This window comes from Leptodactylus fuscus, chromosome 10, assembly GCF_031893055.1.
Source record: "Leptodactylus fuscus isolate aLepFus1 chromosome 10, aLepFus1.hap2, whole genome shotgun sequence".
NCBI lineage: Eukaryota > Metazoa > Chordata > Amphibia > Anura > Leptodactylidae > Leptodactylus > Leptodactylus fuscus.
The window spans coordinates 87,864,256-87,929,645 of NC_134274.1; the positions used below are offsets into that span (position 1 = coordinate 87,864,256).

The 65,390-nt window shown below is 50.4% G+C and overlaps 2 protein-coding genes across 2 annotated transcripts; one reads left to right on the plus strand and one right to left on the minus strand.

The window, feature by feature from the left end:
- The first annotated feature begins 12,537 nt into the window (after positions 1-12,537).
- Positions 12,538-20,406, plus strand: LOC142219345 (uncharacterized). The gene is made up of 7 exons (XM_075288333.1): positions 12,538-12,606; positions 16,067-16,184; positions 16,285-16,476; positions 16,547-16,670; positions 16,762-16,841; positions 17,462-17,585; positions 18,455-20,406. The coding sequence occupies exons 1-7, from the start codon at positions 12,575-12,577 to the stop codon at positions 19,444-19,446; spliced, it is 1,662 nt and encodes a 553-aa protein (XP_075144434.1). The 5' UTR covers positions 12,538-12,574; the 3' UTR covers positions 19,447-20,406.
- A 2,030-nt stretch (positions 20,407-22,436) lies between these two features.
- LOC142219342 (uncharacterized) lies at positions 22,437-59,869 on the minus strand. The gene is made up of 7 exons (XM_075288325.1): positions 59,826-59,869; positions 30,739-30,889; positions 30,419-30,613; positions 30,203-30,326; positions 29,492-29,589; positions 25,913-26,036; positions 22,437-25,530 (listed from the first exon to the last, which is right to left on the minus strand). Exons 2-7 carry the CDS (start codon positions 30,847-30,849, stop codon positions 24,482-24,484), a joined length of 1,701 nt encoding a protein of 566 aa, XP_075144426.1. The 5' UTR covers positions 30,850-30,889; positions 59,826-59,869; the 3' UTR covers positions 22,437-24,481.
- Between the last annotated feature and the right edge of the window lie 5,521 nt (positions 59,870-65,390).

Here is a 65,390-nt window from a genome sequence, read left to right on the forward strand (position 1 = left end):
TGTAATGTCCATAAAACCTGTCAGTATGAGGCTGAGTAGTGTGTGTGGCCTCCACGGGCCTGTATGACCTCCCTACAACACCTGGACATGCTCCTGATGAGGCTGAGTAGTGTGTGTGACCTCCACGTGTCTGTATGACCTCCCTACAACACCTGGACATGCTCCTGATGAGGCTGAGTAGTGTGTGTGACCTCCACGGGCCTGTATGACCTCCCTACAACACCTGGACATGCTCCTGATGAGGCTGAGTAGTGTGTGTGACCTCCATGGGCCTGTATGACCTCCCTACAACACCTGGACATGCTCCTGATGAGGCTGAGTAGTGTGTGTGACCTCCACGTGTCTGTATGACCTCCCTACAACACCTGGACATGCTCCTGATGAGGCTGAGTAGTGTGTGTGACCTCCACGTGTCTGTATGACCTCCCTACAACACCTGGGCATGCTCCTGATGAGGCTGAGTAGTGTGTGTGACCTCCACGTGTCTGTATGACCTCCCTACAACACCTGGGCATGCTCCTGATGAGGCTGAGTAGTGTGTGTGACCTCCACGTGCCTGTATGACCTCCCTACAACACCTGGACATGCTCCTGATGAGGCTGAGTAATGTGTGTGACCTCCCCGGGCCTGTATGACCTCCCTACAACACCTGGACATGCTCCTGGTGAGGCTGAGTAGTGTGTGCGGCCTCCACGGGCCTGTATGACCTCCCTACAACACCTGGGCATGCTCCTGATGAGGCTGAGTAGTGTGTGTGACCTCCACGTGTCTGTATGACCTCCCTACAACACCTGGACATGCTCCTGGTGAGGCTGAGTAGTGTGTGCGGCCTCCCCAGGCCTGTATGACCTCCCTACAGCACCTGGGCATGCTCCTGATGAGGCTGAGTAGTGTGTGTGACGTCCACGTGCCTGTATGACCTCCCTACAACACCTGGACATGCTCCTGATGAGGCTGAGTAATGTGTGTGACCTCCACATGTCTGTATGACCTCCCTACAACACCTGGACACGCTCCTGATGAGGCTGAGTAGTGTGTGCAGCCTCCACGGGCCTGTATGACCTCCCTGCAACACCTGGACATGCTCCTGATGAGGCTGAGTAGTGTGTGTGACCTCCACGGGCCTGTATGACCTCCCTACAACACCTGGACATGCTCCTGATGAGGCTGAGTAATGTGTGTGACCTCCCCGGGCCTGTATGACCTCCCTACAACACCTGGACATGCTCCTGATGAGGCTGAGTAGTGTGTGTGACCTCCACGTGTCTGTATGACCTCCCTATAACACCTGGACATGCTCCTGATGAGGCTGAGTAGTGTCTGACCTCCACGTGTCTGTATGACCTCCCTACAACACCTGGACATGCTCCTGATGAGGCTGAGTAGCGTGTGTGACCTCCACGGGCCTGTATGACCTCCCTACAACACCTGGGCATGCTCCTGATGAGGCTGAGTAGTGTGTGTGACCTCCACGTGCCTGTATGACCTCGCTACAACACTTGGACATGCTCCTGATGAGGCTGAGTAGTGTGTGACCTCCACGTGTCTGTATGACCTCCCTACAACACCTGGACATGCTCCTGATGAGGCTGAGTAGTGTGTGTGACCTCCACGTGCCTGTATGACCTCCCTACAACACCTGGACATGCTCCTGATGAGGCTGAGTAGTGTGTGTGACCTCCACGTGCCTGTATGACCTCGCTACAACACCTGGACATGCTCCTGATGAGGCTGAGTAGTGTGTGTGACCTCCACGTGCCTGTATGACCTCCCTATAACACCTGGGCATGCTCCTGATGGGGCTGAGTAGTGTGTGTGACCTCCACGTGTCTGTATGACCTCCCTACAACACCTGGACATGCTCCTGATGAGGCTGAGTAGTATGTGTGACCTCCACGGGACTGTATGACCTCCCTACAACACCTGGACATGCTCCTGATGAGGCTGAGTAATGTGTGTGACCTCCCCGGGCCTGTATGACCTCCCTACAACACCTGGACATGCTCCTGATTAGGCTGAGTAATGTGTGTGACCTCCACGTGTCTGTATGACCTCCCTACAACACCTGGGCATGCTCCTGATGGGGCTGAGTAGTGTGTGTGACCTCCACGTGTCTGTATGACCTCCCTACAACACCTGGACATGTTCCTGATGAGGCTGAGTAGTGTGTGTGACCTCCACGTGCCTGTATGACCTCCCTACAACACCTGGACATGCTCCTGATGAGGCTGAGTAGTGTGTGCGGCCTCCCCAGGCCTGTATGACCTCCCTACAGCACCTGGGCATGCTCCTGATGAGGCTGAGTAGTGTGTGCGGCCTCCACGGGCCTGTATGACCTCCCTACAACACCTGGACATGCTCCTGATGAGGCTGAGTAGTGTGTGTGACCTCCACGTGCCTGTATGACCTCCCTACAACACCTGGACATGCTCCTGATGAGGCTGAGTAGTGTGTGCGGCCTCCCCAGGCCTGTATGACCTCCCTACAGCACCTGGGCATGCTCCTGATGAGGCTGAGTAGTGTGTGCGGCCTCCACGGGCCTGTATCACCTCGCTACAACACTTGGACATGCTCCTGATGAGGCTGAGTAGTGTGTGTGACCTCCACGTGTCTGTATGACCTCCCTACAGCACCTGGACATGCTCCTGATGAGGCTGAGTAGTGTGTGTGACCTCCACGTGTCTGTATGACCTCCCTACAACACCTGGACATGCTCCTGATGAGGCTGAGTAGTGTGTGCGGCCTCCACAGGCCTGTATGACCTCCCTACAACACCTGGACATGCTCCTGATGAGGCTGAGTAGTGTGTGTGACCTCCACGTGCCTGTATGACCTCGCTACAACACCTGGACATGCTCCTGATGAGGCTGAGTAGTGTGTGTGACCTCCACGTGCCTGTATGACCTCCCTATAACACCTGGGCATGCTCCTGATGGGGCTGAGTAGTGTGTGTGACCTCCACGTGTCTGTATGACCTCCCTACAACACCTGGACATGCTCCTGATGAGGCTGAGTAGTATGTGTGACCTCCACGGGACTGTATGACCTCCCTACAACACCTGGACATGCTCCTGATGAGGCTGAGTAATGTGTGTGACCTCCCCGGGCCTGTATGACCTCCCTACAACACCTGGACATGCTCCTGATTAGGCTGAGTAATGTGTGTGACCTCCACGTGTCTGTATGACCTCCCTACAACACCTGGGCATGCTCCTGATGGGGCTGAGTAGTGTGTGTGACCTCCACGTGTCTGTATGACCTCCCTACAACACCTGGACATGTTCCTGATGAGGCTGAGTAGTGTGTGTGACCTCCACGTGCCTGTATGACCTCCCTACAACACCTGGACATGCTCCTGATGAGGCTGAGTAGTGTGTGCGGCCTCCCCAGGCCTGTATGACCTCCCTACAGCACCTGGGCATGCTCCTGATGAGGCTGAGTAGTGTGTGCGGCCTCCACGGGCCTGTATGACCTCCCTACAACACCTGGACATGCTCCTGATGAGGCTGAGTAGTGTGTGTGACCTCCACGTGCCTGTATGACCTCCCTACAACACCTGGACATGCTCCTGATGAGGCTGAGTAGTGTGTGCGGCCTCCCCAGGCCTGTATGACCTCCCTACAGCACCTGGGCATGCTCCTGATGAGGCTGAGTAGTGTGTGCGGCCTCCACGGGCCTGTATCACCTCGCTACAACACTTGGACATGCTCCTGATGAGGCTGAGTAGTGTGTGTGACCTCCACGTGTCTGTATGACCTCCCTACAGCACCTGGACATGCTCCTGATGAGGCTGAGTAGTGTGTGTGACCTCCACGTGTCTGTATGACCTCCCTACAACACCTGGACATGCTCCTGATGAGGCTGAGTAGTGTGTGCGGCCTCCACAGGCCTGTATGACCTCCCTACAACACCTGGACACGCTCCTGATGAGGCTGAGTAGTGTGTGCGGCCTCCATGGGCCTGTATGACCTCCCTACAACACCTGGACATGCTCCTGATGAGGCTGAGTAGTGTGTGTGACCTCCACGGGCCTGTATGACCTCCCTACAACACCTGGACATGCTCCTGATGAGGCTGAGTAATGTGTGTGACCTCCCCGGGCCTGTATGACCTCCCTACAACACCTGGACATGCTCCTGATGAGGCTGAGTAGTGTGTGTGACCTCCACCTGTCTGTATGACCTCCCTATAACACCTGGACATGCTCCTGATGAGGCTGAGTAGTGTCTGACCTCCACGTGTCTGTATGACCTCCCTACAACACCTGCGCATGCTCCTGATGAGGCTGAGTAGTGTGTGCGGCCTCCACGGGCCTGTATGACCTCCCTATAACACCTGGACATGCTCCTGATGAGGCTGAGTAGTGTCTGACCTCCACGTGTCTGTATGACCTCCCTACAACACCTGCGCATGCTCCTGATGAGGCTGAGTAGTGTGTGCGGCCTCCACGGGCCTGTATGACCTCCCTACAACACCTGGACATGCTCCTGATGAGGCTGAGCAGTGTGTGTGACCTCCACGTGTCTGTATGACCTCCCTACAACACCTGGACATGCTCCTGATGAGGCTGAGTAGTGTGTGACCTCCACGTGTCTGTATGACCTCCCTACAACACCTGGACATGCTCCTGATGAGGCTGAGTAGTGTGTGTGACCTCCACGTGTCTGTATGACCTCCCTACAACACCTGGACATGCTCCTGATGAGGTTGTGGATGGTCTCCTGAGGGATCTCCTCCCAGACCTGGACTAAAGCATCTGCCAACTCCTGGACAGTCTGTGATGCAACATGACGGTGGATGGAGCGAGACATGATGTTGCAGATGTGCTCAATTGGATTCAGGTCTGGGGAACAGGCAGGCCATTCCATAGCTTCAATGCCTTCATCTTGTAGGACCTGCTGACACACTCTGGCCACATGAGGTCTGGCATTGTCCTGCATTAGGAGGAACCCAGGGCCAACCGCACCAGCATATGGTCTCACAAGAGGTCTGAGGATCTCATCTCGGTACCTAATGTTGTAATGTCCCGGTACTGCTTGTCCAATTCCCTTTAATAGTCCTTGCAGACCGAGATGGTATGGACATTTGCATATAAGGTAAAGAGTTTCCTCCCCCTTCATTCCTTCTATATATTTACCAGTGTTTCTATTTTACCCGAGCCAGCACCCAGGGGGGGTCTATTAATGCGCCATCTTGTGGATTTTTTTGTGAACTACACCTGCCTATACTTTGCCATTGTAATTTGAGTTGCCAGTGTGAAGGAGTGTCCATTATGATCAGGTGACCTTCAGGACCAATCAAGCTCCCTTGACTGGCTTGGAGGAGGAGGAGTTACAGCCCCCTCTAGGGAGGTTGGGGACCTTTTGTCTTGGTCCTTTGTGTGGAGCTAGCAGCACATGGAGAGCTGAAAATGGCAGCCAAGTCTCAGGGCACTCCAAGCAGAGATGTCTTTTCTTCTGTACTCAAGATCCTCCTCAAAGAGTGTTTCCCTCTGAAACTCCAAGCCTACAAGCACTAAAGTTGACGGACCTGGTTATCCATACATCTGGGACTTCTACACGTATCTCTCTATTCAAGTAAGTCCTTGGGACAAATCTATATTTAAGAAGCCCATAGCTAGTCTGGCAGAAATTGAGGGTGTCCCGCTGCTGGCACTTCTAGTTACTCCCCTACATACGTGTACCCAGTTTGTTGAGGACTAACCCCCTGGATACAGGCCATCTTTACAAGTATATACAAGTTTAACTACCCAAACAACTACTAATTAAACTATCCAAAGCATTCCGGCTCCAAGCTCTATCACCTGCTTAATTGGACACTACCTACAAAGATCGCTGTATTGTATGTGAAGAATTACTCTATATGTACATTTGTATTACTTTGTCCTGGTAGTAAAAGAGCAACGGCTACCCCCGAAACCTGGTTGTCTGTTGTCATTGTCAGATATCACGTGGGGATGGGTAGTCGGGGACATCAAAACGGAGATTTTGTGCACCCGTGATACCAGCCCTGGTCCTCCTGAGTGTTACAATGTCAGTCAGGCTACCTCTGGTGAGCACATGGAGGGCTGTGCGGCCCCACACCATTACTGAGCCACTGCCGATCATGCTGAAGGATGTTGCAGGCAGCAGATCTCTCTCCATGGCGTCTCCAGACTCTGTCACATGTGCTCAGTGTGAACCTGCTTTCATCTGTGAAGAGCTCAGGGCACCAGTGGCCAATCCTGATGTTCTGTGGCAAATACCAAGCGTCCTGCACGGTGTTGGGCTGTGAGCACAACCCCCATTTGTGGATGTCGGGCCCTCATACCATCCTCATGGAGTCGGTTTCTAGCCGTTTGTGCAGACACAGACACATTTGTGGCCTGCTCGGCTCTGGCAGTGCTCCTCCTGTTCCTCCTTGCACAAAGGCGGAGGTAGCGGTCCTGCTGCTGGGTTGTTGCCCTCCTACAGCCCCCTCCAAGTCTCCTGGTGTGCCATCCTGGATGAGCTGCACTACCGAAGCTTTCTTTTTTGCAGTTTTGATTTGTTAAGGGGGTAAAATGTAAAAAAAAAAACCATATCAGGCTCCACGTTGCGGACACACAGCTTTTTTTGTTGCGTTTTTTTTTTTTTGAGCCAAAGTCAAGAATGTCTACACAAGGAATAAGAAATGTAAGGGACGTTCTTTCACGTCTCCCTTTTGCTCAATTCACTCCTGGCTTTGGCTTATAAAGCTGCTTCTCCGCCTGACATTGTTGTCCCTGGAATTGTACCGACCATAGACGGGTCATTCTGGCTGCTACGGAAAGCCGTAAAGCCAAGTCCGTGAGTCAGTTTTACTTCACTTTCCCCCATTCTGGATTATCTCAAGCTTCCGAGGACATTGTACAGAATAATAAATGCCGCCATTACGGAGAACAATTAACCCTTCATATGGCTCTGAGAGTGGAAACATAAAAAGGTTCTGGAGATTGGAAGGCGAAAAGTCAAAAACAAAAAATGCCAAGTGGTAAAATTGTGCAGCCCTGAGGATGGCGCTCTGGTGTCCTCTGTCACCCCCGCTGTGTGCTGGGTCAGGGGGTTACAGTCACTGACAGTCCTGAGGATGGCGCTCTGGTGTCCTCTGTCACCTCCGCTGTGTGCTGGGTCAGGGGGTTACAGTCACTGACAGTCCTGAGGATGGCGCTCTGGTGTCCTCTGTCACCTCCGCTGTGTGCTGGGTCAGGGGGTTACAGTCACTGACAGTCCTGAGGATGGCGCTCTGGTGTCCTCTGTCACCTCCGCTGTGTGCTGGGTCAGGGGTTTACAGTCACTGACAGTCCTGAGGATGGCGCTCTGGTGTCCTCTGTCACCCCCGCTGTGTGCTGGGTCAGGGGTTACAGTCACTGACAGTCCTGAGGATGGCGCTCTGGTGTCCTCTGTCACCCCCGCTGTGTGCTGGGTCAGGGGGTTACAGTCACTGACAGTCCTGAGGATGGCGCTCTGGTGTCCTCTGTCACCTCCGCTGTGTGCTGGGTCAGGGGTTTACAGTCACTGACAGTCCTGAGGATGGCGCTCTGGTGTCCTCTGTCACCCCCGCTGTGTGCTGGGTCAGGGGGTTACAGTCACTGACAGTCCTGAGGATGGCGCTCTGGTGTCCTCTGTCACCTCCGCTGTGTGCTGGGTCAGGGGGTTACAGTCACTGACAGTCCTGAGGATGGCGCTCTGGTGTCCTCTGTCACCTCCGCTGTGTGCTGGGTCAGGGGGTTACAGTCACTGACAGTCCTGAGGATGGCGCTCTGGTGTCCTCTGTCACCCCCGCTGTGTGCTGGGTCAGGGGGTTACAGTCACTGACAGTCCTGAGGATGGCGCTCTGGTGTCCTCTGTCACCTCCGCTGTGTGCTGGGTCAGGGGGTTACAGTCACTGACAGTCCTGAGGATGGCGCTCTGGTGTCCTCTGTCACCTCCGCTGTGTGCTGGGTCAGGGGGTTACAGTCACTGACAGTCCTGAGGATGGCGCTCTGGTGTCCACTGTCACCTCCGCTGTGTGCTGGGTCAGGGGGTTACAGTCACTGACAGTCCTGAGGATGGCGCTCTGGTGTCCTCTGTCACCTCCGCTGTGTGCTGGGTCAGGGGGTTACAGTCACTGACAGTCCTGAGGATGGCGCTCTGGTGTCCTCTGTCACCCCCGCTGTGTGCTGGGTCAGGGGTTACAGTCACTGACAGTCCTGAGGATGGCGCTCTGGTGTCCTCTGTCACCCCCGCTGTGTGCTGGGTCAGGGGGTTACAGTCACTGACAGTCCTGAGGATGGCGCTCTGGTGTCCTCTGTCACCCCCGCTGTGTGCTGGGTCACGGGGTTACAGTCACTGACAGTCCTGAGGATGGCGCTCTGGTGTCCTCTGTCACCCCCGCTGTGTGCTGGGTCAGAGGTTACAGTCACTGACAGTCCTGAGGATGGCGCTCTGGTGTCCTCTGTCACCCCCGCTGTGTGCTGGGTCAGGGGGTTACAGTCACTGACAGTCCTGAGGATGGCGCTCTGGTGTCCTCTGTCACCTCCGCTGTGTGCTGGGTCAGGGGGTTACAGTCACTGACAGTCCTGAGGATGGCGCTCTGGTGTCCTCTGTCACCTCCGCTGTGTGCTGGGTCAGGAGGTTACAGTCACTGACAGTCCTGAGGATGGCGCTCTGGTGTCCTCTGTCCCCCCCGCTGTGTGCTGGGTCAGGGGGTTACAGTCACTGACAGTCCTGAGGATGGCGCTCTGGTGTCCTCTGTCACCTCCGCTGTGTGCTGGGTCAGGAGGTTACAGTCACTGACAGTCCTGAGGATGGCGCTCTGGTGTCCTCTGTCCCCCCCGCTGTGTGCTGGGTCAGGGGGTTACAGTCACTGACAGTCCTGAGGATGGCGCTCTGGTGTCCTCTGTCACCTCCGCTGTGTGCTGGGTCAGGGGGTTACAGTCACTGACAGTCCTGAGGATGGCGCTCTGGTGTCCTCTGTCACCCCCGCTGTGTGCTGGGTCAGGGGGTTACAGTCACTGACAGTCCTGAGGATGGCGCTCTGGTGTCCTCTGTCACCCCCGCTGTGTGCTGGGTCAGGGGGTTACAGTCACTGACAGTCCTGAGGATGGCGCTCTGGTGTCCTCTGTCACCTCCGCTGTGTGCTGGGTCAGGGGTTACAGTCACTGACAGTCCTGAGGATGGCGCTCTGGTGTCCTCTGTCACCCCCGCTGTGTGCTGGGTCAGGGGGTTACAGTCACTGACAGTCCTGAGGATGGCGCTCTGGTGTCCTCTGTCACCCCCGCTGTGTGCTGGGTCAGGGGGTTACAGTCACTGACAGTCCTGAGGATGGCGCTCTGGTGTCCTCTGTCACCCCCGCTGTGTGCTGGGTCAGGGGGTTACAGTCACTGACAGTCCTGAGGATGGCGCTCTGGTGTCCTCTGTCCCCCCCGCTGTGTGCTGGGTCAGGGGGTTACAGTCACTGACAGTCCTGAGGATGGCGCTCTGGTGTCCTCTGTCACCCCCGCTGTGTGCTGGGTCAGGGGGTTACAGTCACTGACAGTCCTGAGGATGGCGCTCTGGTGTCCTCTGTCACCTCCGCTGTGTGCTGGGTCAGGAGGTTACAGTCACTGACAGTCCTGAGGATGGCGCTCTGGTGTCCTCTGTCACCCCCGCTGTGTGCTGGGTCAGGGGGTTACAGTCACTGACAGTCCTGAGGATGGCGCTCTGGTGTCCTCTGTCACCTCCGCTGTGTGCTGGGTCAGGGGTTACAGTCACTGACAGTCCTGAGGATGGCGCTCTGGTGTCCTCTGTCACCTCCGCTGTGTGCTGGGTCAGGGGGTTACAGTCACTGACAGTCCTGAGGATGGCGCTCTGGTGTCCTCTGTCACCCCCGCTGTGTGCTGGGTCAGGGGGTTACAGTCACTGACAGTCCTGAGGATGGCGCTCTGGTGTCCTCTGTCACCTCCGCTGTGTGCTGGGTCAGGGGGTTACAGTCACTGACAGTCCTGAGGATGGCGCTCTGGTGTCCTCTGTCACCCCCGCTGTGTGCTGGGTCAGGGGTTACAGTCACTGACAGTCCTGAGGATGGCGCTCTGGTGTCCTCTGTCACCCCCGCTGTGTGCTGGGTCAGGGGGTTACAGTCACTGACAGTCCTGAGGATGGCGCTCTGGTGTCCTCTGTCACCTCCGCTGTGTGCTGGGTCAGGGGTTACAGTCACTGACAGTCCTGAGGATGGCGCTCTGGTGTCCTCTGTCACCTCCGCTGTGTGCTGGGTCAGGGGGTTACAGTCACTGACAGTCCTGAGGATGGCGCTCTGGTGTCCTCTGTCACCCCCGCTGTGTGCTGGGTCAGGAGGTTACAGTCACTGACAGTCCTGAGGATGGCGCTCTGGTGTCCTCTGTCCCCCCCGCTGTGTGCTGGGTCAGGGGGTTACAGTCACTGACAGTCCTGAGGATGGCGCTCTGGTGTCCTCTGTCACCCCCGCTGTGTGCTGGGTCAGGGGGTTACAGTCACTGACAGTCCTGAGGATGGCGCTCTGGTGTCCTCTGTCACCTCCGCTGTGTGCTGGGTCAGGGGTTTACAGTCACTGACAGTCCTGAGGATGGCGCTCTGGTGTCCTCTGTCACCCCCGCTGTGTGCTGGGTCAGGGGGTTACAGTCACTGACAGTCCTGAGGATGGCGCTCTGGTGTCCTCTGTCACCTCCGCTGTGTGCTGGGTCAGGGGGTTACAGTCACTGACAGTCCTGAGGATGGCGCTCTGGTGTCCTCTGTCACCTCCGCTGTGTGCTGGGTCAGGGGGTTACAGTCACTGACAGTCCTGAGGATGGCGCTCTGGTGTCCTCTGTCACCCCCGCTGTGTGCTGGGTCAGGGGGTTACAGTCACTGACAGTCCTGAGGATGGCGCTCTGGTGTCCTCTGTCACCTCCGCTGTGTGCTGGGTCAGGGGGTTACAGTCACTGACAGTCCTGAGGATGGCGCTCTGGTGTCCTCTGTCACCCCCGCTGTGTGCTGGGTCAGGGGGTTACAGTCACTGACAGTCCTGAGGATGGCGCTCTGGTGTCCTCTGTCCCCTCCGCTGTGTGCTGGGTCAGGGGGTTACAGTCACTGACAGTCCTGAGGATGGCGCTCTGGTGTCCTCTGTCACCTCCGCTGTGTGCTGGGTCAGGGGGTTACAGTCACTGACAGTCCTGAGGATGGCGCTCTGGTGTCCACTGTCACCTCCGCTGTGTGCTGGGTCAGGGGGTTACAGTCACTGACAGTCCTGAGGATGGCGCTCTGGTGTCCTCTGTCACCTCCGCTGTGTGCTGGGTCAGGGGGTTACAGTCACTGACAGTCCTGAGGATGGCGCTCTGGTGTCCTCTGTCCCCCCCGCTGTGTGCTGGGTCAGGGGGTTACAGTCACTGACAGTCCTGAGGATGGCGCTCTGGTGTCCTCTGTCCCCCCCGCTGTGTGCTGGGTCAGGGGGTTACAGTCACTGACAGTCCTGAGGATGGCGCTCTGGTGTCCTCTGTCACCTCCGCTGTGTGCTGGGTCAGGGGGTTACAGTCACTGACAGTCCTGAGGATGGCGCTCTGGTGTCCTCTGTCCCCTCCGCTGTGTGCTGGGTCAGGGGGTTACAGTCACTGACAGTCCTGAGGATGGCGCTCTGGTGTCCTCTGTCACCTCCGCTGTGTGCTGGGTCAGGGGGTTACAGTCACTGACAGTCCTGAGGATGGCGCTCTGGTGTCCTCTGTCACCCCCGCTGTGTGCTGGGTCAGGGGGTTACAGTCACTGACAGTCCTGAGGATGGCGCTCTGGTGTCCTCTGTCCCCCCCGCTGTGTGCTGGGTCAGGGGGTTACAGTCACTGACAGTCCTGAGGATGGCGCTCTGGTGTCCTCTGTCACCTCCGCTGTGTGCTGGGTCAGGGGGTTACAGTCACTGACAGTCCTGAGGATGGCGCTCTGGTGTCCTCTGTCACCTCCGCTGTGTGCTGGGTCAGGGGGTTACAGTCACTGACAGTCCTGAGGATGGCGCTCTGGTGTCCTCTGTCACCTCCGCTGTGTGCTGGGTCAGGGGTTACAGTCACTGACAGTCCTGAGGATGGCGCTCTGGTGTCCTCTGTCACCTCCGCTGTGTGCTGGGTCAGGGGGTTACAGTCACTGACAGTCCTGAGGATGGCGCTCTGGTGTCCTCTGTCACCTCCGCTGTGTGCTGGGTCAGGGGGTTACAGTCACTGACAGTCCTGAGGATGGCGCTCTGGTGTCCTCTGTCACCTCCGCTGTGTGCTGGGTCAGGGGTTACAGTCACTGACAGTCCTGAGGATGGCGCTCTGGTGTCCTCTGTCACCCCCGCTGTGTGCTGGGTCAGGGGGTTACAGTCACTGACAGTCCTGTGAAGCGGGTTTCCATAGCAATCGAGAGTTGTCTGAATGAAATAACTTTATTGTAACGTCTGACTGACACACAGTATAAGCCACAACAAAATGGCCGCCGCTGCCCTCATATACAGGTGTGCACAGCGCTGGGGAGCCGCGGCCATGGACTCGGGGACTCTCCGTAGGTGATCCGGATCACGTGACGTCCTCCCACCGGTATCACAGATACTGACCGGAAGTGACGAGTGTTTCCGGGGCGAATTAATGGCAGTAAATAGAGAAGCAATAAATGTCAGGTCAGTGAATGTCTGTCAGTGTGAGCGGGAGAGAAGATGGCTGTGTGTCTGATAATATGTCTGTCTATAGAGAGTGGACGTGAGATGTCTCTGCTGTGCACCATATATATATATACAGGACTACTATACTGCCTCCCTATATACAGGACTACTATACTGCCTCCCTATATACAGGACTACTATACTGTCTCCCTATATACAGGACTACTATACTGCCCCCTATATACAGGACTACTATACTGCCTCCCTATATACAGGACTACTATACTGCCTCCCTATATACAGGACTACTATACTGCCCCCTATATACAGGACTACTATACTGCCTCCCTATATACAGGACTACTATACTGCCTCCCTATATACAGGACTACTATACTGCCCCCTATATACAGGACTACTATACTGCCTCCCTATATACAGGACTACTATACTGCCCCCTATATACAGGACTACTATACTGTCCCCCTATATACAGGACTACTATACTGCCTCCCTATATACAGGACTACTATACTGCCCCCTATATACAGGACTACTATACTGCCTCCCTATATACAGGACTACTATACTGCCCCCTATATACAGGACTACTATACTGTCCCCCTATATACAGGACTACTATACTGCCTCCCTATATACAGGACTACTATACTGCCCCCTATATACAGGACTACTATACTGCCTCCCTATATACAGGACTACTATACTGCCCCCTATATACAGGACTACTATACTGCCTCCCTATATACAGGACTACTATACTGCCCCCTATATACAGGACTACTATACTGCCCCCTATATACAGGACTACTATACTGCCTCCCTATATACAGGACTACTATACTGCCTCCCTATATACAGGACTACTATACTGCCCCCTATATACAGGACTACTATACTGCCTCCCTATATACAGGACTACTATACTGCCTCCCTATATACAGGACTACTATACTGCCCCCTATATACAGGACTACTATACTGCCTCCCTATATACAGGACTACTATACTGCCCCCTATATACAGGACTACTATACTGTCCCCCTATATACAGGACTACTATACTGCCTCCCTATATACAGGACTACTATACTGCCCCCTATATACAGGACTACTATACTGCCTCCCTATATACAGGACTACTATACTGCCCCCTATATACAGGACTACTATACTGTCCCCCTATATACAGGACTACTATACTGTCTCCCTATATACAGGACTACTATACTGTCCCCCTATATACAGGACTACTATACTGTCCCCCTATATACAGGACTACTATACTGCCCCCTATATACAGGACTACTATACTGTCTCCCTATATACAGGACTACTATACTGTCCCCCTATATACAGGACTACTATACTGTCTCCCTATATACAGGACTACTATACTGCCCCCCTATATACAGGACTACTATACTGCCCCCCTATATACAGGACTACTATACTGTCCCCCTATATACAGGACTACTATACTGCCCCCTATATACAGGACTACTATACTGTCTCCCTATATACATGACTACAATACTGCCCCCCTATATACGGGACTACTATACTGTCCCCCTATATACGGGACTACTATACTGCCCCCTATATACAGGACTACTATACTGCCCCCCTATATACAGGACTACTATACTGCCCCCTATATACAGGACTACTATACTGTCTCCCTATATACAGGATTACTATACTGTCTCCCTATATACAGGATTACTATACTGTCTCCCTATATACATGACTACAATACTGCCCCCCCTATATACGGGACTACTATACTGTCTCCCTATATACATGATCGCTTCTTGTTTGGCGAGCTCCTGATATCTGCTGATATTTGACCATAAATGATTCTGAAGGTTTTTCCCTCTTCCGTCTCCTGCTGGATCTGTGCAGAGGATTCGGTTCTGTTCAGGCACCGATCATATTGCTATGGTAGCAGAGAGAGGAAAGTCTTAAAGGGTCTCCTACCTTTAGATGTCTTCTCCGCGCCGCCGTTCCGTAGAAATCCCAGGTTTCCTCGGTATGCAAATGAGTTCTTTCGCAGCACTGGCGGCGTCCCCAATGCTGTGCGAGAACTCTCCAGCGACACCTCCATCTTCTTCCGGCCTCGGACAGAGCCGACTGTGCATGCCCACAGGCCACAAGAAAATGGCCACTTACTTACTGTGTAAGTAGGGGGTCACGTCCTCCAGCGAGTCCAAAACTAAAGTAAAACTATAGATATAACTTTTCAGTCACTCCCCCCCCCCCCCCATCACTATACACATTATCTTCAGTGTGTATACACTACCGAGACTGAACTGGGGCTGTGTATACCAGAAGCGCTCACTTCATTCCCTGCCCGAGCAGATGCGACTTAAGAAGAGACAAGACGGATGTGGAGAATTTGTAGCCAAGACCCGGGAACGCCCGGCAGACACTTGGTAACCAATTAAGATATAGAGCGTGAGTGAGAGAACATGGAGGATTAAAGGGATTCTACCATTAAACTACCTTTTTTTTCTAATGAACACGTCGGAATAGCCTTAAGAAAGGCTATTCGTCTCCTACCTTTAGACGTGGTCTCCGCCGCACCGTTCCGTAGAAATACCGGTTTTAACCAGTATGCAAATGAGCTCTCCGCAGCAATGAGGGCGGGCCCCAGCGCTGAAACACCGATGAGCGCATCCCCATTGCTGCCCGAGAGCTCTTTCCTGCGCCGCCTCCTTCTTCTGCAGCAACTCCGCCTCTTCTGGCTTCTCTTGCTCTTGTAGTTCTATACTGGAGCATAGAGAGGCCACCCCAAAATGGCCGCCGGCCGACTCCTGTATTGAACTGCAAGAGCGGCTACCCAAAAATGGCCATTTTTGGGTAGCCGCTCTTGCAATTCAATACAGGAGCCAGCCGGCGGCCATTTTGGGGTAGCCGCTCTTGCAATTCAATACAGGAGCCGGCCGGCGGCCATTTTGGGGTAGCCACTCTTGCAATTCAATACAGGAGCCGGCTGGCAGCCATTTTGGGGTGGCCTCTCTATACTCCTGTATCGAACTACAAGAGCAAGAGAAGCCAGAAGAGGCGGAGTTGCTGCAGAAGAAGGAGGCGGCGCAGGAAAGAGCTCTGGGCAGCAATGGGGATGCGCTCATCGGCGTTTCAGCGCTGGGCTCCACCCTCATTGCTGCGGAGAGCTCATTTGCATACCGGGTTAAAACCGGTATTTCTACGGAACGGCGCGGCGGAGACCACGTCTAAAGGTAGGAGACGAATAGCCTTTCTTAAGGCTATACCGACGTGTTCATTAGAAAAAAAGGTAGTGTAATTGTAGAATCCCTTTAAGCTTCACTCCTTGGGAATATTGAGCTATTAACTTTACAATCCTACTGTAACCGCCACCTCACGTTCCGTCCATATATCCTGCTATATAGCGTATCCATACGTTACCTGTATTTTCCCGTTCTTGTTCCCGCAGCACAGCCATGGCCCCTTCACTGACTGATCTCCTGGAGCTGCAGAAGAATAACAGCAACGAGATGATCGACAGGATCCTAAAGCTGAGCCTGGAGATCATCTACCTGCTGAGCGGAGAGGTGAGGGATTGTGGGGATGACATCACGTGATCTCTCTATTCTCTGGAGGATTCTGTGAACATATTTAGTGAAATTTGTCCCACTCTTTCTCCATGTTTAGGATTGCACGGTGGTGAAGAAAACCTCTGGTCAGAGTGCGGGCCCTAATAGATGTCCCCTTGTGTCAAGACAATGGAGGAGGAGCCAGAGTCCCATGAAGATACCTCCAATTCATTCCCTGATATGTAAGACTAAAAACGAGCAGAAGATCCTGGACCTCACCAACAAGATCATAGAGCTGCTGACCGGAGAGGTGAGCGCCGCTGGGACATTAGGGATGATGTGTCTGGATGACGCTGAGGACGGTGTCATTGTGTTGTCAGGTTCCTATAAGGTGTCAGGACGTCACCGTCTATTTCTCCATGGAGGACTGGGAGTATTTAGAAGGACACAAGGATCTCCACAATAACATCAAGATGGAGGATCAGCAGACCCTCAAATCACCAGGTAAGAAGAGACTTGCCAATATATTTTTGAGGATCACCAAGTTGGCCTTCATCTCATCATCACATATGTTCATGGCTTGTGTTTCTTACAGATGGATCCAGTGAGAGAAATCCAAGCCCAGATTCCCAGAACTGTCCAGAAGATGATGATAATGTCGCGCAGGATCATCAGGTGAATGGAACAACGTTTCCTGAAAATCAAAGTCCAGTAAATGTAACACTGTGTGGACCTAAATGGAGGAGGTGGACAGAATGTAGAGGACTACTTGTTACTGTTACAGTGGCCACCAAGCTTATTTTGCCCTTTTGGCCAAGAAAATAATTGGAGTTCAGTAATTTGAGGTTTTGTTCTTCTTTTGCACCCGTGATCTCCATGGTCATCTGTGACCGAACAATGAAGATCACGGCATTGACATTTCCAGTTGGCTGGAGCTGGGTCCGTTGAGTTATTGCGATGGGCCCTGGCATGTCGTGGACTAAATAGCATGACCTGAGCTGTCAGTTTGATTTTTGACACTAAACCACACACAGGTCCTTACGTGACTAGTGGATAACTGCCCCAAAGTAGCAGGAGATAACAGTCATGAGGGCAAGCATGAGTCCGAGAACTCAACCCCCCTTCCCTCCAGAGCGCAGTGAGTCACGTCACCCGTTCTAATGCTAGATAAGGCGATAGAACAGGCCGAGAACCTTAAGATCATGTAACGAATGGGAGGAATAATCTCACATAGCAGACAGATGATGTTCTAGATGTCTGCCGCCGTCAGCTGACCTGTATATCACGTGTTCTAGATGGTGAATGAGGCTGAAGATCTGACTGATTTTAAAGTTGAAGTGATTGCAGGAGAAGAGGAGATGTCTATGACGGGTGAGCAGCCATGTAAGGAGGAGGAAGAGGCCACAGATATCAGTCCAGGTGAGTGTGATGGAGTCGTCAAACCATCAGTCTTATAGGAGGAGGAAAGTTTATTGAAGAGTCAGAAAACAGGAAAAAAAAAACATTGAGATAAAAGTCATTTTTGAGAAATAATGAAACAGGAGAACCGAGGCCACCGAGGATGTCTGGAGGAGGTAACTGAGGCTGGGTCGTGTCCAAAAACATCAGTTCTTAATGGACGTTGTCCAGACAAAAATGGACACCCAAACGTATTCCCCTTTCCCTGGTGTTTCCCCGCGCGGTGCCGTCCTGCAGCCATGTTGTTTTTTGGTGGAAGTACCCGCTGCACAGGTAGCGGAATGTCACAGCCGGCGAGGAGCTGCAGGACTGGACCATGCTGGGAGGAGATCAGCCATTGTCTATGAGTAGATACTATAATGACCTCTAAGTACAGAAGAGCCTCTTATTGACTTTGTACAGTCATGGTAGGGTATCCTTTAAGCTGAAACATTAAAGGGGTTATCCTGGCAAAGAATATTGATGGCGGATCCCAAAGATAGTTCAACAATCAGACATGTTTCCTTCCATCGGCTGTTCATGGAATAGAGGAAGAAGCGGCCGGATCCATCCTACGTGTAGTGGCCAAACCAGCTCCTCTTCTCATGAATGCAGTGACTCGGTTCGGCCACTACATAGAGAACAGCGCTGTCTGCTTCCTGCTCTATTCTCTGTGTATCAGTTGCTGAGAGCTGCACTTGGATAGGTCATCAATTATTTTTTTTAGCCTGGAAAACCCCTTTAAATTTGGAAGAATACGTTCTATCAGATTATATATGACTGCGGTCACTTCGTTGAGTATTACTGCCATACCACTCCGACCATCTAAACACTGTCCTTTCTATTCCTAGAAAACGACCAGACAAATATCTCGGAAGAACATCTGCTAAGATATCACGATGAGCAAGAAGATAATGATGTCACGCACGATTCTCCAGTAGATGACCCCCTGACCCCCAATACCCACGCAGACTTATCTTCCGATCCGTCTAATCATGACTACTCATCTCTGGATCAGTCACAGGTTGTCACACAAAACACAAGTCATAGCGTGGAGAAAATTTTTACATATCCGGAATGTGAGAAACCGTTTTTGCAGAAATCTGATCTTTTTCCGTGTCCCCGTTGCGGTAAGTCTTCTGCTTGGGACTCGTATGTTGTAGATCAGCAGAGACTTTACACAGGGGAGAAACCTTGTTCATGTTTCACACAGAATGCGTATCTTCTTAACAACCAGAGAACACACCCCGGTGTGAATCAGTACCAATGTACGGAGTGTGGCAAATGGTTCACGCACAAAGCCAATCTGGAGAGACACGAGAGAATTCACAAGGACGAGAGGCCGTACCCCTGCTCCGAATGTGGCAAATGCTTCACCCAGAAATCAGATCTTATCAAACATCAGAGAATCCACACGGGGGAGAAGCCCTTCTCATGTTCAGAATGCGGCAAGTGTTTCACCAAGAAATCGGTTCTAGTTAAACATCAGAGGATTCACACGGGAGAGAGGCCGTTCCCATGTTTGGAGTGCGGGAAGTCCTTCACCCAGAAATCGGGTCTTGTCGAACATCGGAGAATCCACACAGGAGAGAAGCCTTATTCATGTTTGGAGTGCGGGAAAAGTTTTACTAAGAAATCCAATCTTGCGAAACACTGGAAAATCCACACAGGGGAGAGGCCGTTCCCTTGTCTGGAATGTGGAAAGAGTTTTGCTCACAAATCTGGTCTCATTGAACACGGGAGACTGCACACGGGGGAGAAGCCATTTTCCTGCACGGAATGTGGGAGGTGCTTTAAGTACAGATCGAATTTTATAAGACATCAGGTTCTCCATACACAGTAGTCAGTCGTGCTCTACGCCTAGTGGGGACTTTTCTGAAAATCTCGAAGATCAGGATCCGAAGAGTGACAAAGACGGAGCTGGGCCTTGTTGGAGCCTTGTTATTCACTTCTCTCCCTCCATGGGTCTCCAATACTTTCTATTTTCTGAAAGTATAGTTAGAAGGTGCGGGTGAGGAGGGCGACCTCATCCTAAACTAAAAAGTTAACATATTTATTATGCGTTACCCGTCCACTGCCCCTGAAATTGGGGAGGCTGACCTGACCGTTCGCTATGGCCTCCGTAGCTGTTGTCGAGTGACCGGTAACTTTAGTCCCTAATCTAGTGGCTGACGGGACCGATATGGCCGATCAATGGTCTCAGCGGTTTGCTTTACTCTAAGTCCCTGTCCCTCACCAGCGACTGCTGAGGCCCGTGAGCCTTTTCACTTCCGGTCATGCCGAGAGACCAGGGACTGGGGCTGTACTGTAGCGTGTCAGGGGTCGGTGCGCTTTACACTTGATCTCTCTTCCTCATTCCCATGTGATATTGTCCCGGCTGCTGTGATTTTCTCTAGGACGATATTCCTTTCCTCTCTCGATGTGATATGTATCCCGATATATTGTCGTTTTATTTATGTCTCTATTTATTATATATGTTCTGTGCTTATGTCTTCGGAATGGAAATAAAACAATATGGCGTCGTGTAGGGTCCTGCTGATACAGTAGTGCCAGTGTTCCCGGGATCGGTAGTGTACGACGTATTCTCGTACAGACAAGGACTGCTGCTGTGATGTCTCTCATACACTAAAGAGTCTACGTGCATATAATGGTTTCACTCAGAAGCTGCAGCAAGATCCTATAGGACATTATACAGACGTTCGGACCTGTAGTGATGTGAATGAAGCACTTGGGCCGAGATAGAAAATTCCTCTGTAGCTGCTATTCCTATGTCTCTTCACTGTCACTCTGTGATCTGAACTGTCAGGAGATGGAATAAGCAGAGATTTCAGAGTGAGTATCAGTTTGGGGACTGGAGAAAGAGGCATTTTTCTCTAATAATAAAATATATTACAAAGTTCTCCTGTCCTAAAGGTTGGTCATGCCAAATATTATTAGCCCTTCTATTTCTGAAACCATTCTTACCACTCATGTAAAATCTGTCCTATGGTCTCCAGTCCAAAGCACTGGAACAGACAAGATGGAGGTCGACATCTCCGCTTATTTCCAACCAGGATTACTGTATGTTAAAAGTAGACCTTTGGCTTCTTCCTGTCAGGTCACCCGTGCAGGTTCACCGAGCTTGCCCTCGTTCCCAGGTGGACATCGTTGTATGGAAAGCCTTGTTGCCTTAACTGATTACTGAGGCCATGGCCTAGGATTACAGCCGTATACCTGAGGTGGCGTATGAGGACGCATTCGGTGGTCTAAGGCAGGGAAGAGCCCACCTAGTATCATCCATAGATCGTCTGGACAGAGGGTGGAAGATGGTAACGTAATGGAGGAATGAAACGGTAGCGTCCAGTCCGTCTGTTAAATGAGTTCAAGGTTGGCGAATTCACACAGATGAGTTGGGGTAAGTCAGTGTCTGTGTATGGTCGGGATATATTGGCCTGAGCTCAATTTAGCTGAACTGATCTGCATTCAGGCTGGTCAGTGCATGGACCGAGCTCCCCGGCCGAATTCATCTGTGTTGCACCGACCTTACAGACAGCTTACCTGGGCGGTCATTCCTGTGTGGAGGGAACCTGAGCAACCTCATTGTCAAATATTCGGTACATTAAGGAGTTAAATGAAAAGGGTAACAGACTAATACAGTATGTAGGCTTAAAGGGAGTGTCGTCAGGAAAATCATTGTCAGACGAATAACCGTACCTTGTAGGGTGACTTCTACACTTTCCAAAGATCAACACTTTTAGAAAAAATAGAGAAGTAGCTCACCTATCTTCCGTTCACCTGTCCTCCTGTGGTGCACGACCCTGTTCTCCTTGACCTCTTGGAGCAAAACGATGAGAAAAAAAATTCCAAAAAGGATTCAAACAAAGTTTGAAGGATCTGCAGCTCAGAGGAGGTTAAAACTCAAAAAAACTTTATTTCATACTTTTAAAAGGACTCACCCCAAGTGGGTGAATACATTCAGAGGTTTAACAACAGAGCATAGTGAGAAAAAGATAGAAAAATGTGGAAATAAAACCAAAAAACCGCTGACGCGTTTCGGGACAGATTTTTAGTGTCCCTTAATCATAGCGGAATACCTATGCTATGATATACCGCTATGATTAAGGGACACTAAAAATCTGTCCCGAAACGCGTCAGCGGTTTTTTGGTTTTATTTCCACATTTTTCTATCTTTTTCTCACTATGCTCTGTTGTTAAACCTCTGAATGTATTCACCCACTTGGGGTGAGTCCTTTTAAAAGTATGAAATAAAGTTTTTTTGAGTTTTAACCTCCTCTGAGCTGCAGATCCTTCAAACTTTGTTTGAATCCTTTTTGGAATTTTTTTTCTCAAACTTTCCAAAGATGTCTGTCCTACTCAGCACTGCAGCTCCGTTTTCATGAAAATCTGATTTTTATCCTTATGCAAATTAGCTGAAAAGGGTTTTAAGGGCATTTGTTCTTCTCCTGCCCACCCCGAACTACAGATAAAGTGTCAGGGAAGTGCGTAGGCGGAAAAAGGCAGCGTAGAGTCTAGATGGTTATGTTTGGCCTCACCAACAAGACCATGTCCCACGACGGTCCCTCTAATTCACTCCCTAATATGTAAGAATATAAATGATCAGAAGATCCTGGAGCTGAGAAACGAGATGGAGAGGTGACCAGAGGGCCAGCTATGGTGGAGAGGTGACCAGAGGGCCAGCTATGGTGAAGAGTTGGCCATCATGATCAATGACGTCTGACTATCGTGAGCCCCTTCAGCCAAGTGCTGGCCCATCAGGCCCTGGAAATATCGCTCCCTCCACCGAGGTCCCATGCGTGGATCTGGTATCGGTCCTGTATTATACCATAAATATAATAGTCCTTACACAGTCTGGCAAGTGTTTATTATTTTTCCGACTACAATACACGTTATATGTCACCCAACATATTATCAAATATTACTAACCAAGCACTTCCAATATATTATAATAACCAACACACAGGGAGAAATGAATATTATCATAGAAAGATACACGATATGACAACTGGAAGAATAGTCCACGGGCGGTGCCGTCCAGAACGTGGTGACGGGAGGGATCGGTGCAGAGCCGGAACAATTCACAACCTCTGCTTCCATTATAGATACAGTCCATGACGTCAGTCGTAACGGGCACCGATGATTCCTAAAGAGCCAATCCTTTCAAATCCTATATACAGAGGGGACGGAAAGTCTTCAGACCCTGTTAGATTTCTCCCTCTTTGTTTCCTTGCAGCCATGTTATTTCTCAGCAATGGACACTCGGCCCCGTCCTGACAGAATAAACCAGAAATTTTTGCAAGATTTTTGCAAATTTATTAAAAAAGGAAACCTGAGCTCTCCCCCGGCCATAAGTATTCGGAGCCTTTGCTCTGAGTATTTGCCCCTTTTGAGTTTGCACGGCCCGGAGTCTTTTTGATACAAGTTTTTCCCATCTGGATTTGGGGATCCTCTGCTGTTCTTCCTGGCAGATCCTCTCTAGTTCCGTCAGGTTGGATGGTGAACGTTGGTGGAGGCATTTTCAGGTCTCTCCAGAGAAGCTCCATTGGGTTGAGGTCGGTGCTCTGGCTGGGTCGGTCAGGAATCGTCACAGGTTTGTTCCTCAGCTGCTCCTTTGTTATTTTAGCCGTATTTCGGCCCAGTCTGAGGTCCAGAGCGCTCTGAAGAGGTTTTCTTCCAGGATATCTCTGTACTTGGCCGCATTCATCTTTCCTTCCATTACAACCAGTCGTCCTGTCCCATAGCCTGATGCTGCCGCCATGTCTCACTGTTGAGATTGTATTGGGCAGGGCCTGGTTGTCTCCACACAGACTGCTTAGAATTAACGCCATCAAGTTCCATCTTGGTCTCATCACAGCAAAGAATCTTATTTCTCATAGTCTGGGAGTCCTTCATGCGTTTTTGGCTTTCCTATGTCTTGCACTGAGCCGTCGTTCGGGCCCTTCTGCCATAAAGCCTCGACTGGTGGAGGCTGCAGTGATCGGTGACTTTGTGGAACGTTCTCCCATCTCTGGAGCTCGGCCACGGTGATCTTCGGGTTCTTCTTTACCTCTCACCAAGGTTCTTCTTCCACCATTGCTCATTTTGGCTGGACAGCCGGGTCTAGGAAGAGTTCTGGTCGTCCGAAACTTCTTCCATGTAAGGATTATGGAGGCCACTGTGCTCTGAGGAACTTTGAGTGCTGCAGAAATTCTTCTGTAACCTTGTCCAGATCTGGGCCTTGCCACAATCCAGTCTCTGAGCTCCTTGGGCAGTTCCTTTGACCTCCTGATTCTCTGAGCTGTGAGGTCTTATATAGACAGGTCTGCGCCTCCTAATTCAATCAGTTTCATTTTACACAGCCGGACTCCAAGGAAGGAGAAGAAACATCACGGGGAGGATCAGAAGGCAATGGACATATGTGAGTTACATATAAGAGTCACAGCAAAGGCTCCGAATACTTAAGGCCGGGGAGAGCTCCGGTTTTCTTTTGAAAAAATTTGCAAAAATCTCTACATTTCAGTTTTTTTATCTGTCAAGATGGGGCCCGAGTGTCCATTACTGAGAAATAACATGGCGGCAAGGAAACAAAGAGGGAAAAATGTAAAGGGGTTTGAAGACTTTCCGTACCCGCTGTATATGTAGTTGTCCAACGTAACCACGGCCATGACTCAGTGCTTCATGACACCTCCTCTATATGTTCAGTCTATGGGACTCATCACTCCATGATACATTCTGTCTGACTACTACAAGGAGCAGCGCAGAAGTCAACACCCTGCACCTCTCCCAGCCATGGTGGACCTCATGAAATGTAACTGTATAAGATGATGAATAATTCCACCCAAAATTGAAAGTTAAGGCCCGGGAGCGACCACAATGTGGGAAGAACCAGTACTTACAAGTCGTCACATGTTGCGATATAAGAAGGGCCTGTCACCTGTGTGAATTCTCTGATGTTTCATGAGAACAGATTTCTGGGTGAAGCACCTTCCACACTCCGAACACGAGAACGGTTTCTCTCCTTTGTGAATTCTCTGATGTTTATCTAGAACGGATTTCTGGGTGAAACACCTTCCGCATTCTGGGCACGAGAACGGCTTCTCCCCCGTGTGAATTCTCTGATGTTTAACAAGCACCGATTTGTCGGTAAAACATTTGCCGCATTCAGGACATGGAAATGGCCTCTCGCCCGTGTGAGTTCTCAGATGGTTAACCAGAACGGCTCTTTTGTTAAAACATTTACCACATACGGAACATGAAAATGGCCGCTCGCCCGTGTGGATTTTCTCGTGTTCACTAAGGCCCGACTTGTAGGTAAAACATTTTCCACATTCTAGGCATACAAAGGGTTTCTCCCCAGTGTGAATTCTCCCGTGTTCAACAAGGCTCGATTTTCGGGTAAAACATCTCCCACAATCCGAACACGAGAACGGCTTCTTTCCTGTGTGAAGTTTTTGATGTTCGAAAAGCCCCGATTTCTGGGCATAAGATTTGCCACATTCCGCACACGAGAACGGCTTCTCCCCTGTGTGAATTTTCTGATGTTTTACCAGATCTGATTCCTGCGTAAACCATTTCCCGCACTCGAGACACAGAAATTGGGGAGGACCCATGTTTGTTCTCTGCTGATGATACGGCCTTCGAGGTAAAGCTTTTCCATCATCTGGGCAAGGAAGAGACTTCTCTCCTGTGTAATGTCTCTGGTGTTCTAGAATATAAGATTCCCAATTGGAGGGTCGGCCGTTCTCGCCGCTGTCTGAGCTCTGAGTAAATTGGTCCTCCGGAAATCGGAATATATGACCTTCTATGCAGCCTGTACTTGGCGTACCAGCGGGTGACTGACCAGGAGACGTCCTCTTGGGATAAGACGATGGATCTCTGCGGAGGTGTTGTGGATGTACAATGGACGGAGTGGAGCGTTCTTCTTGTATGACGCCATTACCTTCAGCTAAATCTAGGGATAAACACAAATGTCACCTGGGTCACTGCTATGGTCATCGACTATGTACAAAATGGTACTTGGGCCATTCAGAGATCTAAGGGAGGGGGTGACTTCTATAATATTAATTCATATATATTTTTTCCACTTTTAGTCTTAGACCCCTTAGGGGCTCTGATCACCACTACACAATATACAGGCCTGGGTGGCATCAATGGGCTCCGACCGTCATGGAAAGAGACCTCTGCCCCTGGAGCTCATTCTAGGTTAGTGATCACCTCAGATCCCAGTCCTCAGATGTCTTGGTTAATTTCTGACCATGGTCATTGCTGCCGGTTCAGTGCAGATCCGGTGTGTATAGCGCCCTCCTGAGGAATAGGCTGGAATTACTGCTCACCTGGGCTGATATCTACAGGAATCTCCTCTTCCTTGTACTTCTGATCCTCCTTCACGTGCGCCTCGTCTACGTCATTGTCTATCACTTCTATCTTAATATCGGTCAAGTCTTCACCAGGGCTCACCTTATAGGAAAAACAGTATACAGGTCAATAAGGAGTGGAGTTACTTACAATAGATCTCGCAAGATTCAAGATCTTCAAGATTTAGTAAAATGATCAAAAATGTTGAATTTAAAGAAACGTTCCTCCACCAGAGTCCTCACAGCTCATCGTTCCAGAGATTTATTCTCAATGCTCGAATTGGTGGTGGGAAGGATTTGTTCCCCTGAGCTGGGGTAACTTGTCTTCTACCCCCATCGGGTTGTGCCTTCTGTCACGGAGCAAAGGTATACGTCTTCCTCCGGATGGTCTTTTGAATCAACACGGACGCAAGAGGTCGGGAGACAACAGCAATTTATTGTAATCCACAAAGTTAGTAGCCAGCGGCGGTCACATCAACCGTAATAACAATAAGTCCACAGAAGTCACAATCCAATGATAACTTTGGTTCCTTGGTCCTGTAACTATATCCTGGCTCTCTGCAGAGCTGTGCACAGGCCGGCTAACACATACTAACTGCTAGCTATATACTATATACTAAACTGTTACACCTATACCTGGGGGTGGGAAGGGCTGAGCCACAGATCCTTCCCCCCTCACCTATGCCAAGGAGAGCAGACTCCCTGTCTACTATGGACAATGCACAGTCCAACATCTTCTTGGAGACACTGATCAGATTATCTCCACCCATTGTCCTCACTAGTTAGAGGTATTTGCATACAATGTGCTAACACACTAGACCCGAATCAGCCAACTACACACTGATGTATATAACAGGTTAGAGAATACATTCCACATGAAATATATATTACACATTGCCTATAGTATAGACTCTAACCATCCCGTGACAACCCCTCCCCCTCTCAAAACATGTGCATGACACAATTGGCCTACACAGGTAAATTGGGGAATGCACATCAGTCTCTATAGCTCATATGTCCTCCTGCCGGGATAACCCATCTGCGTTCTGGTGTTGGTTCCCTCGGCGGTACTGAATGGTAAAGTTGTAGAGTTGAAGGGCTGGCATCTGGCAAAAAATCCGGTCGATCCATGTTGGCGTCTCTCTGAGCTTGGCTTCGGGTCACTGCTCCCACAAAGTGGCACTGTAGATTTCCAACATCGTTGCCTAACAGAACATCGGCCGGCAGCCCGCTCATCACACCAATTGTGCATCGTTTTGGTCCATAACCATAGTCGAGTTCCACGGTAGCTTTAGGAATACGTTTCCGAGTACCTCCTGCCAACTCGATAGAAAGGCCAGGGCCCTCCTCTAGGGCCTCGGGTCGCACAACTCGGGGGTCCGCTACCGTTAGGAAAGCTCCCGAGTCCCGGAATCCAACAACTGTTCGGCCATCCAGTAGGACCTCCTGCAAGTGCTTCCGCTGAAGGTTTGCGGGATGTGTGGCGGAAGGCTGAATCCCATAGACCCCTGGAGGTGGAACAGATGGGTCATTCATGGAGTCATCTGGAAATGGGGCCAAACTTTCTGTCCTAGGGGTGGTTCCCAGGTAGTGAATAGGCCGGGATGCCACGGTGGCCCGTGCCCCCATGTTAGCAGGGCAACTAGCTTGCAAATGTCCAGGCCGCCCGCACCCAAAACATCTGCGCTCTAGCATTCTTCCAGTGGGTCGTTGTCTAGGGACAGGGTTGTTCATAGCTGGAGGCCGATGGGCTGGGGCAGGGGTAGAGGGGGAATTGTAATCCTGAGGCCGGACACGAAAGGTGGGTGGCTGGCTGAAGGGTGTCTGGCGGACTGTGGTAGTTTTCCGCTCCTCTGCAAACAACCTCTTCCACTGCGGCTTGATGGTCAGGCCCTCATCTGCAAGGGAAGCAGCTTGCTCCACTGTGGCTGGGTTCCGTTCCAGCACCCACTCACGGATCTCAGCGGGGCACTGGGAAAAGAACTGTTCCTTAAGTATGACTTGGAGGATCTTATCGACTGTGTCAGCCTCCTCTCCTTCTAGCCAGCGCTTGCATGCTTGCTTCAACTTGTGGGCGAACATGTGGAAGGAGCTTCCCCCATTGTAAGACAAAGAGCGGAACTGAACTCGGTAGGTCTCTGGAGTGACTGCATAATACTTCTGCACCGCTCTTTTAATGGCCTCATAGTCCCGCTGATCACTAGGGTCCATGGCTCTGAGAGCTTCCGCAGCCCCATCTCGTAGGTGTCCCACCAGATACCGGACCCAATCCTTCTCTGGGACTTCCATCAGGCGGCACTGGTGTTCGAAGTCCTGAAAATATCCATCAACATCCCCAGCCGCTTCCTCAAAGGTCTTGAAGTGTTTATGGGAGACATATGGTGGTTCTCTCACTGTTGGGCTGGGGGTCGACGTTTGATTATAATTCCGCGTAGTTATCTCAGCCATTCGCATTTCATGCGCCATTCTTTCCTTTTCATGCGCCATTCTCTGTTCCTCCTTCTCCGTTTCCTGAGCCCTCTGTAATGCTCTACTCCTTTGCTCTGCAGTTGCTCCTAGCCCCAGCACTGCCAATTCCTCCTCATACAAAACAACCCATCTGCTCTTTTGGGTCTGTACCTGCCACTCCCGTATCTCTACTGTCTCCTGGGGGCAGCCCTCCTCATGGTCGCTTTGCAGGGTCATCTCCTCCAGTGCCTCGATCAGTTGCTCTTTCGTTCTTCCCTGGTAACTCAGGTTTAGTTCCCGGGCCCTTACTTGTAGACTTGCCATAGTCCAGTTCCTGTATTCTGAGGTTGTGGCTCCATTAATCGCTGGGCTGCTGTAGTCCATCTCGCTGTCCGCTGTTGATCCCACCGCTGCCAACCAGTTGTCACGGAGCAAAGGTATACGTCTTCCTCCGGATGGTCTTTTGAATCAACACGGACGCAAGAGGTCGGGAGACAACAGCAATTTATTGTAATCCACAAAGTTAGTAGCCAGCGGCGGTCACATCAACCGTAATAACAATAAGTCCACAGAAGTCACAATCCAATGATAACTTTGGTTCCTTGGTCCTGTAACTATATCCTGGCTCTCTGCAGAGCTGTGCACAGGCCGGCTAACACATACTAACTGCTAGCTATATACTATATACTAAACTGTTACACCTATACCTGGGGGTGGGAAGGGCTGAGCCACAGATCCTTCCCCCCTCACCTATGCCAAGGAGAGCAGACTCCCTGTCTACTATGGACAATGCACAGTCCAACATCTTCTTGGAGACACTGATCAGATTATCTCCACCCATTGTCCTCACTAGTTAGAGGTATTTGCATACAATGTGCTAACACACTAGACCCGAATCAGCCAACTACACACTGATGTATATAACAGGTTAGAGAATACATTCCACATGAAATATATATTACACATTGCCTATAGTATAGACTCTAACCATCCCGTGACACCTTCCTTTGGCCAAACACTGCAGGAGAGTAGGCCGAGCTCCATGGATGTAGGACTTATCTTTACATACATGTTATATATAATGTTTGGAGCACCTTCACTTCCATCTACCTGCAGATTCTCTGGGACGTTGTGATTTCCTTCTGTACAATCTGGGGAACATGGAGCACTAAGACATCTCTCCGAAGGATTCCTGTCACTGGGTCCATCTGTAGGAGAAAAACAAAAGTGACTTAAAACAATGGAGGAGATTTACTAAGAACCGTCACCTCCATATCAGTCTCTGCTGCAGCAGAGGAAGGGCCTGATTGAGGACATGGCACCGACCACATCATAAATCAGGTGAAACCTCCACCTGTGATGTGAGGGTCAGATGATGGGGGGGGGGATCTAGGGGCCCCTCCATACTGCTCTCTACCATCTCTCCTCTTACCTGGTGATGTGAGGGTCAGATGATGATGGGGGGGGATCTAGGGGCCCCTCCATACTGCTCTCTACCACCTCTCCTCTTACCTGGTGATGTGAGGGTCAGATGATGGGGGGGGGATCTAGGGGCCCCTCCATACTGCTCTCTACCATCTCTCCTCTTACCTGGTGATGTGGGGGTCAGATGATGGGGGGGGGATCTAGGGGCCCCTCCATACTGCTCTCTACCATCTCTCCTCTTACCTGGTGATGTGGGGTCAGATGATGGTGGGGGATCTAGGGGCCCCTCCATACTGCTCTCTACCATCTCTCCTCTTACCTGGTGATGTGAGGGTCAGATGATGGGGGGGGATCTAGGGGCCCCTCCATACTGCTCTCTACCATCTCTCCTCTTACCTGGTGATGTGAGGGTCTGGGGGTCGTCCATCATCACCTCCTTGTACAGATCCTTGTGTCCTTCTAAATACTCCCACTCCTCCATGGAGAAATAGACGGTGACATCCTGACACCTTATAGGAACCTGACAACACAATGACACCGTCCTCATCATCCTCCAGACACATCATCCCTTGTGTTAGTGTCTAATGTCCCAGCATTCCCGGCAGCGCTCACCTCTCCGCTCAGCAGACAGATCATCTTGTTGGTCAGCTCCAGGATCTTCTGCTCGTTGTTGCTCTCAGGTATCAGTGAGTGAGGTGAAGGCTCCATGATGGGGCTCGGGCTCCTGCTCCATCCTCCTGACACATGGGGGGGGCGGCTGCTGGGGGTCACATACTTATCAGATGTCTTCTTCACTACTGTGTAGTCCTGAGTATGGAGAGACCCTGATAAATATCACTATAGACATTCCCACAATCCCTCACCGCTCCGCTCCGGTGTTATTACTAGAGAGAAGAGTCAGCTCATGGGACAGATTTCCCACAATCCCTCACCTCCCCGGTCAGCAGGTAGATGATCTCCAGGGCCAGCTTTAGGATCCTCTTGGTCTTCTCATCTTTCTCTTTTTCCATCCTTGGTTGGTTTGTTAATAGCAGTACCATCATGTAATGGAGGAAGTGAGGAGAAGCGTTACCTCAGAGGATCCTGCGGGCGGAGGAACACGAAAAATGAGCAGCTTTTATAAAACAGTATAAGTGTGAACACATCTAATACCAGCGAGAAAGATCCAGACATCAGACCGAACCAAGAACTAAAAATCTCATAGGAAATAAGGAGAAGGACAAAAAGGTCCCAAAACAGAGGCTGAAACTCAATGTGGTAAGAACAGCGCACCCTCCCGTGTACACACAGTGCAGGTATGTTATACAGTGTTGGCCAAAAGTATTGGCCCCCCTGCAATTCTGTCAGATAATCCTCGTGTTCTTCCAGATAATAATTGCAGTCACAAATTCTTTGGTATTTTCTTCATTTAATTTGCCTTCAATGGAAAACCACAAAAAGAATTGTCAAAAAGCCAAATTGGATCTAATTCCACAGCAAACATCAAAAAGGGGGAGGACAAAAGTATTGGCACTGTTTGAAAAATCATGTGATGATTCTGTAATTTGTGTAATTAACAGCACCTGTTACTTACCTGAGGCACCTAACAGGTGGTGGCAATAACTAAATCACACTTGCAGCCAGTTGAAATGGATTAAAGTTGACTCCACCTCTGTCCTGTGTCCTTGTGTGACCACATTGAGCATGGAGAAAAGAAAGAAGACCAAAGAACTGTCTGAGGACTTGAGAAGCAAAATTGTGAGGAAGCCTGAGCAATCTCAAGGCTACAAGTCCATCTCCAAAGACCTGAATGTTCCTGTGTCTACCGTGCGCAGTGTCATCAAGAAGTGTAAAGCCCATGGCCCTGTGGCTAACCTCCCTAGATGTGGACGGAAAAGAAACATTGACCAGAGATTTCACCGCAAGATTGTGCGGATGGCGGATAAAGAACCTCGACTAACATCCAAACAAGTCCAAGCTGCCCTGCAGTGCGAGGGTACAACAGTGTCACCCCGTACTATCCAGCGTCAGCGTCTGAATGAGAAGGGACTGTATGGTAGGAGACCCAGGAAGACCCCACTTCTTACCCACAGACAGAAGCCAGGCTGGAGTTTGCCAAAACTTACCTGAGAAAGCCAAAACCGTTCTGGAAGAATGTTCTCTGGTCAGAGGAGACAAAAGTAGGAGAAGGCCTCAACATAGAGATTACAGGAAAAAAGAGAAGAAGACGCCCCCTACAGTCAGACATGGCGGAGGTCCCTGATGGTTTGGGGTTGCTTTGCTGCCTCTGGCACTGGACTGCTTGACCGTGTGCATGGCATTATGAAGTCTGAAGACGACCAACACATTGTGCAGCATCATGTAGGGCCCAGTGTGAGAAAGCTGGGTCTCCCTCAGAGGTCAGGGCTCTTCCAGCAGGACAAGGACCCAAAACACACTTCAGGTCAGCACTAGAAAATGGTGGTGAGAGAAAGCCCTGGAGACTTGTAAAGTGGCAGCAATGAGTCCAGCCCTGAATCCCATAGAACACCTGTGGGGGAGGGGGAGAGATCTCTTGGTGGCAGTTTGGAGAAGGCCCCCTTCACATCTCAGGGGGGACCGCGAGCAGGAGCCAAAGAAGAAGGGTCTAAGATTCCAGCAGAGCCTTGTAAGAAACTCATTGCTGGTTAGCGGAAGCGGTTGTGCGCAGTTATTGTGTCTAAAGGTTGTGCTACCAAGTATTAGGCTGAGGGCGCCAATACTTCTGTCCGCACCAGTTTTGGAGTTTTGTGTAAAATGATCAATGATGTGACTTTTTTTTTCATTCTCTTTTGTGTTTTTTCATTGCAAGCAAAATAACTGAAGATATTACCAAAGAGTTTGTGCTGTGTAATCATTATCTGGGGGACAGCGAGGATTGCAGGGGGCGATACTTTTGGCCAACACTGTATGTCACGTATGTACAGAACAACTCCCCCTCCCATGTACACACACAGAAACACGTGCAGTCATCATTGCACTGCACAAAAATGGCCTAACAGGGAAGAGTATCGCAGCTAGAAAGATTGCACCTCAGTCACCAATCTATCGCATCATCAAGAACTTCAAGGAGAGAGGTTCCATTGTTGGCAAAAAGGCTCCAGGGCGCCCAAGAAAGACCAGCAAGCGCCAGGACCGTCTCTTAAAAGTGTTTCAGCTGTGGGATCGGGCTACCAGCAGTGCAGAGCTTGCTCAGGAATGGCAGCAGGCAGGTGTGAGTGCATCTGCACGCACTGTGAGGCGGAGACTCTTGGAGCAAGGCCTGGTCTCAAGGAGGGCAGCAAAGAAGCCACTTCTCTCCAGAAAAAACATCAGGGACAGACTGATATTCTGCAAAAGGTCCAGGGAGTGGACGGCTGAGGACTGGGGGAAAGTCATTTTCGATTGTTTGGGACATCTGGAGAACAGCTTATTGAGAGAAGAGGAGGTGAGCGCTACCACCAGTCTTGTCTCATGCCAACTGTAAAGCATCCTGAAACCATTCATGTGTGGGGTTGCTTCTCAGCCAAGGGAATCGGCTCTCTCACAGTCTGGCCTAAAAACACAGCCATGAATAAAGAATGGGACCAGAATGTCCTCCAAGATCAACTTCTCCCAACCGGCCAAGAGCAGTTTGGCCACCAACAATGCCTTCTCCAGCATGATGGAGCACCTTGCCATAAAGCAAAGGGGAGAACTAAATGGCTCAGGGAACAAAACAGAGAGATTTTGGGTCCATGTCCTGGAAACTCCCCAGATCTTAATCCCATTGAGAACTTGTGGTCAATCATCAAGAGACGGGTGGACAAACAAAAACCTACAAATTCTGACAAAATGCAAGCATTGATTGTGCAAGAATGGACGGCTATCAGTCAGGATTTGGTCCAGAAGGTGATGGAGAGCTGCCAGGGAGAATTGCAGAGTCCTGAAGAAGAAGGGTCAACACTGCAAATATTACACCGCTGCAGTAACTCCTTCTAACTGTCACTATAAGCTTTTATTACTCCGAATATGATTGCAATTCTATCTCTGTATGTGATAAAAACATCTGACAACACACAGAAACCAGAGGGAGCAGATCATGTGACAAGAGGAGATTTGTGGCATTCTCTAAACATTTGGCCTTGACTGTACACACACAGGACAGGTATGTTATATGTCACATATGTACAGGACAGCGCCCCCTCCCATGTACACACAGTACAGGTATGTTATATGTCACGTATGTACAGGACAGCGCCCCCTCCCGTGTACACACACAGCACAGGTATGTTATATGTCACGTATGTACAGGACAGCGCCCCCTCCCGTGTACACACACAGTACAGGTATGTTATATGTCACGTATGTACAGGACAGCGCCCCCTCCGGTGTACACACACAGTACAGATATGTTATATGTCACGTATGTACAGGACAGCGCCCCCTCCCGTGTACACACACAGTACAGGTATGTTATATGTCGCGTATGTACAGGACAGCACCCCCTCCCATGTACAAACAGTACAGGTATGTTATATGTCACGTATTTACAGGACAGCGCCCCCTCCCATGTACACACAGTACAGGTATGTTATATGTCACATATGTACAGGACAGCGCCCCCTCCCGTGTACACACACAGTACAGGTATGTTATATGTCACATATGTACAGGACAGCGCCCCCTCCCATCTACACACACAGTACAGGTATGTTATATGTCACGTATGTACAGGGACAGCGCCCCCTCCCGTGTACACACACAGTACAGGTATGTTATATGTCACGTATGTACAGGACAGCGCCCCCTCCCGTGTACACACACAGTACAGATATGTTATATGTCGCGTATGTACAGGACAGCGCCCCCTCCCATGTACAAACAGTACAGGTATGTTATATGTCACGTATGTACAGGACAGCACCCCCTCCCATGTACAAACAGTACAGGTATGTTATATGTCACGTATGTACAGGACAGCGCCCCCTCCCATGTACACACAGTACAGGTATGTTATATGTCACATATGTACAGGACAGCGCCCCCTCCCGTGTACACACACAGTACAGGTATGTTATATGTCACATATGTACAGGACAGCGCCCCCTCCCATCTACACACACAGTACAGGTATGTTATATGTCACGTATGTACAGGGACAGCGCCCCCTCCCGTGTACACACACAGTACAGATATGTTATATGTCGCGTATGTACAGGACAGCGCCCCCTCCGATGTACACACACAGTACAGATATGTTATATGTCACGTATGTACAGGACAGCGCCCCCTCCCGTGTACACACACAGTACAGGTATGTTATATGTCGCGTATGTACAGGACAGCGCCCCCTCCCGTGTACACACACAGTACAGGTATGTTATATGTCGCGTATGTACAGGACAGCGCCCCCTCCCGTGTACACACACAGTACAGGTATGTTATATGTCACGTATGTACAGGGACAGCGCCCCCTCCCGTGTACACACACAGTACAGATATGTTATATGTCACGTATGTACAGGGACAGCGCCCCCTCCCGTGTACACACACAGTACAGATATGTTATATGTCACGTATGTACAGGACAGCGCCCCCTCCCGTGTACACACACAGTACAGGTATGTTATATGTCACGTATGTACAGGACAGCGCCCCCTCCCGTGTACACACACAGTACAGGTATGTTATATGTCGCGTATGTACAGGACGGCGCCCCCTCCCATGTACACACAGTACAGGTATGTTATATGTCACGTATGTACAGGACAGCACCCCCTCCCATGTACAAACAGTACAGGTATGTTATATGTCACGTATGTACAGGACAGCGCCCCCTCCCATGTACACACAGTACAGGTATGTTATATGTCACATATGTACAGGACAGCGCCCCCTCCCGTGTACACACACAGTACAGGTATGTTATATGTCACATATGTACAGGACAGCGCCCCCTCCCATCTACACACACAGTACAGGTATGTTATATGTCACGTATGTACAGGGACAGCGCCCCCTCCCGTGTACACACACAGTACAGGTATGTTATATGTCACGTATGTACAGGACAGCGCCCCCTCCCGTGTACACACACAGTACAGATATGTTATATGTCGCGTATGTACAGGACAGCGCCCCCTCCGATGTACACACACAGTACAGATATGTTATATGTCACGTATGTACAGGACAGCGCCCCCTCCCGTGTACACACACAGTACAGGTATGTTATATGTCGCGTATGTACAGGACAGCGCCCCCTCCCGTGTACACACACAGTACAGGTATGTTATATGTCACGTATGTACAGGACAGCGCCCCCTCCCGTGTACACACACAGTACAGGTATGTTATATGTCGCGTATGTACAGGACAGCGCCCCCTCCCGTGTACACACACAGTACAGGTATGTTATATGTCACGTATGTACAGGGACAGCGCCCCCTCCCGTGTACACACACAGTACAGATATGTTATATGTCACGTATGTACAGGGACAGCGCCCCCTCCCGTGTACACACACAGTACAGATATGTTATATGTCACGTATGTACAGGACAGCGCCCCCTCCCATGTACACACACAGTACAGGTATGTTATATGTCACGTATGTACAGGACAGCGCCCCCTCCCGTGTACACACACAGTACAGGTATGTTATATGTCGCGTATGTACAGGACAGCGCCCCCTCCCATGTACACACAGTACAGGTATGTTATATGTCACGTATGTACAGGACAGCACCCCCTCCCATGTACAAACAGTACAGGTATGTTATATGTCACGTATGTACAGGACAGCACCCCCTCCCGTGTACACACAGTACAGGTATGTTATATGTCGCGTATGTACAGGACAGCACCCCCTCCCGTGTACACACACAGTACAGGTATGTTATATGTCACGTATGTACAGGGACAGCGCCCCCTCCCGTGCACACACACAGTACAGGTATGTTATATGTCACGTATGTACAGGACAGCGCCCCCTCCCGTGTACACACACAGTACAGATATGTTATATGTCGCGTATGTACAGGACAGCGCCCCCTCCCATGTACAAACAGTACAGGTATGTTATATGTCACGTATGTACAGGACAGCACCCCCTCCCATGTACAAACAGTACAGGTATGTTATATGTCACGTATGTACAGGACAGCGCCCCCTCCCATGTACACACAGTACAGGTATGTTATATGTCACATATGTACAGGACAGCGCCCCCTCCCGTGTACACACACAGTACAGGTATGTTATATGTCACATATGTACAGGACAGCGCCCCCTCCCATCTACACACACAGTACAGGTATGTTATATGTCACGTATGTACAGGGACAGCGCCCCCTCCCGTGTACACACACAGTACAGGTATGTTATATGTCACGTATGTACAGGACAGCGCCCCCTCCCGTGTACACACACAGTACAGATATGTTATATGTCACGTATGTACAGGACAGTGCCCCCTCCCGTGTACACACACAGTACAGATATGTTATATGTCACGTATGTACAGGACAGCGCCCCCTCCCGTGTACACACACAGTACAGGTATGTTATATGTCACGTATGTACAGGACAGCGCCCCCTCCCGTGTACACACACAGTACAGGTATGTTATATGTCGCGTATGTACAGGACAGCGCCCCCTCCGGTGTACACACACAGTACAGATATGTTATATGTCACGTATGTACAGGACAGCGCCCCCTCCCGTGTACACACACAGTACAGGTATGTTATATGTCGCGGATGTACAGGACAGCGCCCCCTCCCGTGTACACACACAGTACAGGTATGTTATATGTCGCGTATGTACAGGACAGCGCCCCCTCCCGTGTACACACACAGTACAGGTATGTTATATGTCACGTATGTACAGGACAGCGCCCCCTCCCATGTACACACAGTACAGGTATGTTATATGTCACATATGTACAGGACAGCGCCCCCTCCCGTGTACACACACAGTACAGGTATGTTATATGTCACATATGTACAGGACAGCGCCCCCTCCCATCTACACACACAGTACAGGTATGTTATATGTCACGTATGTACAGGGACAGCGCCCCCTCCCGTGTACACACACAGTACAGGTATGTTATATGTCACGTATGTACAGGACAGCGCCCCCTCCCGTGTACACACACAGTACAGGTATGTTATATGTCACGTATGTACAGGACAGCGCCCCCTCCCGTGTACACACACAGTACAGATATGTTATATGTCGCGTATGTACAGGACAGCGCCCCCTCCCATGTACAAACAGTACAGGTATGTTATATGTCACGTATGTACAGGACAGCACCCCCTCCCATGTACAAACAGTACAGGTATGTTATATGTCACGTATGTACAGGACAGCGCCCCCTCCCATGTACACACAGTACAGGTATGTTATATGTCACATATGTACAGGACAGCGCCCCCTCCCGTGTACACACACAGTACAGGTATGTTATATGTCACATATGTACAGGACAGCGCCCCCTCCCATCTACACACACAGTACAGGTATGTTATATGTCACGTATGTACAGGGACAGCGCCCCCTCCCGTGTACACACACAGTACAGGTATGTTATATGTCACGTATGTACAGGGACAGCGCCCCCTCCCGTGTACACACACAGTACAGATATGTTATATGTCACGTATGTACAGGACAGCGCCCCCTCCCGTGTACACACACAGTACAGGTATGTTATATGTCGCGTATGTACAGGACAGCGCCCCCTCCCGTGTACACACACAGTACAGGTATGTTATATGTCACGTATGTACAGGACAGCGCCCCCTCCCGTGTACACACACAGTACAGGTATGTTATATGTCGCGTATGTACAGGACAGCGCCCCCTCCCGTGTACACACACAGTACAGGTATGTTATATGTCACGTATGTACAGGGACAGCGCCCCCTCCCGTGTACACACACAGTACAGATATGTTATATGTCACGTATGTACAGGGACAGCGCCCCCTCCCGTGTACACACACAGTACAGATATGTTATATGTCACGTATGTACAGGACAGCGCCCCCTCCCGTGTACACACACAGTACAGGTATGTTATATGTCACGTATGTACAGGACAGCGCCCCCTCCCGTGTACACACACAGTACAGGTATGTTATATGTCGCGTATGTACAGGACAGCGCCCCCTCCCATGTACACACAGTACAGGTATGTTATATGTCACGTATGTACAGGACAGCACCCCCTCCCATGTACAAACAGTACAGGTATGTTATATGTCACGTATGTACAGGACAGCACCCCCTCCCGTGTACACACAGTACAGGTATGTTATATGTCGCGTATGTACAGGACAGCACCCCCTCCCGTGTACACACACAGTACAGGTATGTTATATGTCACGTATGTACAGGGACAGCGCCCCCTCCCGTGCACACACACAGTACAGGTATGTTATATGTCACGTATGTACAGGACAGCGCCCCCTCCCGTGTACACACACAGTACAGATATGTTATATGTCGCGTATGTACAGGACAGCGCCCCCTCCCATGTACAAACAGTACAGGTATGTTATATGTCACGTATGTACAGGACAGCACCCCCTCCCATGTACAAACAGTACAGGTATGTTATATGTCACGTATGTACAGGACAGCGCCCCCTCCCATGTACACACAGTACAGGTATGTTATATGTCACATATGTACAGGACAGCGCCCCCTCCCGTGTACACACACAGTACAGGTATGTTATATGTCACATATGTACAGGACAGCGCCCCCTCCCATCTACACACACAGTACAGGTATGTTATATGTCACGTATGTACAGGGACAGCGCCCCCTCCCGTGTACACACACAGTACAGGTATGTTATATGTCACGTATGTACAGGACAGCGCCCCCTCCCGTGTACACACACAGTACAGATATGTTATATGTCACGTATGTACAGGACAGCGCCCCCTCCCGTGTACACACACAGTACAGATATGTTATATGTCACGTATGTACAGGACAGCGCCCCCTCCCGTGTACACACACAGTACAGGTATGTTATATGTCACGTATGTACAGGACAGCGCCCCCTCCCGTGTACACACACAGTACAGGTATGTTATATGTCGCGTATGTACAGGACAGCGCCCCCTCCGGTGTACACACACAGTACAGATATGTTATATGTCACGTATGTACAGGACAGCGCCCCCTCCCGTGTACACACACAGTACAGGTATGTTATATGTCGCGGATGTACAGGACAGCGCCCCCTCCCGTGTACACACACAGTACAGGTATGTTATATGTCGCGTATGTACAGGACAGCGCCCCCTCCCGTGTACACACACAGTACAGGTATGTTATATGTCACGTATGTACAGGACAGCGCCCCCTCCCATGTACACACAGTACAGGTATGTTATATGTCACATATGTACAGGACAGCGCCCCCTCCCGTGTACACACACAGTACAGGTATGTTATATGTCACATATGTACAGGACAGCGCCCCCTCCCATCTACACACACAGTACAGGTATGTTATATGTCACGTATGTACAGGGACAGCGCCCCCTCCCGTGTACACACACAGTACAGGTATGTTATATGTCACGTATGTACAGGACAGCGCCCCCTCCCGTGTACACACACAGTACAGATATGTTATATGTCGCGTATGTACAGGACAGCGCCCCCTCCCATGTACAAACAGTACAGGTATGTTATATGTCACGTATGTACAGGACAGCACCCCCTCCCATGTACAAACAGTACAGGTATGTTATATGTCACGTATGTACAGGACAGCGCCCCCTCCCATGTACACACAGTACAGGTATGTTATATGTCACATATGTACAGGACAGCGCCCCCTCCCGTGTACACACACAGTACAGGTATGTTATATGTCACATATGTACAGGACAGCGCCCCCTCCCATCTACACACACAGTACAGGTATGTTATATGTCACGTATGTACAGGGACAGCGCCCCCTCCCGTGTACACACACAGTACAGGTATGTTATATGTCACGTATGTACAGGGACAGCGCCCCCTCCCGTGTACACACACAGTACAGATATGTTATATGTCACGTATGTACAGGACAGCGCCCCCTCCCGTGTACACACACAGTACAGGTATGTTATATGTCGCGTATGTACAGGACAGTGCCCCCTCCCGTGTACACACACAGTACAGGTATGTTATATGTCACGTATGTACAGGACAGCGCCCCCTCCCGTGTACACACACAGTACAGGTATGTTATATGTCGCGTATGTACAGGACAGCGCCCCCTCCCGTGTACACACACAGTACAGGTATGTTATATGTCACGTATGTACAGGGACAGCGCCCCCTCCCGTGTACACACACAGTACAGATATGTTATATGTCACGTATGTACAGGGACAGCGCCCCCTCCCGTGTACACACACAGTACAGATATGTTATATGTCACGTATGTACAGGACAGCGCCCCCTCCCGTGTACACACACAGTACAGGTATGTTATATGTCACGTATGTACAGGACAGTGCCCCCTCCCGTGTACACACACAGTACAGGTATGTTATATGTCGCGTATGTACAGGACAGCGCCCCCTCCCATGTACACACAGTACAGGTATGTTATATGTCACGTATGTACAGGACAGCACCCCCTCCCATGTACAAACAGTACAGGTATGTTATATGTCACGTATGTACAGGACAGCACCCCCTCCCGTGTACACACAGTACAGGTATGTTATATGTCGCGTATGTACAGGACAGCACCCCCTCCCGTGTACACACACAGTACAGGTATGTTATATGTCACGTATGTACAGGGACAGCGCCCCCTCCCGTGCACACACACAGTACAGGTATGTTATATGTCACGTATGTACAGGACAGCGCCCCCTCCCGTGTACACACACAGTACAGATATGTTATATGTCGCGTATGTACAGGACAGCGCCCCCTCCCATGTACAAACAGTACAGGTATGTTATATGTCACGTATGTACAGGACAGCACCCCCTCCCATGTACAAACAGTACAGGTATGTTATATGTCACGTATGTACAGGACAGCGCCCCCTCCCATGTACACACAGTACAGGTATGTTATATGTCACATATGTACAGGACAGCGCCCCCTCCCGTGTACACACACAGTACAGGTATGTTATATGTCACATATGTACAGGACAGCGCCCCCTCCCATCTACACACACAGTACAGGTATGTTATATGTCACGTATGTACAGGGACAGCGCCCCCTCCCGTGTACACACACAGTACAGGTATGTTATATGTCACGTATGTACAGGACAGCGCCCCCTCCCGTGTACACACACAGTACAGATATGTTATATGTCACGTATGTACAGGACAGCGCCCCCTCCCGTGTACACACACAGTACAGATATGTTATATGTCACGTATGTACAGGACAGCGCCCCCTCCCGTGTACACACACAGTACAGGTATGTTATATGTCACGTATGTACAGGACAGCGCCCCCTCCCGTGTACACACACAGTACAGGTATGTTATATGTCGCGTATGTACAGGACAGCGCCCCCTCCGGTGTACACACACAGTACAGATATGTTATATGTCACGTATGTACAGGACAGCGCCCCCTCCCGTGTACACACACAGTACAGGTATGTTATATGTCGCGTATATACAGGACAGCGCCCCCTCCCGTGTACACACACAGTACAGGTATGTTATATGTCGCGTATGTACAGGACAGCGCCCCCTCCCGTGTACACACACAGTACAGGTATGTTATATGTCACGTATGTACAGGACAGCGCCCCCTCCCATGTACACACAGTACAGGTATGTTATATGTCACATATGTACAGGACAGCGCCCCCTCCCGTGTACACACACAGTACAGGTATGTTATATGTCACATATGTACAGGACAGCGCCCCCTCCCATCTACACACACAGTACAGGTATGTTATATGTCACGTATGTACAGGGACAGCGCCCCCTCCCGTGTACACACACAGTACAGGTATGTTATATGTCACGTATGTACAGGACAGCGCCCCCTCCCGTGTACACACACAGTACAGGTATGTTATATGTCACGTATGTACAGGACAGCGCCCCCTCCCGTGTACACACACAGTACAGATATGTTATATGTCGCGTATGTACAGGACAGCGCCCCCTCCCATGTACAAACAGTACAGGTATGTTATATGTCACGTATGTACAGGACAGCACCCCCTCCCATGTACAAACAGTACAGGTATGTTATATGTCACGTATGTACAGGACAGCGCCCCCTCCCATGTACACACAGTACAGGTATGTTATATGTCACATATGTACAGGACAGCGCCCCCTCCCGTGTACACACACAGTACAGGTATGTTATATGTCACATATGTACAGGACAGCGCCCCCTCCCATCTACACACACAGTACAGGTATGTTATATGTCACGTATGTACAGGGACAGCGCCCCCTCCCGTGTACACACACAGTACAGGTATGTTATATGTCACGTATGTACAGGGACAGCGCCCCCTCCCGTGTACACACACAGTACAGATATGTTATATGTCACGTATGTACAGGACAGCGCCCCCTCCCGTGTACACACACAGTACAGATATGTTATATGTCACGTATGTACAGGACAGCGCCCCCTCCCGTGTACACACACAGTACAGATATGTTATATGTCACGTATGTACAGGACAGCGCCCCCTCCCGTGTACACACACAGTACAGATATGTTATATGTCGCGTATGTACAGGACAGCGCCCCCTCCGGTGTACACACACAGTACAGATATGTTATATGTCACGTATGTACAGGACAGCGCCCCCTCCCGTGTACACACACAGGACAGGTATGTTATATGTCGCGTATGTACAGGACAGCGCCCCCTCCCGTGTACACACACAGTACAGGTATGTTATATGTCGCGTATGTACAGGACAGCGCCCCCTCCCGTGTACACACACAGTACAGGTATGTTATATGTCACGTATGTACAGGGACAGCGCCCCCTCCCGTGTACACACACAGTACAGATATGTTATATGTCACGTATGTACAGGGACAGCGCCCCCTCCCGTGTACACACACAGTACAGATATGTTATATGTCACGTATGTACAGGACAGCGCCCCCTCCCGTGTACACACACAGTACAGGTATGTTATATGTCACGTATGTACAGGACAGCGCCCCCTCCCGTGTACACACACAGTACAGGTATGTTATATGTCGCGTATGAACAGGACAGCGCCCCCTCCGGTGTACACACACAGTACAGATATGTTATATGTCACGTATGTACAGGACAGCGCCCCCTCCCGTGTACACACACAGGACAGGTATGTTATATGTCACGTATGTACAGGACAGCGCCCCCTCCCGTGTACACACACAGTACAGGTATGTTATATGTCACATATGTACAGGACAGCGCCCCCTCCCGTGTACACACACAGTACAGGTATGTTATATGTCACATATGTACAGGACAGCGCCCCCTCCCATCTACACACACAGTACAGGTATGTTATATGTCACGTATGTACAGGGACAGCGCCCCCTCCCGTGTACACACACAGTACAGGTATGTTATATGTCACGTATGTACAGGACAGCGCCCCCTCCCGTGTACACACACAGTACAGATATGTTATATGTCGCGTATGTACAGGACAGCGCCCCCTCCCATGTACAAACAGTACAGGTATGTTATATGTCACGTATGTACAGGACAGCACCCCCTCCCATGTACAAACAGTACAGGTATGTTATATGTCACGTATGTACAGGACAGCGCCCCCTCCCATGTACACACAGTACAGGTATGTTATATGTCACATATGTACAGGACAGCGCCCCCTCCCGTGTACACACACAGTACAGGTATGTTATATGTCACATATGTACAGGACAGCGCCCCCTCCCATCTACACACACAGTACAGGTATGTTATATGTCACGTATGTACAGGGACAGCGCCCCCTCCCGTGTACACACACAGTACAGGTATGTTATATGTCACGTATGTACAGGACAGCGCCCCCTCCCGTGTACACACACAGTACAGATATGTTATATGTCGCGTATGTACAGGACAGCGCCCCCTCCCATGTACACACAGTACAGGTATGTTATATGTCACGTATGTACAGGACAGCACCCCCTCCCATGTACAAACAGTACAGGTATGTTATATGTCACGTATGTACAGGACAGCACCCCCTCCCGTGTACACACAGTACAGGTATGTTATATGTCGCGTATGTACAGGACAGCACCCCCTCCCGTGTACACACACAGTACAGGTATGTTATATGTCACGTATGTACAGGGACAGCGCCCCCTCCCGTGCACACACACAGTACAGGTATGTTATATGTCACGTATGTACAGGACAGCGCCCCCTCCCGTGTACACACACAGTACAGATATGTTATATGTCGCGTATGTACAGGACAGCGCCCCCTCCCATGTACAAACAGTACAGGTATGTTATATGTCACGTATGTACAGGACAGCACCCCCTCCCATGTACAAACAGTACAGGTATGTTATATGTCACGTATGTACAGGACAGCGCCCCCTCCCATGTACACACAGTACAGGTATGTTATATGTCACATATGTACAGGACAGCGCCCCCTCCCGTGTACACACACAGTACAGGTATGTTATATGTCACATATGTACAGGACAGCGCCCCCTCCCATCTACACACACAGTACAGGTATGTTATATGTCACGTATGTACAGGGACAGCGCCCCCTCCCGTGTACACACACAGTACAGGTATGTTATATGTCACGTATGTACAGGACAGCGCCCCCTCCCGTGTACACACACAGTACAGATATGTTATATGTCACGTATGTACAGGACAGCGCCCCCTCCCGTGTACACACACAGTACAGATATGTTATATGTCACGTATGTACAGGACAGCGCCCCCTCCCGTGTACACACACAGTACAGGTATGTTATATGTCACGTATGTACAGGACAGCGCCCCCTCCCGTGTACACACACAGTACAGGTATGTTATATGTCGCGTATGTACAGGACAGCGCCCCCTCCGGTGTACACACACAGTACAGATATGTTATATGTCACGTATGTACAGGACAGCGCCCCCTCCCGTGTACACACACAGTACAGGTATGTTATATGTCGCGTATATACAGGACAGCGCCCCCTCCCGTGTACACACACAGTACAGGTATGTTATATGTCGCGTATGTACAGGACAGCGCCCCCTCCCGTGTACACACACAGTACAGGTATGTTATATGTCACGTATGTACAGGACAGCGCCCCCTCCCATGTACACACAGTACAGGTATGTTATATGTCACATATGTACAGGACAGCGCCCCCTCCCGTGTACACACACAGTACAGGTATGTTATATGTCACATATGTACAGGACAGCGCCCCCTCCCATCTACACACACAGTACAGGTATGTTATATGTCACGTATGTACAGGGACAGCGCCCCCTCCCGTGTACACACACAGTACAGGTATGTTATATGTCACGTATGTACAGGACAGCGCCCCCTCCCGTGTACACACACAGTACAGGTATGTTATATGTCACGTATGTACAGGACAGCGCCCCCTCCCGTGTACACACACAGTACAGATATGTTATATGTCGCGTATGTACAGGACAGCGCCCCCTCCCATGTACAAACAGTACAGGTATGTTATATGTCACGTATGTACAGGACAGCACCCCCTCCCATGTACAAACAGTACAGGTATGTTATATGTCACGTATGTACAGGACAGCGCCCCCTCCCATGTACACACAGTACAGGTATGTTATATGTCACATATGTACAGGACAGCGCCCCCTCCCGTGTACACACACAGTACAGGTATGTTATATGTCACATATGTACAGGACAGCGCCCCCTCCCATCTACACACACAGTACAGGTATGTTATATGTCACGTATGTACAGGGACAGCGCCCCCTCCCGTGTACACACACAGTACAGGTATGTTATATGTCACGTATGTACAGGGACAGCGCCCCCTCCCGTGTACACACACAGTACAGATATGTTATATGTCACGTATGTACAGGACAGCGCCCCCTCCCGTGTACACACACAGTACAGATATGTTATATGTCACGTATGTACAGGACAGCGCCCCCTCCCGTGTACACACACAGTACAGGTATGTTATATGTCACGTATGTACAGGACAGCGCCCCCTCCCGTGTACACACACAGTACAGGTATGTTATATGTCACGTATGTACAGGACAGCGCCCCCTCCCGTGTACACACACAGTACAGATATGTTATATGTCACGTATGTACAGGACAGCGCCCCCTCCCGTGTACACACACAGTACAGATATGTTATATGTCGCGTATGTACAGGACAGCGCCCCCTCCGGTGTACACACACAGTACAGATATGTTATATGTCACGTATGTACAGGACAGCGCCCCCTCCCGTGTACACACACAGGACAGGTATGTTATATGTCGCGTATGTACAGGACAGCGCCCCCTCCCGTGTACACACACAGTACAGGTATGTTATATGTCGCGTATGTACAGGACAGCGCCCCCTCCCGTGTACACACACAGTACAGGTATGTTATATGTCACGTATGTACAGGGACAGCGCCCCCTCCCGTGTACACACACAGTACAGATATGTTATATGTCACGTATGTACAGGGACAGCGCCCCCTCCCGTGTACACACACAGTACAGATATGTTATATGTCACGTATGTACAGGACAGCGCCCCCTCCCGTGTACACACACAGTACAGGTATGTTATATGTCACGTATGTACAGGACAGCGCCCCCACCCGTGTACACACACAGTACAGGTATGTTATATGTCGCGTATGAACAGGACAGCGCCCCCTCCGGTGTACACACACAGTACAGATATGTTATATGTCACGTATGTACAGGACAGCGCCCCCTCCCGTGTACACACACAGGACAGGTATGTTATATGTCACGTATGTACAGGACAGCGCCCCCTCCCGTGTACACACACAGTACAGGTATGTTATATGTCGCGTATGTACAGGACAGCGCCCCCTCCCGTGTACACACACAGTACAGGTATGTTATATGTCACGTATGTACAGGGACAGCGCCCCCTCCCGTGTACACACACAGTACAGATATGTTATATGTCACGTATGTACAGGGACAGCGCCCCCTCCCGTGTACACACACAGTACAGATATGTTATATGTCACGTATGTACAGGACAGCGCCCCCTCCCGTGTACACACACAGTACAGGTATGTTATATGTCACGTATGTACAGGACAGCACCCCCTCCCATGTACAAACAGTACAGGTATGTTATATGTCACGTATTTACAGGACAGCGCCCCCTCCCATGTACACACAGTACAGGTATGTTATATGTCACATATGTACAGGACAGCGCCCCCTCCCGTGTACACACACAGTACAGGTATGTTATATGTCACATATGTACAGGACAGCGCCCCCTCCCATCTACACACACAGTACAGGTATGTTATATGTCACGTATGTACAGGGACAGCGCCCCCTCCCGTGTACACACACAGTACAGGTATGTTATATGTCACGTATGTACAGGACAGCGCCCCCTCCCGTGTACACACACAGTACAGATATGTTATATGTCGCGTATGTACAGGACAGCGCCCCCTCCCATGTACAAACAGTACAGGTATGTTATATGTCACGTATGTACAGGACAGCACCCCCTCCCATGTACAAACAGTACAGGTATGTTATATGTCACGTATGTACAGGACAGCGCCCCCTCCCATGTACACACAGTACAGGTATGTTATATGTCACATATGTACAGGACAGCGCCCCCTCCCGTGTACACACACAGTACAGGTATGTTATATGTCACATATGTACAGGACAGCGCCCCCTCCCATCTACACACACAGTACAGGTATGTTATATGTCACGTATGTACAGGGACAGCGCCCCCTCCCGTGTACACACACAGTACAGGTATGTTATATGTCACGTATGTACAGGACAGCGCCCCCTCCCGTGTACACACACAGTACAGATATGTTATATGTCGCGTATGTACAGGACAGCGCCCCCTCCGATGTACACACACAGTACAGATATGTTATATGTCACGTATGTACAGGACAGCGCCCCCTCCCGTGTACACACACAGTACAGGTATGTTATATGTCGCGTATGTACAGGACAGCGCCCCCTCCCGTGTACACACACAGTACAGGTATGTTATATGTCGCGTATGTACAGGACAGCGCCCCCTCCCGTGTACACACACAGTACAGGTATGTTATATGTCACGTATGTACAGGGACAGCGCCCCCTCCCGTGTACACACACAGTACAGATATGTTATATGTCACGTATGTACAGGGACAGCGCCCCCTCCCGTGTACACACACAGTACAGATATGTTATATGTCACGTATGTACAGGACAGCGCCCCCTCCCGTGTACACACACAGTACAGGTATGTTATATGTCACGTATGTACAGGACAGCGCCCCCTCCCGTGTACACACACAGTACAGGTATGTTATATGTCGCGTATGTACAGGACAGCGCCCCCTCCCATGAACACACAGTACAGGTATGTTATATGTCACGTATGTACAGGACAGCACCCCCTCCCATGTACAAACAGTACAGGTATGTTATATGTCACGTATGTACAGGACAGCGCCCCCTCCCATGTACACACAGTACAGGTATGTTATATGTCACATATGTACAGGACAGCGCCCCCTCCCGTGTACACACACAGTACAGGTATGTTATATGTCACATATGTACAGGACAGCGCCCCCTCCCATCTACACACACAGTACAGGTATGTTATATGTCACGTATGTACAGGGACAGCGCCCCCTCCCGTGTACACACACAGTACAGGTATGTTATATGTCACGTATGTACAGGACAGCGCCCCCTCCCGTGTACACACACAGTACAGATATGTTATATGTCGCGTATGTACAGGACAGCGCCCCCTCCGATGTACACACACAGTACAGATATGTTATATGTCACGTATGTACAGGACAGCGCCCCCTCCCGTGTACACACACAGTACAGGTATGTTATATGTCGCGTATGTACAGGACAGCGCCCCCTCCCGTGTACACACACAGTACAGGTATGTTATATGTCGCGTATGTACAGGACAGCGCCCCCTCCTGTGTACACACACAGTACAGGTATGTTATATGTCACGTATGTACAGGGACAGCGCCCCCTCCCGTGTACACACACAGTACAGATATGTTATATGTCACGTATGTACAGGGACAGCGCCCCCTCCCGTGTACACACACAGTACAGATATGTTATATGTCACGTATGTACAGGACAGCGCCCCCTCCCGTGTACACACACAGTACAGGTATGTTATATGTCACGTATGTACAGGACAGCGCCCCCTCCCGTGTACACACACAGTACAGGTATGTTATATGTCGCGTATGTACAGGACAGCGCCCCCTCCCATGTACACACAGTACAGGTATGTTATATGTCACGTATGTACAGGACAGCACCCCCTCCCATGTACAAACAGTACAGGTATGTTATATGTCACGTATGTACAGGACAGCGCCCCCTCCCATGTACACACAGTACAGGTATGTTATATGTCACATATGTACAGGACAGCGCCCCCTCCCGTGTACACACACAGTACAGGTATGTTATATGTCACATATGTACAGGACAGCGCCCCCTCCCATCTACACACACAGTACAGGTATGTTATATGTCACGTATGTACAGGGACAGCGCCCCCTCCCGTGTACACACACAGTACAGGTATGTTATATGTCACGTATGTACAGGACAGCGCCCCCTCCCGTGTACACACACAGTACAGATATGTTATATGTCGCGTATGTACAGGACAGCGCCCCCTCTGATGTACACACACAGTACAGATATGTTATATGTCACGTATGTACAGGACAGCGCCCCCTCCCGTGTACACACACAGTACAGGTATGTTATATGTCGCGTATGTACAGGACAGCGCCCCCTCCCGTGTACACACACAGTACAGGTATGTTATATGTCACGTATGTACAGGACAGCGCCCCCTCCCGTGTACACACACAGTACAGGTATGTTATATGTCGCGTATGTACAGGACAGCGCCCCCTCCCGTGTACACACACAGTACAGGTATGTTATATGTCACGTATGTACAGGGACAGCGCCCCCTCCCGTGTACACACACAGTACAGATATGTTATATGTCACGTATGTACAGGGACAGCGCCCCCTCCCGTGTACACACACAGTACAGATATGTTATATGTCACGTATGTACAGGACAGCGCCCCCTCCCGTGTACACACACAGTACAGGTATGTTATATGTCACGTATGTACAGGACAGCGCCCCCTCCCGTGTACACACACAGTACAGGTATGTTATATGTCGCGTATGTACAGGACAGCGCCCCCTCCCATGTACACACAGTACAGGTATGTTATATGTCACGTATGTACAGGACAGCACCCCCTCCCATGTACAAACAGTACAGGTATGTTATATGTCACGTATGTACAGGACAGCACCCCCTCCCGTGTACACACAGTACAGGTATGTTATATGTCGCGTATGTACAGGACAGCACCCCCTCCCGTGTACACACACAGTACAGGTATGTTATATGTCACGTATGTACAGGGACAGCGCCCCCTCCCGTGCACACACACAGTACAGGTATGTTATATGTCACGTATGTACAGGACAGCGCCCCCTCCCGTGTACACACACAGTACAGATATGTTATATGTCGCGTATGTACAGGACAGCGCCCCCTCCCATGTACAAACAGTACAGGTATGTTATATGTCACGTATGTACAGGACAGCACCCCCTCCCATGTACAAACAGTACAGGTATGTTATATGTCACGTATGTACAGGACAGCGCCCCCTCCCATGTACACACAGTACAGGTATGTTATATGTCACATATGTACAGGACAGCGCCCCCTCCCGTGTACACACACAGTACAGGTATGTTATATGTCACATATGTACAGGACAGCGCCCCCTCCCATCTACACACACAGTACAGGTATGTTATATGTCACATATGTACAGGACAGCGCCCCCTCCCATCTACACACACAGTACAGGTATGTTATATGTCACGTATGTACAGGACAGCGCCCCCTCCTGTGTACACACACAGTACAGGTATGTTATATGTCACGTATGTACAGGACAGCGCCCCCTCCCGTGTACACACACAGTACAGATATGTTATATGTCACGTATGTACAGGACAGCGCCCCCTCCCGTGTACACACACAGTACAGGTATGTTATATGTCACGTATGTACAGGACAGCGCCCCCTCCCGTGTACACACACAGTACAGGTATGTTATATGTCGCGTATGTACAGGACAGCGCCCCCTCCGGTGTACACACACAGTACAGATATGTTATATGTCACGTATGTACAGGACAGCGCCCCCTCCCGTGTACACACACAGTACAGGTATGTTATATGTCGCGTATGTACAGGACAGCGCCCCCTCCCGTGTACACACACAGTACAGGTATGTTATATGTCGCGTATGTACAGGACAGCGCCCCCTCCCGTGTACACACACAGTACAGGTATGTTATATGTCACGTATGTACAGGACAGCGCCCCCTCCCATGTACACACAGTACAGGTATGTTATATGTCACATATGTACAGGACAGCGCCCCCTCCCGTGTACACACACAGTACAGGTATGTTATATGTCACATATGTACAGGACAGCGCCCCCTCCCATCTACACACACAGTACAGGTATGTTATATGTCACGTATGTACAGGGACAGCGCCCCCTCCCGTGTACACACACAGTACAGGTATGTTATATGTCACGTATGTACAGGACAGCGCCCCCTCCCGTGTACACACACAGTACAGGTATGTTATATGTCACGTATGTACAGGACAGCGCCCCCTCCCGTGTACACACACAGTACAGATATGTTATATGTCGCGTATGTACAGGACAGCGCCCCCTCCCATGTACAAACAGTACAGGTATGTTATATGTCACGTATGTACAGGACAGCACCCCCTCCCATGTACAAACAGTACAGGTATGTTATATGTCACGTATGTACAGGACAGCGCCCCCTCCCATGTACACACAGTACAGGTATGTTATATGTCACATATGTACAGGACAGCGCCCCCTCCCGTGTACACACACAGTACAGGTATGTTATATGTCACATATGTACAGGACAGCGCCCCCTCCCATCTACACACACAGTACAGGTATGTTATATGTCACGTATGTACAGGGACAGCGCCCCCTCCCGTGTACACACACAGTACAGGTATGTTATATGTCACGTATGTACAGGGACAGCGCCCCCTCCCGTGTACACACACAGTACAGATATGTTATATGTCACGTATGTACAGGACAGCGCCCCCTCCCGTGTACACACACAGTACAGGTATGTTATATGTCGCGTATGTACAGGACAGCGCCCCCTCCCGTGTACACACACAGTACAGGTATGTTATATGTCACGTATGTACAGGACAGCGCCCCCTCCCGTGTACACACACAGTACAGGTATGTTATATGTCGCGTATGTACAGGACAGCGCCCCCTCCCGTGTACACACACAGTACAGGTATGTTATATGTCACGTATGTACAGGGACAGCGCCCCCTCCCGTGTACACACACAGTACAGATATGTTATATGTCACGTATGTACAGGGACAGCGCCCCCTCCCGTGTACACACACAGTACAGATATGTTATATGTCACGTATGTACAGGACAGCGCCCCCTCCCGTGTACACACACAGTACAGGTATGTTATATGTCACGTATGTACAGGACAGCGCCCCCTCCCGTGTACACACACAGTACAGGTATGTTATATGTCGCGTATGTACAGGGACAGCGCCCCCTCCCGTGTACACACACAGTACAGATATGTTATATGTCACGTATGTACAGGACAGCGCCCCCTCCCGTGTACACACACAGTACAGATATGTTATATGTCACGTATGTACAGGGACAGCGCCCCCTCCCGTGTACACACACAGTACAGATATGTTATATGTCACGTATGTACAGGACAGCGCCCCCTCCCGTGTACACACACAGTACAGGTATGTTATATGTCACGTATGTACAGGACAGCGCCCCCTCCCGTGTACACACACAGTACAGGTATGTTATATGTCGCGTATGTACAGGACAGCGCCCCCTCCCATGTACACACAGTACAGGTATGTTATATGTCACGTATGTACAGGACAGCACCCCCTCCCATGTACAAACAGTACAGGTATGTTATATGTCACGTATGTACAGGACAGCACCCCCTCCCGTGTACACACAGTACAGGTATGTTATATGTCGCGTATGTACAGGACAGCACCCCCTCCCGTGTACACACACAGTACAGGTATGTTATATGTCACGTATGTACAGGGACAGCGCCCCCTCCCGTGCACACACACAGTACAGATATGTTATATGTCACGTATGTACAGGACAGCGCCCCCTCCCGTGTACACACACAGTACAGATATGTTATATGTCGCGTATGTACAGGACAGCGCCCCCTCCCATGTACAAACAGTACAGGTATGTTATATGTCACGTATGTACAGGACAGCACCCCCTCCCATGTACAAACAGTACAGGTATGTTATATGTCACGTATGTACAGGACAGCGCCCCCTCCCATGTACACACAGTACAGGTATGTTATATGTCACATATGTACAGGACAGCGCCCCCTCCCGTGTACACACACAGTACAGGTATGTTATATGTCACATATGTACAGGACAGCGCCCCCTCCCATCTACACACACAGTACAGGTATGTTATATGTCACGTATGTACAGGGACAGCGCCCCCTCCCGTGTACACACACAGTACAGGTATGTTATATGTCACGTATGTACAGGACAGCGCCCCCTCCCGTGTACACACACAGTACAGATATGTTATATGTCACGTATGTACAGGACAGCGCCCCCTCCCGTGTACACACACAGTACAGATATGTTATATGTCACGTATATACAGGACAGCGCCCCCTCCCGTGTACACACACAGTACAGGTATGTTATATGTCACGTATGTACAGGACAGCGCCCCCTCCCGTGTACACACACAGTACAGGTATGTTATATGTCGCGTATGTACAGGACAGCGCCCCCTCCGGTGTACACACACAGTACAGATATGTTATATGTCACGTATGTACAGGACAGCGCCCCCTCCCGTGTACACACACAGTACAGGTATGTTATATGTCGCGTATGTACAGGACAGCGCCCCCTCCCGTGTACACACACAGTACAGGTATGTTATATGTCGCGTATGTACAGGACAGCGCCCCCTCCCGTGTACACACACAGTACAGGTATGTTATATGTCACGTATGTACAGGACAGCGCCCCCTCCCATGTACACACAGTACAGGTATGTTATATGTCACATATGTACAGGACAGCGCCCCCTCCCGTGTACACACACAGTACAGGTATGTTATATGTCACATATGTACAGGACAGCGCCCCCTCCCATCTACACACACAGTACAGGTATGTTATATGTCACGTATGTACAGGGACAGCGCCCCCTCCCGTGTACACACACAGTACAGGTATGTTATATGTCACGTATGTACAGGACAGCGCCCCCTCCCGTGTACACACACAGTACAGGTATGTTATATGTCACGTATGTACAGGACAGCGCCCCCTCCCGTGTACACACACAGTACAGATATGTTATATGTCGCGTATGTACAGGACAGCGCCCCCTCCCATGTACAAACAGTACAGGTATGTTATACGTCACGTATGTACAGGACAGCACCCCCTCCCATGTACAAACAGTACAGGTATGTTATATGTCACGTATGTACAGGACAGCGCCCCCTCCCATGTACACACAGTACAGGTATGTTATATGTCACATATGTACAGGACAGCGCCCCCTCCCGTGTACACACACAGTACAGGTATGTTATATGTCACATATGTACAGGACAGCGCCCCCTCCCATCTACACACACAGTACAGGTATGTTATATGTCACGTATGTACAGGGACAGCGCCCCCTCCCGTGTACACACACAGTACAGGTATGTTATATGTCACGTATGTACAGGGACAGCGCCCCCTCCCGTATACACACACAGTACAGATATGTTATATGTCACGTATGTACAGGACAGCGCCCCCTCCCGTGTACACACACAGTACAGATATGTTATATGTCACGTATGTACAGGACAGCGCCCCCTCCCGTGTACACACACAGTACAGGTATGTTATATGTCACGTATGTACAGGACAGCGCCCCCTCCCGTGTACACACACAGTACAGGTATGTTATATGTCACGTATGTACAGGACAGCGCCCCCTCCCGTGTACACACACAGTACAGGTATGTTATATGTCACGTATGTACAGGACAGCGCCCCCTCCCGTGTACACACACAGTACAGGTATGTTATATGTCGCGTATGTACAGGACAGCGCCCCCTCCGGTGTACACACACAGTACAGATATGTTATATGTCACGTATGTACAGGACAGCGCCCCCTCCCGTGTACACACACAGGACAGGTATGTTATATGTCGCGTATGTACAGGACAGCGCCCCCTCCCGTGTAAACACACAGTACAGGTATGTTATATGTCGCGTATGTACAGGACAGCGCCCCCTCCCGTGTACACACACAGTACAGGTATGTTATATGTCACGTATGTACAGGGACAGCGCCCCCTCCCGTGTACACACACAGTACAGATATGTTATATGTCACGTATGTACAGGGACAGCGCCCCCTCCCGTGTACACACACAGTACAGATATGTTATATGTCACGTATGTACAGGACAGCGCCCCCTCCCGTGTACACACACAGTACAGGTATGTTATATGTCACGTATGTACAGGACAGCGCCCCCTCCCGTGTACACACACAGTACAGGTATGTTATATGTCGCGTATGTACAGGACAGCGCCCCCTCCGGTGTACACACACAGTACAGATATGTTATATGTCACGTATGTACAGGACAGCGCCCCCTCCCGTGTACACACACAGGACAGGTATGTTATATGTCACGTATGTACAGGACAGCGCCCCCTCCCGTGTACACACACAGTACAGGTATGTTATATGTCGCGTATGTACAGGACAGCGCCCCCTCCCGTGTACACACACAGTACAGGTATGTTATATGTCACGTATGTACAGGGACAGCGCCCCCTCCCGTGTACACACACAGTACAGATATGTTATATGTCACGTATGTACAGGGACAGCGCCCCCTCCCGTGTACACACACAGTACAGATATGTTATATGTCACGTATGTACAGGACAGCGCCCCCTCCCGTGTACACACACAGTACAGGTATGTTATATGTCACGTATGTACAGGACAGCGCCCCCTCCCGTGTACACACACAGTACAGGTATGTTATATGTCGCGTATGTACAGGACAGCGCCCCCTCCCGTGTACACACACAGTACAGGTATGTTATATGTCGCGTATGTACAGGACAGCGCCCCCTCCCGTGTACACACACAGTACAGGTATGTTATATGTCACGTATGTACAGGACAGCGCCCCCTCCCATGTACACACAGTACAGGTATGTTATATGTCACATATGTACAGGACAGCGCCCCCTCCCGTGTACACACACAGTACAGGTATGTTATATGTCACATATGTACAGGACAGCGCCCCCTCCCATCTACACACACAGTACAGGTATGTTATATGTCACGTATGTACAGGGACAGCGCCCCCTCCCGTGTACACACACAGTACAGGTATGTTATATGTCACGTATGTACAGGACAGCGCCCCCTCCCGTGTACACACACAGTACAGGTATGTTATATGTCACGTATGTACAGGACAGCGCCCCCTCCCGTGTACACACACAGTACAGATATGTTATATGTCGCGTATGTACAGGACAGCGCCCCCTCCCATGTACAAACAGTACAGGTATGTTATACGTCACGTATGTACAGGACAGCACCCCCTCCCATGTACAAACAGTACAGGTATGTTATATGTCACGTATGTACAGGACAGCGCCCCCTCCCATGTACACACAGTACAGGTATGTTATATGTCACATATGTACAGGACAGCGCCCCCTCCCGTGTACACACACAGTACAGGTATGTTATATGTCACATATGTACAGGACAGCGCCCCCTCCCATCTACACACACAGTACAGGTATGTTATATGTCACGTATGTACAGGGACAGCGCCCCCTCCCGTGTACACACACAGTACAGGTATGTTATATGTCACGTATGTACAGGGACAGCGCCCCCTCCCGTATACACACACAGTACAGATATGTTATATGTCACGTATGTACAGGACAGCGCCCCCTCCCGTGTACACACACAGTACAGATATGTTATATGTCACGTATGTACAGGACAGCGCCCCCTCCCGTGTACACACACAGTACAGGTATGTTATATGTCACGTATGTACAGGACAGCGCCCCCTCCCGTGTACACACACAGTACAGGTATGTTATATGTCACGTATGTACAGGACAGCGCCCCCTCCCGTGTACACACACAGTACAGGTATGTTATATGTCACGTATGTACAGGACAGCGCCCCCTCCCGTGTACACACACAGTACAGGTATGTTATATGTCGCGTATGTACAGGACAGCGCCCCCTCCGGTGTACACACACAGTACAGATATGTTATATGTCACGTATGTACAGGACAGCGCCCCCTCCCGTGTACACACACAGGACAGGTATGTTATATGTCGCGTATGTACAGGACAGCGCCCCCTCCCGTGTAAACACACAGTACAGGTATGTTATATGTCGCGTATGTACAGGACAGCGCCCCCTCCCGTGTACACACACAGTACAGGTATGTTATATGTCACGTATGTACAGGGACAGCGCCCCCTCCCGTGTACACACACAGTACAGATATGTTATATGTCACGTATGTACAGGGACAGCGCCCCCTCCCGTGTACACACACAGTACAGATATGTTATATGTCACGTATGTACAGGACAGCGCCCCCTCCCGTGTACACACACAGTACAGGTATGTTATATGTCACGTATGTACAGGACAGCGCCCCCTCCCGTGTACACACACAGTACAGGTATGTTATATGTCGCGTATGTACAGGACAGCGCCCCCTCCGGTGTACACACACAGTACAGATATGTTATATGTCACGTATGTACAGGACAGCGCCCCCTCCCGTGTACACACACAGGACAGGTATGTTATATGTCACGTATGTACAGGACAGCGCCCCCTCCCGTGTACACACACAGTACAGGTATGTTATATGTCGCGTATGTACAGGACAGCGCCCCCTCCCGTGTACACACACAGTACAGGTATGTTATATGTCACGTATGTACAGGGACAGCGCCCCCTCCCGTGTACACACACAGTACAGATATGTTATATGTCACGTATGTACAGGGACAGCGCCCCCTCCCGTGTACACACACAGTACAGATATGTTATATGTCACGTATGTACAGGACAGCGCCCCCTCCCGTGTACACACACAGTACAGGTATGTTATATGTCACGTATGTACAGGACAGCGCCCCCTCCCGTGTACACACACAGTACAGGTATGTTATATGTCACGTATGTACAGGGACAGCGCCCCCTCCCGTGTACACACACAGTACAGATATGTTATATGTCACGTATGTACAGGACAGCGCCCCCTCCCGTGTACACACACAGTACAGGTATGTTATATGTCACGTATGTACAGGGACAGCGCCCCCTCCCGTGTACACACACAGTACAGGTATGTTATATGTCACGTATGTACAGGGACAGCGCCCCCTCCCGTGTACACACACAGTACAGATATGTTATATGTCACGTATGTACAGGACAGCGCCCCCTCCCGTGTACACACAGACATCACTTACATACCCGTCCTCAGGCTCCGCTCCCAGTGACGGCAGGACCTGTAATGATGTCACTGCCATGTGACCAGTCATGTGAGGGGGCGGGGTTCAGTAGTGGGTGTGGCTGACAGGACTGTCCATGTATAGGCGGCAGTGATTTACTGTAAGGGGTGGAGAGCATGCTGGGAGTTGTAGTCCTCTCTTGCCTGTCATATCCCATAATAGTCACATTAACCCCTTCCCGCCGATGGCATTTTTTAATTTTTGTTTTTGACTCCCCTCCTTCTAAACCTCATAACTTTTTTATTTCTCCGCTCCCAGAGCCATATGAGGTCTTAATCTTTGCGGGACAGATTTTTCTTCATGATGCCGCCATTATTTATTCTATATAATGTACTGGGAAGCTGGAAAATAATTCAGAATGGGGTGGATTTGAAGAAAAAATGCATTTCTGCGACTTTCTTACGGGCTTTGGTTTTACGGCGTTCACTGCGCAGCCACAATGACCTATCCCCTGTATTCTGTGTTTCGGTACGGTTCCAGGGATACCAAATTTATATGGTTTTATTTACATTTTAACCCCTTAAAAAAATCCAAAACTGTGTTAAAAAATTTTTTTCTAAAAGTCGCCATATTCCGACAGCCGTAACTTTTTTATATGTGCGTGTACGGGGATGTATAGGGCGTCTTTTTTTGCGGGGCCGGGTGTACTTTGTAGTTCTACCATTGGACTAGTGGACTGCTGCAAGACCTGCAAGAAGAGAGGGGATGTTGTGATGATGTCACTGGGATGTTGAGCCATGTGGCTGTGGCCAGTGCCGTGGCCAGCTGCACTATGTTACGTGGTTGAGCATCCATGGCGCGAACAACCCGATGGAGGTGGTCCCAATGATTCTCAATTGGGTTAAAGTCCGGGGAATTTGCTGGCCATGGGAGTGCGGTAACCTCATCCTGGTGCTCCTCGGACCACGCACGTACACTGTGAGCTTTATGACACGTCGTATTGTCCTGCTGGTAGATGTCATCATTCTGAGGAAACACATCTCGCATGTAGGGGTGAACATGGTCTGCAAGGATAGATGCATACTGGTGCTGATCCATCATGCCTTCCACAATGATGAATGCGCCAAGATGGCTGATGACACACGGCTTCTGTGATTGGTTATTTAACACTGATGTCAAAAGTAGGCGGCGGTCACAATAATAGGACTGGACTGTGTAATAACCTGGACATGCTGAGACTTGTAGTCCTCTCCCCTCTGATATCCCATAATGCACTCTACAAGGTCCAGTGATCCCGCAGATCCTCTAGGACCATAATACGGTCCCGCAGATTTCCACCATTTTTATACCAAAACCTCCTTGAAGGACTTTTCTCTCCAATTTTCATTGATTTTTGCAGCGGAGTCTCCAACATGGATGTGAACTGCGCCTTACAAGGAATGGGAATTTTTACCAATTTACAAAAGAATTTCTCAAGTCGTCCATATTGGGGTCCCGTCAGTTATGAGTGGGATTATAAAGGCCTATATCATAGACACCCCATAAATCTCCCCATTTTCAAAACTGCCCCCTCAAATAATTCAGAACAGCATTTGGGGAGTTTGTTAACCCTTTAAGCCTGACACAGGAATGAAAACAATATGGAGGGGGAAATTACAGATGACATTTTCCTGTAATATACATCATTTCAGTGACGTAACTACCGACCATAGCAGTAGAGGTGGCTGCCACAGGGCCCGGGAGATTAGAGAACATTAGTGGCTCGGTGACAGCCGCTACCGCTGCATTATTATTTTTTTTTTTTTCTTAATAGGCAGTTACCGGCTGGAGTTACTCCGGCCAGTAACGGGCTCTATATACTTACCAATCTGGCAGGGCTGGGATCAGTAAGTGACACCGCGGGCCCCACAAAGACTATCATAATTCTTTTCAGACCCCTGAGTGTAATGATCGGAGGCCCGGGAGAAGTAAGAAACATAAAAAACACTGTTACTTACCTCTCCATGATCCGGGCAGGCTTCAGGCCTAGTCGTCTGACATCTCAGGACCCCGTCATGTGACGTTTGACGTCATTGAAGACGGACTACATTGGAGGCCGACAGCATAGGAGCTGGGAGATAGGTGAGTAACAGAGTTTTTTTTCTGTTTTTCTCCCCCTGCGTCTCCGATTATTATACTCTGGGGTCTGAAAATATATATAGAGTATAATAATTGTTTATGGGTGTCCACATGGGACATAATACTGTGTGCTGGGGCCACTATGGGACATAATACTGTGTGCAGGGGCCACTATGGGGGATAATACTGTGTGCAGGGGCCACTATGGGGGATAATACTGTGTGCAGGGGCCACTATGGGACATAATACTGTGTGCAGGGGCCACTATGGGACATAATACTGTGTGCAGGGGCCACTATGGGACATAATACTGTATACAGGGGCCACTATGGGGGATAATACTGTGTGCAGGGGCCACTATGGGACATAATACTGTGTGCAGGGGCCACTATGGGACATAATACTGTGTGCAGGGGTCACTATGGGGGATAATACTGTGTGCAGGGGCCACTATGGGACATAATACTGTATACAGGGGCCACTATGGGGGATAATACTGTGTGCAGGGGCCACTATGGGGACATAATACTGTGTGCAGGGGTCACTATGGGGGATAATACTGTGTGCAGGGGCCACTATGGGACATAATACTGTATACAGGGGCCACTATGGGGGATAATACTGTGTGCAGGGGCCACTATGGGACATAATACTGTGTGCAGGGGCCACTATGGGACATAATACTGTGTGCAGGGGTCACTATGGGGGATAATACTGTGTGCAGGGGCCACTATGGGACATAATACTGTATACAGGGGCCACTATGGGGGATAATACTGTGTGCAGGGGCCACTATGGGACATAATACTGTGTGCAGGGGCCACTATGGGGCATAATACTGTGTGCAGGGGCCACTTTGGGACATAATACTGTGTGCAGGGGCCACTATGGGGGATAATACTGTGTGCAGGGGCCACTATGGGGCATAATACTGTGTGCAGGGGCCACTATGGGGGATAATACTGTGTGCAGGGGCCACTATGGGACATAATACTGTGTGCAGGGGCCACTATGGGACATAATACTGTGTGCAGGGACCACTATGGGGCATAATACTGTGTGCAGGGGCCACTTTGGGACATAATACTGTGTGCAGGGACCACTATGGGACATAATACTGTGTGCAGGGGCCACTATGGGACATAATACTGTGTGCAGGGGTCACTATGGGGGATAATACTGTGTGCAGGGGCCACTATGGGACATAATACTGTGTGCAGGGGCCACTATGGGACATAATACTGTGTGCAGGGGCCACTATGGGGGATAATACTGTGTGCAGGGGTCACTATGGGGGATAATACTGTGTGCAGGGGCCACTATGGGACATAATACTGTATACAGGGGCCACTATGGGGGATAATACTGTGTGCAGGGGCCACTATGGGACATAATACTGTGTGCAGGGGCCACTATGGGGCATAATACTGTGTGCAGGGGCCACTTTGGGACATAATACTGTGTGCAGGGGCCACTATGGGGGATAATACTGTGTGCAGGGGCCACTATGGGGCATAATACTGTGTGCAGGGGCCACTATGGGGCATAATACTGTGTGCAGGGGCCACTATGGGGCATAATACTGTGTGCAGGGGCCACTATGGGGGATAATACTGTGTGCAGGGGCCACTATGGGGCATAATACTGTGTGCAGGGGCCACTATGGGGGATAATACTGTGTGCAGGGGCCACTATGGGACATAATACTGTGTGCAGGGGCCACTATGGGACATAATACTGTGTGCAGGGACCACTATGGGGCATAATACTGTGTGCAGGGGCCACTTTGGGACATAATACTGTGTGCAGGGACCACTATGGGACATAATACTGTGTGCAGGGGCCACTATGGGACATAATACTGTGTGCAGGGGTCACTATGGGGGATAATACTGTGTGCAGGGGCCACTATGGGACATAATACTGTGTGCAGGGGCCACTATGGGACATAATACTGTGTGCAGGGGCCACTATGGGACATAATACTGTGTGCAGGGGTCACTATGGGGGATAATACTGTGTGCAGGGGCCACTATGGGACATAATACTGTATACAGGGGCCACTATGGGGGATAATACTGTGTGCAGGGGCCACTATGGGACATAATACTGTGTGCAGGGGCCACTATGGGGCATAATACTGTGTGCAGGGGCCACTTTGGGACATAATACTGTGTGCAGGGGCCACTATGGGGGATAATACTGTGTGCAGGGGCCACTATGGGGCATAATACTGTGTGCAGGGGCCACTATGGGGCATAATACTGTGTGCAGGGGCCACTATGGGGCATAATACTGTGTGCAGGGGCCACTATGGGACATAATACTGTGTGCAGGGGCCACTATGGGACATAATACTGTGTGCAGGGGTCACTATGGGGGATAATACTGTGTGCAGGGGCCACTATGGGACATAATACTGTGTGCAGGGGCCACTATGGGACATAATACTGTGTGCAGGGGCCACTATGGGACATAATACTGTGTGCAGGGGCCACTATGGGACATAATACTGTGTGCAGGGGCCACTATGGGGGATAATACTGTGTGCAGGGGCCACTATGGGGGATAATACTGTGTGCAGGGGCCACTATGGGGGATAATACTGTGTGCAGGGGCCACTATGGGACATAATACTGTGTGCAGGGGTCACTATGGGACATAATACTGTGTGCAGGGGTCACTATGGGGGATAATACTGTGTGCAGGGGCCACTATGGGGCATAATACTGTGTGCAGGGGCCACTATGGGGCATAATACTGTGTGCAGGGGCCACTATGGGGCATAATACTGTGTGCAGGGGCCACTATGGGGCATAATACTGTGTGCAGGGGCCACTATGGGACATAATACTGTGTGCAGGGGCCACTATGGGACATAATACTGTGTGCAGGGGCCACTATGGGACATAATACTGTGTGCAGGGGCCACTATGGGGGATAATACTGTGTGCAGGGGCCACTATGGGGGATAATACTGTGTGCAGGGGCCACTATGGGACATAATACTGTGTGCAGGGGCCACTATGGGACATAATACTGTGTGCAGGGGCCACTATGGGGGATAATACTGTGTGCAGGGGCCACTATGGGGGATAATACTGTGTGCAGGGGCCACTATGGGGGATAATACTGTGTGCAGGGGCCACTATGGGACATAATACTGTGTGCAGGGGTCACTATGGGACATAATACTGTGTGCAGGGGTCACTATGGGACATAATACTGTGTGCAGGGGCCACTATGGGACATAATACTGTGTGCAGGGGTCACTATGGGGTATAATACTGTGTGCAGGGGCCACTATGGGACATAATACTGTGTGCAGGGGCCACTATGGGACATAATACTGTGTGCAGGGGCCACTATGGGACATAATACTGTGTGCAGGGGCCACTATTGGGGATAATACTGTGTGCAGGGGCCACTATGGGACATAATACTGTGTGCTGGGGCCACTATGGGGGAT

What these genes read in the sequence shown, in the direction of transcription:
- LOC142219345 (XM_075288333.1), top strand. Translation starts at nt 12,575, where the DNA reads ATGGCAGTAAATAGAGAAGCAATAAATGTCAG. An exon ending in TAGAGCTGCTGACCGGAGAG is followed by an intron (nt 16,477 to 16,546) that starts GTGAGCGCCGCT and finishes TTGTGTTGTCAG; the next exon opens with GTTCCTATAAGGTGTCAGGA. An exon ending in ATGTCGCGCAGGATCATCAG is followed by an intron (nt 16,842 to 17,461) that starts GTGAATGGAACA and finishes CACGTGTTCTAG; the next exon opens with ATGGTGAATGAGGCTGAAGA.
- LOC142219342 (XM_075288325.1), bottom strand. Translation starts at nt 30,849, where the DNA reads ATGATGGTACTGCTATTAACAAACCAACCAAGGATGGAAAAAGAGAAA. An exon ending in TCTACCTGCTGACCGGGGAG is followed by an intron (nt 30,614 to 30,738) that starts GTGAGGGATTGT and finishes CTCCATACTCAG; the next exon opens with GACTACACAGTAGTGAAGAA. An exon ending in TCCTGTAGATATCAGCCCAG is followed by an intron (nt 25,531 to 25,912) that starts GTGAGCAGTAAT and finishes GTTTATCCCTAG; the next exon opens with ATTTAGCTGAAGGTAATGGC.